At 40.2% G+C, this 72,089-nt stretch overlaps 1 protein-coding gene, 1 non-coding gene and 1 pseudogene across 2 annotated transcripts in view; all 3 read left to right on the top strand.

Annotated features, from left to right (window-relative positions):
- The first annotated feature begins 11,365 nt into the window (after positions 1–11,365).
- On the top strand, positions 11,366–11,502 carry LOC127675914 (small nucleolar RNA SNORA48). Its single transcript, XR_007975592.1, has one exon. It is a non-coding gene; the product is annotated as a small nucleolar RNA SNORA48 (small nucleolar RNA).
- An 18,009-nt stretch (positions 11,503–29,511) lies between these two features.
- On the top strand, positions 29,512–37,872 carry LOC127674516 (endoplasmic reticulum-Golgi intermediate compartment protein 2-like; annotated as a pseudogene).
- A 28,133-nt stretch (positions 37,873–66,005) lies between these two features.
- The window catches only part of Cdx4 (caudal type homeobox 4), an 8,057-nt gene continuing 1,973 nt past the window's right edge, over positions 66,006–72,089 (top strand). Inside the window, exon 1 of the mRNA XM_052170114.1 lies at positions 66,006–66,507. Within this exon, the coding sequence (XP_052026074.1) occupies positions 66,006–66,507 (502 nt within the window). The remainder of the gene's footprint in view (positions 66,508–72,089) is intronic.

Here is a 72,089-nt window from a genome sequence, read left to right on the forward strand (position 1 = left end):
GGAAATGAAGCAGGAACCTCAAAGCCAACCCTTACCAACAGACTATAAGATATGAAAGAGAATATCTCAGGAATTGAAGAAATAGATACTTGTGTCAAAGAATCTAAGCAAATCTTAACACAAAACATGCAGAAAACCTGGAACACTATGAAAAGACCAAATCTAGAACTAATAGGAATAGAGGAAGGGGAAGAAATCCAGGTCGAAGGCACCTAAAACATTATCAACAAAATCATAGAAGAAAAAAATACTTAACCTAAAGACAGAGATGCCTACCAAGGTGCAAGAGCATACAGGTTAACAAATAGAGTAAGTAGCCCAGAAAAGGAAGTGCCATGCTACACAACAAACAAAACACCAAACATGCAGAAAAGGAATATTAAAAGTTTCAAGGGAAAACGAACAAGTAACATAAAAGCAGAGCTGTTAGAATGGCACCCAACACCTCAGTGGAGACAATGAAAGCTAGAAGGGCCTAGACAGATAGATGTCTTACAGACTCTAAGAGACCACAGATGCAATATATTCCATGATAAAGTCACATTTAAACAATATCAGTCCCAAATCCAGCCCTACAGAAGTTACTAGAAGGGAAACTCTACCCTAAGGAGGTTAACTATACCCAAGAAAACATACAAAATAATCTCACAACAGCAAACCCAAAATAAGGGAAGCACACACTGATACACTCTCAAAACACATCTACCAACAACAAAAACAAAAGCAGGAATTAACAATCATTGGTCATTGATCACTGATATCTCTCAATATCAATGAACTCAATTCCCTAATAAAAAACACACAAACTAACAATCAATGCAAAAACAGGATCTATCTTTCTGCTTCATACAAGAATACGTGTCAACATCAAAGATAAACATTACCTCAGAGTAAAGAGTTAACAAAAAAAAAAAAAGGTTTTCAAAGCAAATGGACCAAAGAAACAAGAGGGTGTAGCCATTCTAATATCTAACAAAATAGATTTCAAAATTAATCAAAAGACACAGAAAAGAACACTTCATACTTACTAAAGGATAAATCCACCAAGAGAACATTTCAGTTAATATCTATTCCTCAAATGCAAGAGCATCATGTTTATAAAAAAAAATTACTAAACCTGAAATCACACATTGACCTTCACACATTGATAGTGAAGGACTTTAATATTCCCAGTCTACCAACAGACAGGTCAACTAGCCAAAAACTAGAAATACTAGAACTAGCAGACCTTATCAACCAAATGGACCCAACACACACACACACACACACATATATATATATATACATATATATATATAATATATATAATCACCCAAACACAAAAGAATATACCTTCTCTAAGCATCATAATGGAACTTTCTCCAAAATTGATTACATACTTAGTCATAAAGCAAGTCTCAGTAGATATGAGAACATTGAAATAACCCCCAGCATCCTATCAGACCACCACAGATTAAAGTTGGATTTCAACAACAGAAAGTCCATATACTCACAGAAACTGAACAACTCTCTATTCAGTGAAAACCTGGTCAGGGAAGAAATAAAGAAATTACTTTCTAGAATTCAATGAAATTGAGGGTTCAAGATACCCAAACTTATGGAACACAATGAAAGCAGTGCTAAGAGAAAAGTTCATAGCACTAAGTGCCCTCATAAAGAAATTGGAGAGATCTCACACTAGCAACTTAACAGCACACCTGAAAGCTCTAGAACAAAAAGAAGCAAACACACCTAAGAGGAGTAAATGGCAGGAAATAACCAAACTCAGGGCTGAAGTCAACCAACTAGAAACAAAGAAAACAATACACAGAATCAATGAAACAAAGAGTTGGTTCTTTGAAATATCAAGATAGGCAAACCCTTATCCAAACTAACTAAAAAACAGAGAGCGAATACCCAAATTAACAAAATCAGAAATGAAAATGGTAAAGAACAACACACGGTGTGGAAATTAAAAGAATTATTAGTTCATACTTTAAAACTCTGTAATCCATAAAATTGGAAAAAATCTAAAAGAAATGGATAATTTTTACAGTTGATATTCCTTATCAAAGTTTAATCAAGATCAGATAAACAGTTTGAATAGACCTATAACCCCCTAAGGAAATTTAGTACAGAATTGTTGGCATGTCATTGTGCACTATGTAAAGATTACCCTTGTATTCAAATGCTGATTTCTCTGTCCCCATATTAGGTTGCAATCTAGACATGGTATTGTAATGCTTATTCTAGTAGCTCCTGCCTCAATGTTATATGAACGTTTCGCCCCATTTATTCTCTGATTTGTCAATAAAACCTGATCAGCCAGTGACTGAGCAGAGGAGAAAATAGGACTGGACTTCCAATCCCAGCCAGGGGAGTGGGTGGGGGGCGGGCATTCAGCCTAGCCCTGAAGTGAGGGACCACCAGCCATTATGAGAAGACAAATGGAGTAGAGAGGGCCAGAGCAACACTAAAATGCAAGTTGCAAGTACTTCAGAAATTTTGGCTGGGAAGTAGCTAGATTAATTTAGAAGATTAGAATAGATTATTGTGTCATAAAGCTTTTTTAATAAAAATATACTCTGCCTAGATTATTTGGGAGCTAGTCCAGTTTAAGAAAAGAATATGAGTATTAATGTTCATACAATACAAAAATCTACCAAACTTTCAAAGAAAAGTCAACACCAATACTTCTCAAATAATTCCACAAAATAGAAACAGAAGCAACGTGCCAAATTCATTTTATGAGGCCACAGTCACCCTAATAGCCAAACTACATGAAGATTCAACAAAGAAAAAAATTGCAAATTAATTTTTTGTTGTTTTTTTTTTTTTCAAGACAGGGTTTCTCTGTGTAGACCTGGCTGTTCTGGAACTTACTCTGTAGACCATGCTGGCCTTGAAGTCAGAAATCTGCCCGCCTCTGCCTCCCAAGCGCTGGGATTAAAGGTGTGCGCCACCACTGCCCAGCTAGATTAATTTTTTATGGACATAGATGTAAAGATACTCAATAAAATACTTGCAAACTGAATCCAAGAACACATGAAAAAGGCCATCCACTATGATCAAATGAGCTTTATCCCAGAGATGCAGGGATGGTTCAACATATGAAAATCCATCAATGCAATTCACTATATAAATAAACTGAAAGAAAAAGAACAACAGAATCATCTCATTAGATGCTGAAAAGGCAAAAAAAAAAAAAAAAATCCAACACCTTTTCATAATAAAAGTCTTGGAGAGATCAGGGATTCAAGGCACATACCTAAATATAATAAAAGCAATATACAGCAAGCCTACAGCCAGTATCAAATTAGATGGAGAGAAATTCAAAGCAATTCCACTAAAATCAGGAACCAGACAACACTGCGTTCTCTCCATATATATTCAATATAGTACTTGAAGTTCTAGCCAGAGCAGTAAGACAACTAAAGGAGATATATAAGTGACCCTAAAAATTCTACCAGAGAACTCCTACAGGTGATAAACACCTTCATCAAAGTGGCTGGATACAAAATTAACTCAAATAAATCAATAGCCCTCCTTTATACAAATGATAAATGGGACTAAGAAAGAAAATAGGGCAACACCACCCTTCACAATAGTCACAAACAATATAAGGTATCTTGGTGTGTCTCTAACCAAACAAGTGAAAGATCTGTATGACAAGAACTTCAAGTCTCTGAAGAAGGAAATGGAAGAAGACCTCAGAAGATGAAATTATCTCCCATACTTGTGGATTGATAGGATCAACATAGTAAAAATGGCCATACTATCAAAACCAATCTATAGATTCAATGCATTCTCAATCAAAATTCCAACACAATTTTTATAGATCTTGAAAGGATAATATTCAACTTCATTTGGAAAAACAAAAATCCCAGGATAGCTAAAATAATCCTGTACAATAGAAGAACAGAGGTATCACAATTCCTGATTTCAAGTTGTAACACAGATCTATTGTAATAAAATCCACATAGTATTGGATAAAAACAGACAGGTTGGGGCTACCACCTGGGGATAAAGTATTAAAATACCTAACCCTATAGGAGTATTCTCATTCAAACTACCACACTAACTCCCAGTTCCTGGAATTTTTAATCTTATCCTTTCTGTGGATAAGACAAAAGTATGAAACCAGATGCAAAGTACACTGTCATTAAGCCATTTCCTCCATTCATTCGATTTTTATATATATTCTCTAGAGGTGAATGATATTAAAGAAAGCTTCTGATATGTTTATTATTCATCATAACTTCTGAACAGTCTTTTTTTTTTGGTTTTGTTTTTTTTGGTTTTGTTTTTTTGTTTTTTCAAGACAAGGTTTCTCTGTGTAGCCCTGGCTGTCCTGGAACTCACTCTGTAGACCAGGCTGGCCTTGAACTCAGAAATCCGCCTGCCTCTGCCTCCCAAGTGCTGGGATTAAAGGCGTGCGCCACCACGCCTGGCTTAATTAAAGCAAAAATATTTTATTAAAGTTTTTGAGACAGGTTCTCACATAATACAGGCTGGTTTCAAACTTGTTGTTTGATATTTTTACAGATAACCTTGAACTCCTGATCCTCCTGCCTCCACCTCCCAAGTAGAGAATAACAGGCAGATACTATGCGTAATTTCCAGATTTAAAAGAGAAGGAAAGGGGGGTTGGGAATATGATCTCTGAAAAGAGACCTTGAGGGTACACCATGAACAAGAGCGCTGACAGGGACCGGTTCATATAACAGCTCAATGTGTTTCAACTAACAGAGTATCTATTATTCAGGGTTTTATAAACTTTATTGTTATCTGTTATTCTGCTCACCCAGAAACATGGCTCCAAAATAGGAAAAATGAATTTGCATGGAAAAATCGTACAAAGAGAGGCCTTCCTTTTTTTGTTTTGTTCTATTTTGTTTTTTTCGAGACAGGGTTTGCTGTGTAGCCCTGGAACTCAACTCTGTAAACCAGGTTGGCCTTGAACTCAGAAATCTACCTGCCCCTGCCTCCCAAGTGCTGGGATTAAAGGCTTGCTCTACCACCTCATTAAAGGCTCAGCAAGAGGCCTTCCTTTCTGAACAGTAGGGGAGGAGAGGTGGGTGGAGGGGTGGAGAGGTGAAGGGAGGGACTGGGAAGAGGGGGGGAGGGAAAGCTGCAATCAGGATGTAAAAGTAAATTAATTAATTAATTTAAAAAATCATCCAAAGAGCTTGGAGGATGGCTCAGTGAGTTAACTGCTCGCTGCAGAAGCATGGGGATCTGATTCCAGATCTCAGCACTCACATGAAAAGTCAAGAAAAGGGACTGAAGACATGACTCAGCAGTGCTCTTCCAGAGGAGCTGGGTGCAAAACGTGGTGGTTTACCTCACGCACCCACGTGGTCGATCACCAACTGTCTGCAACTCCAGTCTCCAGTTCCAAGGACGCCGACACTCACGCGTGCAGGCAAAACACCAATGCACATAAAATGTGTTTTGTTTTGGTTTTTTTTTTAAACTAAGAATAGCAGTGCACATGTGTAATCCCAGCACTGGAGGGAAAGACAGGAAATCTCAAGATCTTACTGGCTAGTCAGTCTAGCCAATTGGTGAGCCCCAGATTCAAGGAGAGTCTCTGTTTCCTAAAATAATGTAGATAGTGATAGAATAAGGCACTTGACATCCACATCTTGATTGTGTGCATGCATTAACGCACACGCGCGTGTACACACACACACACACACACACACACACCAAGATTTTTTTAATGTATCCCTTTAATTCCAGTACTGGTAAGACCACTTCAGGCCACCAGGCGGCAGCGTTGTACAATTTGTTAGGCTGAAAACCCACAGACCACCAAGGTGTGGGTTTCTGGGACTCTGATGTGTTAGGCCTGTGTCTGCCTCTGTTCTGAACAGAGCATAGGCTCCATCTAGAAACCTTTCCTGAAGTAGCTCCCCTCTCCAAGTGGCCAGGCGGAGTTCCAGACTGGTTTTGTGTCCTGGAACTCTGATGCAACAGCCAAGTTTATTGGTACTGGGGTCACAGCAGTTGTGGCCAGATCAGGGCCTAGCATGGGAGCCATGTTTAACTGATGCTTGGACTCTGTGCCGTGCCCTGTCACTGCCAGAGTGAGCTAAGTGTTACTGTTAAACACAGCTTTTCTATAGTTAACAAAAACAAAAACCTGTTGCCTATCAGTGGTTTTTAATTAGTAAATAAGAACAGTATTTTACTGGAATTTATGGAAGTCAAACTATAAAAGCAAAGAACTAATTTTTCCCTCCAATATTGCTTTTACTACTTTTGTTTGTTATTTTGAGACAGTGTTTCACGATGTAGCCCTGGTTGTCCTCTTTGTAAACCAGACTGACCTTGAACTCACAGAGATCTGCTTGCCTCTGCATCCTGAGCGCTAGGATTGAAGGTGTGAAAACTTAAGTTTCAATATATGAAATTTTTAATTAACACTGTAAGTAAAAATGCAGGAGCATATAGATGATTGTAAGAAGTTACCTCCCAAATGACTTAAGAGACATTTGTATTAAATAATAACCAGTATATTCTTTCAAATCTTCAAGGACTAAATTGAATCTATGTTATTTAAAAAGTAGACAAAGCCACAGAAGTCACTGAAAAGCTAACTAACAACTTATATGTATTATTGAGCTTTGTCCTGTTTTACTTTTAGTATTCTGCACTCACAGGGCTATGTATGTGTACGGCCACTTGAAGCTTGACAATAGCACTGTCACTCGTGTCCAAGGAAAAGCAGAGCATGGCATACTTTAATTTTCTAAATAGGAAACTTTTCCAAATAGATATTTTGCTCATTTTTAAGTATCCATAAGCATTTGACATTTATTGATGCTATTTTGTTTTGGGGGTAGGTTTTTTTTTTTCATATTTTAATAAAATGAAGTTTCTGGGGCTGGAGAGATGGCTCGGAGGCTTAAAGCATTGACTGTTCTTCTAGAGGTTCTGAGTGCAGATCTCAAGTTTGATGTCAGAGTGATTCAAGCCTAACCTGAGCAGCTTAGTAAAATGCTATCTTAAAAAAATAAAGAGCTAAGCATGTGGCTTACTGGCAGAACACTTAATTCCCAGAATGCAAATAAATACATGTATAAGTACATACATACATATATACATACATACACACATGTGTACCATATTAACTTTAGAAAATCACAACTTGCCAGGCAGTGGTGGCACATGCATTTAATCCCAGCACTCTGGGAGGCAGAGGTAGGCGGATTTCTGAGTTCGAGGCCAGCCTGATCTACAGAGTGAGTTCTAGGACAGCCAGGGCTACAAAGAGAAACCCTGTCTCGAAAAACAAAAAGAAATGATAAAAGAAAATCACAACTCACACAGATCTAGTAATTTTAAAATGCAATACATGAATTCTAACTAGTTTCTCATGGTAACACAACATAATGGAAAAGGGTCATTTAAATCTTTAAAACTCAACAGACTGAGAAAGAAATTAGGGAAACGGGCTGGAGAGATGGCTCAGAGGTTAAGAGCACTGACTGCTCTTTCCAGAGGTTCTGAGTTCAATTCCCAGCAACCACATGGTGGCTCACAACCATCTGTAATGGAATCAGATGCCCTCTTCAGGAGTGTCTGAAGACAGCTACAGTGTACGCACATATGTATAAAATAAATAAATAAAATCTTTAAAAAAAAAAAGAAATTAGGGAAACAACACCCTTCACAATAGTCACAAACAATATAAAATATCTTGGTGTGACTCTAACTAAACATGTGAAAGATCTGTATAACAAAAACTTCAAGTCTCTGAAGAAAGAAATCGAAGAAGACCTCAAAAGATGGAAAGATCTCCCATGCTCATGGATTGGCAGGATTAATATAGTAAAAATGGCCATCTTGCCAAAAGCAATCTACAGATTCACTGCAATCCCCATCAAAATCCCAAATCAATTCTTCATAGAGTTAGAAAGATCAATTCTCAACTTCATTTGGAATGACAAAAATCCAGGATAGTGAAAACTATTCTCAACAATAAAAGAACTTCTGGGGGAATCAATATCCCTGACCTCAAGCAATACTGCAGAGCAATAGTGTTAAAAACTGCATGGTATTGGTACAATGACAGGCAGGAGGATCAATGGAATAGGATTGAAGATCCAGAAATGAACCCACACACCTATGGTCACTTGATCTTTGACAAAGGAGATGAAACCATCCAGTGGGGGAAAAAAACAGCATTTTCATCAAATGGTGCTGGTTCAACTGGAGGTCAGCATGCAGAAGAATGCAAATTGATCCATCCTTGTCTCCCTGTACAAAGCTCAAGTCCAAGTAGATCAAGGACCTCCACATAAAACCAGACACACTGAACCTTATATAGAGGAGCAAGTGGGGAAGAGCCTCGAACACATGGGCACAGGGGAAATTTTCCTGAATAGAACACTAATGGCTTATGTTCTAAGAACAAGAATTGACAAATGGGACCTCATAAAACTGCAAAGTTTCTGTAAGGCAAAGGACACTGTCAAAAGGACAAAACGCCAACCAACAGATTGGGAAAAGATCTTTACTAATCCTACATCCAACAGAGGCTAATATCTAATATATATATATAAAAAAAAAACTAAATCAAGAAGTTAGACTCCAGAGAACCAAATAACTCTATTAAAAAATGGGGTACAGAACTAAACAAAGAATTCTCAACTGAGGAATACAGAATGGCTGGGAAGCACCTAAAGAAATGTTCAGCCAGGCGGTGGTGGCACACGCCTTTAATCCCAGCACTTGGGAGGCAGAGGCAGGCAGATTTCTGAGTTCGAGGCCAGCCTGGTCTATAGAGTGAGTTCCAGGACAGCCTGGGCTACACAGAGAAACCCTGTCTTGAAAAAAAAAAAAAGAAAAAAAGAAAAGAAAAATGTGAAGGGAGAAAAATTATGTGTGTGCATATATAAAATATCAAAAACAGAAAAAATACTTAAATAAAATACAGAACTGTGGATGGCTGAACACAATGTGACACCAGAGGGTATTTATTTAAAAAAAATGCTTATTTCTAACAGAATGATGCCATATCTTAAGACAACAAGTACCCTAAAACACATATGACTTTTTGAAAAAAATCATCTATCTAAATCTAAGTAAGGTTTACTGTAACTTGTTGGTTTGCTATGCTGGTTGCAGCTGGAACACAAATGGGAAAGAGAGGCTTCACGTTGTCAGTTGTCCTAAAACTCAATAGGTGGTTTCTTGGGAATTTCCAGTTCCAGGTGTGACTCCCGCAACAAAATTCTCTGACCAGCACTGCTTCCTAAGAGTGAAAGTTTAGCTCAGGCTGCCTCTTGCTGGGATGGAGATGGCGAATCTGACCAGCACTGCTTCCTAAGAGTAGAAAAGCAAGTGATACCAGCTCCCTTAACTACATTGTTGCTAGGTGAGGACAGGAGTAGGGAAAGCTTTGGGTATGCTAACTCTTAAAAGCAGAGGTCCCACTCCCACTCCCACTCCTCTGCCCTGCCCTGAGGTGTCTCATTGTCACCTCATTATCCCTGGGCTGGGCTGTATGCTGTGCTCCCTATATAACATTGGACAGAAGGGAAATGCAGAAGGAAAGTAACTCGCTCTACTTCACTCCACCTGTTGTTTGGGGGGGTAGGGGAGGGATCTTCTCACTGTAGAAAAGCACCTAGCAACCTAATGCTATCTGGTTACTGTTGGTGTTCAGTTTCTTGTCAAAATGCACCATCTATGTAATTGCAGAACTATTTTTAAACATTTATTTATTTATTTACTTATTTATTTATTTATTATATAAGTACATTGTAGCTGTTTATTTATTTATCTATTTATTTATTATGTAAGTACACTGTAGCTGTCTTCAGATGCACCAGAATAGGGTTTCAGATCCGATTGCAGATGGTTATGAGCCACCGTGTGGTTGCTGGGATTTGAACTCAGGACCTTTGGAAGAGCAGTTAGTACTCTTAACTGCTGAGCCATCTCTCCAGCCCAGTTGCAGAGTTCTTAGTCATAGTACTGGTTACCTCTAAGAGGAAGTGTCCCTTGCGCATTTCACTGGGCCTTGCTAACACTAGAAGTTGAGAAATAGGTGTACTGGCTAGTAGCACCTTGTGACTGTCTCATGACAATAGACTTTCAGTTTCTCATTGGCACTCCCTGAAATCAGTAGAAATAGCAAAGTCCTGGGTGGCCCTGCCCCTCGCTGCCTATCTGCTTTATTGCTGCCAAGTGCAAATGGAAGTCCTGCTCCCTGCTTGGTCCCACTGTCACCACACTGGTGGGGTAATCAGACAAAGTCTGTATGTACTGCCTTAAATACACTGCTCAGTGAAATGCTGGTATTAATGATTCTGCTAGTGTGGACTCACTCGTAAGTGGGTATGCTATGGGAAGAGAATGCCATCTTCAATTACGCCTAAGCCATCATGTACATGTTGGCGTGAAAGTGATGACAGAAATGTAGGTATGAAGGGTACTCTGTGAAGGACAGAGACACTAATTCTGTTAAAATGGGCCAAAAAATGGAACAGGCCATTCAGAAGAAAACTCTACAATTCATCAATTAACATGTGAACATATATTAAGCAACTTTAAGTATGGAGAAAATCCATATCCAAACAATATGTGCATATATATAATTGTATAAAACTATGAGAATCATAAATTTTGGCATGTACATGGAACGAGGTGTGTATTGGTGACAGAAACACACATAGATTGACTTTGGACAGCAGGTTAGTTATCTAGGAAACTTCAACATAAATATCCACTAAAAAAAATTCCAGTCCTGTATAGAGTCTCAAGAGAAATGAGTATCTACCCACTAAAAACTTTACAGGAGAGGCCCTTGGTCCTGAGAAGGCTAGATGCCCCAGTGAATGCCAGGAGAGGGAAGCAGGAATGGTGGGTGGATTGGTGAGAAGGGGGAAGGGAGATGGGTTAGGAGATTTACAGGGGGCGGGGACCAGGAAAGGGGATAGATAACATTTGAAATGTAAATAAAGAATATATCTAATAAAAAATTATTTCAAAAAAAGAAAGAATTTTACATATGCTTTGTTATTAATAGCTGAAATTTGGAGAAAATTCATCAAAAACATAATTAAAACCATTTCATTGTATATATTCATACAATATAATAAAGGTCATCAATAGGAATCAGCAGGGTAGTGGTGCTTTATACCTTTAATCCCAGCACTTAGGAGGAGAGGCAGATGGATCTCTGAGTCAAGGCTAGCCTGATCTACAGAGCAAGATCCAGGATAGCCAGGGCTACACAGAGAAACCCTGTCACAAATATCCAAAACAACATGAAGGCAGGAGGAAGAAATAGAATTAAACTAAACAATTAAAATAAAATAGCAGGGTTAAGCCCTGATGCATTAACAACTACAATTAAAAATAGTTCCTGAGCCCCTGGCAATGGGCAAAGAGACACCTTCTTGATAGTGGTGTTATATCAGCCAGGGTCAGAGCAGATGGAAGTTCTTTGTCCTAGCTTGATGCCTGGCTTGGTGGCCTAAACTGTCTTATGCCTAGGAGTCATAAAAATAAAAAGAAAATCAAATCCAGGTAGTACAGCACAGGAGGAGAAATACAGAGACCTATGGACCACCATACCACCCACAGACCTGCCCTCCAATGTTTGGCACAAATGCGCCATAGACACCTGCTAGCTACCACACCACACAGCATGGAAGGATCAGGAACATGCCAGCCACGTGTCCAGCCTGCAGTGGGATCCACAAGATGCGCAAGTCTGTGGTGCTCAGATGGGAGAAGCAGAGCAGCTTGAGCATTGTGAAGAGAGATGGGACTGGAGACTCAAGGGCAGAGAGGAGCAGCCTGCTGTGAGTGGCCAGCGCTGCCAGCTGGGGCCATGGTGAAGGGCAAAGAAAGGTTGCAAGGGTGAATGAAGGGTGGATACAAGGGGACAGGGAGATGAGTAGAATTGGGTGCATGATGTTTTTGTTTCCAATTTGTGAGATCTAAATACAGACTGAAAACTACATTTTCTTAGAAAGAATGTTTCTAGCTCCTTCCCTATACTCACACCTTCACTTGGTACATACTGTATTAAATCAATATATGAAATTAAGTAAAGTTCGTGAGTCTTCATTATTTGTGTATGTACTAAGTATAACAACTATTCAGATCAAATGTAGAATTTTCTATCACCAAGAAGCTTTTATGCAATAAAACACTCAGACAAGAGAGCTGACATGGCCTTCCTCCTTTCCTCTTGATCATTTTTAAGAATGAACCTGTGAGCCAGGCGGTGGTGGCGCACGTCTGTAATCCCAGCTCTCTGGGAGGCAGAGGCAGGCGGATTTCTGAGTTCGAGGCCAGCCTGGTCTACAGAGTGAGTTCCTGGACAGCCAGGGCTACACAGAGAAACCCTGTCTCGAAAAAACCAAAAATCAAAAAAAAAAAAAAAATTAAAATATCTGAAAAAAAGGACAAGTCTGTTTAATAGCAGACATAGCAAGCAGTAATGGGAGAAAAATACTTTCCCAGTCCTTTTTAGGTCTTTCTATGGAAAACTCTACTTCAGTCTTTGCCCATGCTATTTTGATAAATCTTTACATATTTAAAGTCTGCTATTAAGTCCCACATTAATCACTTGCCAATTCTCTGATGGCAAGTAATGTTTTATTGCCCTACTTCTCAAAAAGCCATAGAGTAATAAGTAGTTAAGTCATCTTTACTTAACTAATAAAAGTAAAAAAAAAAAATCCTTTCTCTAACTGTACCCATTGGGATCCCACCTCAACCTATATTTAGAGGAATTGTTATATTTGCATTTTAAACATATTCTATTTTATTCACCCTGATTGCTCATTTTCTTCATTTAGACAACACTGAACTTAGAATCACAGATTCTCCCTTGAGAATCCAATCTTTCTTGAGACTCAACAGCCCTGTTTTATACGTAAGAAAACTGACTTCAGTTCATTGTCAGTACTTAGGCTGAACCTTTCTCAGAGGGCTAATGGGAAGCATAAAGAACTGGGCAGTGCTGCGAGTGTAGAAATACTGATAGAAGGTATTACATATAATAGTAAATAAATCTTTTTTTACGTGGCTGGTGAGATGACTCAGCAGTTAAGAGCACTGACTGCTCTTCCGAACATTCTGAGTTCAAATCCCAGCAACCACATGGTGGCTCACAACCGTCCATAAAGAGATCCGATGCCCTCTTTTGGGGTGTCTGAAGACAGCTACAGTGGACTTACATATGATAAATAAATAAATCTTTTTAAAAAATGATAGAAGGTAATAAAAAGAAAAAAAAGATGTGCTCACAAAATTTACCCAAAAAAATGAATGGAATTAGAATTTATAATATTAAGTCACACAATTTCAGAAAAAAGCCCACATATTCTCCCTCATATTCAGAATCTAGGCAATAATATATATGTAACAAATGTACATGTGTGTACAATATAACATGAAGAAAAAGTGAACAAGAAAGGCTAAATATTATGGGATGAGGAAAGACTGAATGTAGGCAATGGACACAAGCTATGAAGGGGACATAAGGCTAACTGTTTTTCTAGTTCTAATTTTGTCTTTTTTTTTTTGCTGTTTTGGTGGTGAATAGGTGCATAAAATATATTCAACAGTGAAAGTATAAAATCCCATATGAAGCTCCACGGTTTCGGTTTGAAATGGCTGCTCTAACTGTACAGATTCTCATTGAGTCATTGAGTCTGGCTAATTTCAGTGTGTGACATTTTATTTGCAATATTTATATAATAAAGTTTACACACACACACACACACACACACATACGTACTTTTTAAAAAGGTGCTCAACGTAATAGAAGAAAAGCAAATAAACCAAATTCTACATAAGACTATCACGTCCTTCTCACTCTAAGCCATTGATAGGTGAGTCTCTGATTACTAAGGAAACATTGCGAGAAATGTGCAGCATGCAGTTTTAAGTTACCTAGCTGAGTTGTCAGAGTTTTCCGGTCCTGAATATAGAAACTGTTCATTTAGCATATGATACTAGGGTTATTGTATTTCTTCTTTGGTACCCTCTCCCTAAACTTTTTGATCTAAGGGAAAAAAACCAGATTATTGTTTTTGTTTGGTTGGTTGGCTGATTGATTGGTTGGTTTTGCTTTGTTTTTTTAATTAAAAGATTCTGAACTTTTCTTTTGAACCTCTAACGTTCTTTCTCATTTGCACACGTTTTAAAGCAAGAAAGCTGTTCAGAGACGTTTAAAAAATGCACTTGGCCACAGTCATACTCCTTCAGTTTCCAGCCTCAGAATTGTGAGGACCGTGGTAAACAATAGATAGCATAGCTAATTTGTGTCCCAGCTCCCTCTCTCACTGATCTAAGACGCTTACTTCCCAGCAACCCATCCTCCCTCCTCTCAGTGTTCTTCAGATAAAAAGAAGAGAATCCAGGTTTCCTGGAAAGATTGTGAGACCTTCCTCAATTATATATCAACCGGAGGCCAGACCTAAATTGATGAGAGAAAGGAACCAGTAAGGTTTATTCCAGTGTAACCAGTGGATCATAAACACCTCCCTTCTAACAGGTTTTATCCCCTAAAAACAATAAAGACCCGGAGAGCCCTTTTATTTGCTGCGAAAATCCTCACCTTTCCTTGCAATATAACCCTGGAAGAAAGGAGGGCTGAGGAGGAAGCCTACTGGATATCAAAGCCATGTGAAATGTTAAAAGAGTCTGCTGCTCCAATATGACAGATAAGACCTCAAAACCCTAGACAAAGTAGGAAGCTCTTTTCTTAGACTTCCTAATTCCTAGGGTGGGGGGGAAGCATCAGCATTAAAAAAGGAGCTAGTCTGGAATCTCCTTAGTAAACACGGGTAAGAGTGTCACCTTCAGATTGATTAAATGAGGAAATAAGAGGGGCAGGGTAATGAAGTGACATCACAGTGGAGAATTTACCTTCTTCCCACCAGGAGGGCCACATGATGGTCAACGAAGCCTTCTTACATCGACTCCTGGAAAATGTAATGGAGAACACCATTTTACAGATAGTGCAGAAGCTGCAGAAGTCCTGAATACATGTTGTCTGTTGCTGGGCAGTAAAAATAAAAATAAAAATGAAAAAAACACGAATGCCAGATCCTCCTAAATCTAAACCAACAGACCTGAGTCCTGTCTCTGGCGAATATCTTAAAATCCCTCCACCTTGAGAGCTGAGTAGGAAAGAGCTGCCTAAGGTGATGATGGTGCTGGACCTTGGAGTTTATTACTATTATTTTGTATTTGTTTGAGAAAATGTGATTTCTGCATAGAAAAGGAATAAGCAACAGAATGAAGAGTTAATCTACAGGTACCTAGACATCTGTCTGGGAATAAAGATATTGTAGGAAGAACAGAAACAATTCAATAAGAAAAATGTGACTTGTAAGTGGTAAAAGAACTTGAATAGATGTTCATCAAAGATGACACACAAACAAATTAACACCTGTGCAAAAAGTAGACCATCTCATTTTTCATCAGGAAGCTAAAAGGGACAACCACACTGAAACATCACCTCACTTCTTAGAAAGCCTACTACCAAAAAGACAAAAGAGAACAAATAAACCAAGAATGCAGTTTGCTTTTGCTTGCTGTTCATATGAACATAAGCACAACTATTATAAAAACACTATTAAAGTTCCTTCCACAAAAAACAAAACAAAACAAAACAAAACAAAACCACCATATGATCCAGCAATCCTGCTACTGGGTATATAGTCAAAGGACACAAAATCAGTATATTAGTGAAACATTTGTCTTCCCATATATACCTAAAATTTTTACTTCTATAATTATGTAATACATGTTAAGCTCACTTATTATTAACTTTCAGTGATATTTCAACACAAAACCACAACCTGCTATGCTCAAATCTAGCCAGTCTTTGCACATCTTCTTTTTTCCATACGGTCCAACCTCTACATTTAGGTTGACATTTTTGCTTCCATATATAAGAAAAAACACTTGATACTTGTAACCTATTTCAGCTAATGGCATGCCCTTTGTCCTATACATTTTTTCTGCAAAAAATTACATTGTTATTTATGGCTGAATAATAATCTATTATATATTGATTATAGTAATATATTATTTGTTAATCTATTGATGGACACCTAAGTTGAATTAATATCTTAGCTGTTATGAAGCATTGGAATAAACTTGAATGCATCTATCATTTTGACATTTTGATCTCACTGCTTTTGCATAGATATCCAGATGATATCATAAACATTTCTGAATTTTAGAAGAATTCTGTAATAGTCTCTATAATAACTATAATTAGTATTCCTCCCAGAATGGATTCCAGGAACTGAACTCATGCAGTACACACTTGGGTTTTTCTGTTTGTTTGGTTTTATTTATTTATTTATTTATTTATTTATTTATGGATTTGGTTTTTTTGAGACAGGGTTTCTCTGTATAGCCCTGGTTGTCTTGGAACTCACTGTCTAGACCAGGCGGGCCTCGAACTCAGAAATCTGCCTGCCTCTGCCTCCCAAGTACTGAGATTAAAGGCGTGCGCCACCATTGTCCGGCCATACTTGGTTTTTTTGTTTGTTTGCTTGCTTTGCTTTTTATTTTCTATATTCTTTGTTTACATTCCAAATGATTTCCCCTTTCCCAGTTCCCCCCTCCCGATATGTCCCATAAACCTTCTTCTCTCCACCCATTCTCCAATTACCTCCCTCCCTTTTCTCTGTCCTGGTACTCCCCTACAATGCTAGATCAACCCTTTCCAAGGTCAGGACCCTCTTCTTTCTTCTTCATGGGAGTCATTTGTTATGCTAATTGTGCCTTGGGTATTCAGAGCTTCTGGGCTAATTAATATCCACTTATCAATGATTGCATTCCATGTATATTCTTTTGTGATTGGATTACCTCACTTAGGATGTTATTTTCCAGTTCCAACTATTTGCCTACAAATTTCATGAATTCATTGCCTTTAATTGCTGAGTAGTATTCCATTGTGTAAATATACCACATTTTTGTATCCATTCCTCCTTTGAGGGACATCTGGGTTCTTTCCAGCTTCTGATTATTATAAATAAGGCTGCTATGAACATAATGGAGCATGTGTCTTTATTGCATGCCAGGGAATCCTTTGGGTATATGCCCAGGAGTAGTATAGCAGGGTCCTCCGGAAGTCTCATGTCCAGTTTTTTGAGGAACCACCAGACTGATTTCCATAGTGGTTGCACCATCTTACAATCCCACCAGCAGTGGAGGAGTGTTCCTCTTTCTCCGCATCCTTGCCAATACCTGCTGTCTCCTGAGTTTTTAACCTTAGCCATTCTGGCTGGTGTGAGGTGCACACTTGGTTTTTTAAGAATTTTTTAAAAGATTTATTTATTATGAATACAGTCTTCTGCCTGCATGTATGCTTAAAGGCCAGAAGAGGGCACCAGATCTCATTATAGATGGCTCTAAGCCACCATGTGGTTTCTGGTAATTGAACTCAGGACCTCTGGAAGAGCAACTAGTGCTCTTAATCTCTGAGACATCTCTCCAAACCCCAAGAATTATTTTTTTAAGTGTGTGTGTGTGCCTATGGAGCCAGAGTTGTTGGGTCCTTGGAGCAGGAGTAATAAGAAGTCAGGAAGTCATTACTGAGCAGTATGGGTGCAAAGGACCAAACCCAAGTCCTCTCTTCTTGGAACAGAAAGTGCTCTCTAAGAGGAAAAAGAACAGAAAGTGCTCTTAACCACTGAGCCATCTGTCCAGGCCCACAAATAAATTTGTCATTAAGAACATTCACTATAAAGCTTCAGCCAGCCTTTTTTAATACTTCTAATCTTACTGCTCATGCAGTAAGATTTAACTAAAGCTGGAAGAATAATCACTAACCTAGTTTGAACCTGTCCGATACAGGTGATTTTCTTCTAGTCATTGAGAATCAGGCTTTTTCCATCAAATTAAGTCTTCAACTGAATGAATGAGTTTAGTTAGTCCTACGGAAGGAAACATTCTCAGAATAACATTCGAGCCATTTGTATGTGTGCGTGTTTTTTCCTCTGAATATAAACAAGATGCCATGGTAATAGAAATGGTAATAAAGCTATTGATATTCACTAAAAGACTCTCCCTTGGTATTACAGCTATTTACTTCCTTCCCAAGCCGCAGGTGCTCTTGGGAGATCTCGACTACACACAGGAAGTCAAGGGTCAGGATTCCACAACATAGCTTCCAAGAGCTCACTATAGTAATCTCCATAAGAAAGGCGGATAAAGTCAGAGGTTTCACCAAACTGGGTTCCAGTGAAGGAGGAATTGAACTTTGATCTGTCATTGGTGCTCTTCTGGGGTAATTAGATCACCTTAAAATACTTAATCTCAAAGTCAATAATAGGATCTTAATTTCTCCTAACACAATGCACCTTGAACACTGAAACATGCACTAATTCCTTCTCCCACAGAGGCATTAAGTCTGATATTCACACATCTCCTTTCTGCTCATAAATTAACTATTCTGAAATAATATATATTAATACACTTAAACTCAATGATATGATCAATACCTCTTATGTTTCAAGACAAGAGGATAAAAGATTAAAACATCCGGGTGGTGGTGCATGCACCAGCCTGGTCTACAGAGTGAGCTCTAGGACAGCCAGGGCTATATAGAGAAACCCTGTCTCGAAAAAACCAAATCCAAAAAACAAAAAACAAAAAAATTAAAACAAACAGGATAGATAGGTTGTAGATATACAGATACACACATATAATATACATATACGTATACATATTAGTGAGTCTAAATGAGGAGCATATTTTAATTTGACTTTAAAAGCAACCTGATATTAGATAATTATCAAGAGAAGAAATACAATGAGCCAGTAAGTATTAAAATTTTTAATGTCAAAAAAAAAAAGTTAATGTCCTTGGCCATCATGGAATTCTAATAAAAACTGACTTAAGATGCCATCACATCCCAGTCAAAATGGTTGTGATCAAGAAAACAAGTGACATGGGCTGAGGATGGGGCCTGATGGTCAAGGGCTTGCCTAGCAGGTGTGAGACCTTGGATTTAATCCTCAGTACTACAAAAAGAGACAGACAGGCAGACAGACAGACAGACAGACAGGGAGGGAAGGAAGGAAAAAGAGAAAGTCTTGCATCTTTTCCTATTTGGTCGTTGTTTTCCACTCTTAACTGTTTATTTTTTTTTTCTGGCTTTTTTTTTTTTTTTTTTTTTTTTTTTTTTTGGTTTTCTGAGACAGGGTTTCTCTGTGTAGCCCTGGCTGTCCTGGAACTCACTCTGTACAGCAGGCTGACCTTGAAATCAGAAATTCGCCTGCCTCTGCCTCCCAAGTGCTGGGATTAAAGGCATGTGCCACCACTGCCTGGCTAACTGCTTTATTCCTAAAAGCTTCCATTTTTTTAAAGCTTTATTTTTATGAGTACACTGTAGCTGTCTTCAGACACACCAGAAGAGGGCATCAGGTCTCATTACACATGGTTGTGAGCCACCATGTGGTTGCTGGGATTTGAACTCAGGACCTCTGGAAGAACAGTCAGTGCTCTTAACTGCTGAGCCATCTCTCTAGCCCCTAAGGCTTTCAAATATCATCAAGTCTCTCCCACTTAAAAACAAGGTGAAGAAGGAAAATGGAGAAGAGAAAAAAATGACAACAAATCCTGGCAAAGACACGAGGAAAGAAGAACCCTTATGCACTGTTGGTAGAAATGTAAGCAGCTACTATGAAAGACAGTGTGAAATTTCTGAAAAAAAATCAAAAGTAGAACTCCCACATGAGTAAGCTATATTACTCCTGGGTATGTACGCAAATAACTCTACAGCTTACCATAGATATTTCCACATGTATATTCACTGTGGCTCTCTTCACAATAGCTAGGAAATTGAATCAATCTAGATGGCCATCAACACATAAATGGATAAGAAAAGTGTGGTTTAAAATGGGATTCAATTCAGCATTGAAAAAAAAAACCAAAATCATGACATTTTCAGGAAAATAGAATGAACTAGAGATCATTGTGTAAGCAAAATAAGCCACATGTAGAAACACAAATATTGCAGGTTTCTCTCATGTGCAGAATACCTCTGTCTCCTCTCTGTCTCTGTCTTTGTGTCTCTGGTGTGTGTGTGTGTGTGTGTGTGTGTGTAAGCAGCCTTAAGAGAGGGAAAAAGAAGGGAAAAAAGAGGAAGTAATGGAATGTATGTGACATGAAAGCGGATGTGGAGGCTAAGAAAGAGGTTAGAGACTAAGGAGAGGCAGGAGTGTGGGAGGCAGATGGGGAGGGGACTCAATAAGAACAAAGGAGAACAGCACATGTATGACAATGCCATGATCAAATTCATTTTTAGTATGCAGGTTCACTTACAAAATGGAAAAGCAATCTACTGTGGGAGGAAGTACAACAAAAATAACCCACCTTTTCAGATGTGTCTTAAGTACCCAGCCTCAACTTTTGTTCTAATTTTAAATGCTTGAGCTGAGAAATTGAAACAAAACGATGACCTACAGTCATTATAGTTTTATTCCGTGAAAGGTAAAGATCGTCTGTTAATATGATAGTAACAGCCACTGGCAAAATGTATTGAAAATAATTCTACTACTCAGTAAGTGAGATTTTACTTTTCTTATATGTTAATAGAGGCTGTACATTTAGTTAGGAAGAGGTCATTTCTAGGCCTATCTATAAGAACCACAAAAGATGTAGTAATCTTTTGGTCTTTGAATTTCTTTGGTATTTTATTTATTTTATGTGTCTGGGTATTTTGCCTGTGTGCATGTCTTTGAAATGGGTGTGTTTCTGATGCCTGTAGAGGTCGGAAGAGGGCACCAGATCCCACTGGAAGTGGAGTTAAGGAACAGTGGTGAACTGTAATTGCTGGGAATTGAACCTGGTCCTCTGGAAGAGCAGTCATTGTTCTTAAACATTGAGCCATTCCTTGCTCTAGCCTTTCTTAAGATTCATTTTATTTACGTATGGGTATAAACCTGGCTGTGTCCGTGTACTCTAGTGTGCCTGGCTGTGCATGGACAGGGCGAGAAGACATGTTTACGAGGCTACGGTGGAGGGTGGGGGTTGTGGGGGCGGGGTTGGAGAAACGCCTTTGATCCCAGCAATCAAGAGACAGAGGCAGGAAGATTTCTATGAGTTTGAAGCTAGCCTGGTCTACAGAGTAAGTTCCAGGATAGCCAGGACTTCAAAGAGTAAACCCTGTCTTGAAAACCTAGGAAAACCAAAACAAATCAAAAACCCCAGTGTTTGCAGAATGGCAGGCTTGTTCTACAAACTCCAGTCCCTGTGATTTAACAACAAATGTTCTTAACCCCAGAACACTCTCTCCAGCTCCCTTCATGTGTTTGTTCTATACCTCATCATTGCATTTCATTATGTAAAGATTTAAATAGTATAAACTAGATAGTCAAATAAAAATCTACATATAGTTAATATCTGTCTATTTTGTGAGCTAGTTATTAAAGGAACTCTCTGACACTATTTCAAAAACTTAACTAACATGATTCTGAGAATTTTCCATTAAATTTAGATAAGTCCTTTATAATGTGTAACATACACATTATTTTCTCTCTTCTTGGGTACAGTATATAATTCTAGAGTACTTAAAAATTTAATCACATGCTGTCCCTCCAGTTATAGCTTTATCATTTTACACACACACACACACACACACAGCATATCTTCTATAGAAGAATGTCAGCTGTGATTTAAATTATTAAACTATGTAAACGGGAGGAAAGCAGAATTAATTTTTTCCAAGTATCAATGATTTACAAATATCCTTCCTCATGTAAAATCCTGCCATGAGGAAGGATTACTTTTGTTCATTCTCACAGCAATCGGTGTTTAATAAGAATGCTAAGACTGTAACCTACAGTCAGACTTTACTAAATGGTAAAAGAAAAAAAAAAGATAAGAAAAAAGCCATAGATATGTCTTCTACTTAAATTAATGTCTTTAAAGCCATGATCCAAAAATGAGGGTTATATTAATTGCTTTTCATGGACAAGTGACACTTCATCCCAAATATCTACAAAGTCTGACATTATTTCCAGAAACCCCAAACTTCGGCAAGAGTGGCAGGTATTCATGTAAGTGACCATACAGCGGTGTATGATTTTTTTTTTTTGTCTGCAACTATCACAATTAAGGATGTAGAGCAATTCGGCAAGCCAGATGAGAACCAAAGGAAACAGAGTAGAGAGAGAGAGACGGCTCAGAGGGTAAGAGTTCTTGTTGCTCTTGCAGCACACTGGGCCTTGTCTCCCAGCACCCACATGGTGGCTCCCGACTGCCTGTAACTTTAGTCCAGGCAATGCCTTCTTCTGACTCCCCCTGTCTGTAACTTTAGTCCAGGCAATGTCTTCTTCTGACTCCCCTGGGCACCAGGCACCAGGCACATATACAGCCAAAAAAGCCAACGCATAAAATAAAAGCAGATCTTTTTGTAATGCTCCTAACTGAGCTACTAGTCTGGACTTTTGAACGAGTTCAACTTTTGAGAAAACTGATACTGATGAATTACTAATTACCAACAATGGATCAGGACCTAGAAACATTTTTCCTCTTATGAAACAATTTGCTATTTTTAAACTATCTTTTAATATACTAAGAAAACTGTTTCAACTACAGATCAGTTGTTTTTAGGAAGGAGATCTGTGCAAACATCAAAAAAAAAAAAAAAGCCACACAAACTACAGTTAAAATTGTGAGCTGAGAACTCTCTTGAAAGTTCACTGGTTCTACTGCGAAATCTTGGGGAGGGGTGTTGTTTGTTTATTTTGGATTTACACAGAGATTGCTATCAAGCTTTTCCTGATCTTTAAACAATTCTGCTTAGAATTCCTGTTATCTTTCCCCACTCAGATAAGAATTGCCACACAGCTCCTTCAGTTCACACAGATTGCTTAGCGGCTCTGGCAAGTACTGAGGGAATGATACTGTCTCACAGTCTTTTCACATAGTCATGGGACTGTCCTGGTGTCTTTTAGGACCTAAAGACTACCACCCAAATGCCTATGCTTACAGACTTCATCTTGATTGCCCTTTAATCTCTCTGAGTTGTCTGCCTAACAGCAAACAAAGGCCCCGAAAATCTGCTCTGGGCCTCCTACAAAGGCAGGGTAAAGCCAGTCTGGAATACTCCAGTTCCTGTCACCTTCCAGTTCTGTTCACTGCCCAATTCAACATGCAATTTTCCCACCACAAATTGAGCCCACTCTTTGAGGAATTCTACTGATTACAACTTTTAAGTGTATGCGACAGACCTCATCTGTTTCCAGCAACAACCCAAAGCCAGTGGTTTCCACAGTCCCTCTACAGAATTTCAGTAATTTTGCAGGAGCATTTCAGCTCCTGCAACAGTCTCAAAGACAAAGGCCTCTCTCCTTCACTAATATTGCCTACAGACAGACTGTTAGAATAGCCCTAAACTCCCATTAAGAGAAAACGTATTCTGGTGGAAAGAATAGACTCTCTGGCCTGGGTAGAGACATAAAATCCCAGTAGTGCTAGGTAAATCACCCAGCCAAGGGCCATTCCTAGGAAATTGGGCTTACCTTAAGACATTTTAATTTTTCCTTTCAAGAACTAGTGTATTTCTCCTTCCCAGAATTCCCAGCTCCTTCCTCCAGAGCAACCCCCATGGGTCACCATGACATTCCACTGGGTCTGGCGACCTTCAGATGCAACCTCTGCTTTTTCTTTTTTCTGTCTCTTTGAGATGCTGGCCAGGGCCTAAGCACTCTTTTTTTCTGACATTTTGGGCCTCCTCACTCTTTCTCTGCAGCTCCCCTCCCCACCGCGGGTCTGACTAGCCTCCAAAACAACCTCAATCACGCAGCGGCTCTTCCCTTCTCCCCTGCCTTCTCTGGGCAGCTGCTGCCGTTTTCCCGCTTGCCTGACGCATTTTTTTTTTTAACTCCAGTAAAACTGTCGTTGAGCTTCCATTTGAGTCCATCTTAAATGCTTTTATTAAGGAGGCTAAGAACCCCAAGAGAGGGCCCCAGTTTCCTCTGTATCATCTCCTATATTATCTGCAAGTCTCTAAAACCAAAAATGGAGGTTTCCGAACCAAAGCACTACCTTTCTGAATAATGGAAATGAAACCAGCGGCAATCTTTCCATGAATTCATGAAGTACTGTTCCCTTGCTAGCTGTAATAACTAAGAATCCCCCCACCATCATTCACTGTCATGTTGCGAAGGTTTCGTGACAGGAGACCTTCAAGGTGCTGGCCTCTTACAGAGGATTGTGCCCTTGAAGCTTCTAGTAAGAGGAAGTGCAAGCCAGGGTATTCCACAGCTGGCACCTGTAGGCCACAGCTTGGCAGACTGATAAACAGGAAGAGAGCTTCCGAGACGGATAATAAGATTGGAGCGGAGAACCTCACCCTGACTAACGCAGACAGCCGCAAGGAAATGTCTTCGGAAAGACAGAACGCCTCATTTTCCTGACGCAAAACTAGCTTGTCGATGGTGACTAATCTGCAGGAGCATGGATCTCCCCTGTCTAACGTGGGTACTTCACGGACACCAGCACCTACTGAGAATTTTGCAAGCAGATGTGGACTTTAAATGTTTCAGCCAGATGTTTCTTGCCACATTTCAAAGTACACTGCTGTAGAAAGGGGGCAACACGCCAGCTACAATCGTACATCACTGTTACTAGATTTTCAGTGAGAAGGCGACATTGGTTGATCTGCAGGGCTGGCCCTGAGGTACTGTTTGAAGGCTGAGAGCACTGCAGTAGAGCAGACATTACAGCTTGGCTGCAGCACTCGGCCGTGCTCCGCATTGGTTGCCCTGACAACCTCACCTCGCCACCGCGGGGGGTGGGGGTGGCGCTCAGCAGCAAGACCTAAAGCACTGCCACTGCATATCACAAGGCACGGAGGCCAACACGCAAGACAGTTTGACACAATGTGGTCCTTTCAATCCGTGGATACATGTCACTTCTCTGTTTACTTATTTGTGTCATTTAGATTTATTTAAGCATTGTTTTGTACATTTCAGGGCTCTTGTGTTTCGTGTGTGTGTGTGTGTGTGTGTGTGTGTGTGTGTGTTTCTAATGAGGACTTAAAAGAAAAATTGAGATTTCCCTGAAAAGAAAGAAAATGCCCCTGTGGCATGCAGTGCCCGCTTCAAAACACTGCTACTGATTCTGGTGCGGTTTTCTGAGTTGGTTCTGTTCCCCCCCCCCCCGAATTTGCTAATCTCAGTGCTAAAAGGGCAGTAAAGATTCCATGCCTTGATGAAGCAATGAAGATATACAACATATTGTTTAGTCAAATATTAATAAAAGGCAAAATCTGGATGCATATATAATCTCTTAAAATATCTTTCCAAGAATAATGATTATAGTGAGATTAGCTTTCTACTGGCTGCATTAGGAAAAGTAAGAGAAGAAGCTAATGAGCACAGAGCTACTGGATGATCTTAAAGAAGGCAAAAAAAAAAAGGCCTCTGGATTCATTGTCCTTTCAAGAGAAAAAAAAATACAACTCAACAAATCAAGCACACAAGAAATGTAACCCAGCCGGGCGGTGATGGCACACGCCTTTAATCTTAGCACTTGGGAGGCAGAGGGAGGCGGATTTCTGAGTTTGAGGCCAGCCTGGTCTACAGAGTGAGTTCCAGGACAGCCAGGGCTATACAGAGAAACCCTGTCTCGGAAAAAAAAAAAGAAATGTAACAACACAAGACCACATAAATTAGGCCCACAGCTGTATGATAGATAACAATGAAATGCTGACCATTCTCCCTTTAGAGGAGGCCAGGCAGTGTGCAGCAGGGCTAAAGGTGCTACAAGCGGCCCATTGAAAAGGTGACATGTGGAGATGTGAAGGCAAAGCCAAAGCATCAATAGGGACCCCAGAAGGAAAGAGATGCCAGCGACATGGGCAGCTATCGAAAGGAAGCACCCGAAATTGACTAGAGAAGGGTCATGTGAACTGCACCTAGCAAGACTGTATGGAGTAGAACTGCCCAACCCTTACCTCAGCATGGGCCAGGGGTCGATATTTGAATATACTTAGGATTCAATATTTGGCCTGCCACATTTTGATTTTATTTGGTCAGATCTAGCTTCTATATTTTCCTGTTCCTCCTACTTCTTTGCTTCCTGCTTACCATAAGATGAGCATCTTTAACTAGCACATAGGTCCCATCCTGATTTTCATGCACAACCCAGGAAAATCACAACTTCAAAACTATCCTGAGACCCATAGAGAGGCCTGTATCAAAATGTTGGGGACCAGAGAGCTTGGCTCAACGCCCCCAGCTGAGCTGTTTGCACAGGTTTCTTGAGAGCAAAACATCCCCTGGCTTAGCTTGATTCCTGCCTTCCCACCCGGTGTGGTACGGACTTCCCAGGTGCCTGACCTATGACTATAATTGATTTCTCCTGTTCCTTCCCTGGCCTCTAGTATATATATTGCTGGTTTCTCAGTAAGGTGGGGGGGGGGGGGATATTCTCCTTGCAGAATGACCCATGTCTATGTTTTTTTGTTAATCCCCCAGGCCTACGCCCGATACTCGGTACGGGCGCTGTCATCAAAAGCAAGCAAGTGTACAATATTCTAATGAAGCAATATATATGAAGATAACCAGATACATTATTTTTAAAATGTCCATACTATCCAAAAAGTTTTACAGATTCAATGCAATTACCATCAAAACACTAATGATATTGTCCACAGAGCTAGAAGGATAATCTTAAAACAGAAGCAAAATGTTCCAAAATTGCGGAAGTGATCTTAAAGAAAAAAAAAGTTTGAAAATATCATGTTTTATATATTCAAAATGATGGTTACCATGTGTAAAGCATGCCATTGGTATATAAATAGATACATGGAATGGACCAATGGAATGGAATAAAGAACCTAGGAATAACTTCATTTATAACCAACTGCTCCTTAACAAAGATTTCAACATGGTATTGATTCATGTATGCTGGACTAAACCTGACCCCTTCTCTCCATACCAAAATCAACACAAGTGAATAGAATATCTTAATGTAAGATCTTAAACTACCACAGAAAAGCATAATCTCAACAGATGAGATGGAACAGCTTTCTGGATGGGACTCCAAAGCACAGAACACAAAGCAAAAAAGAAAATGTCAAATAAGATGGCAAGAGTGCCTACACAGCAAACCAAAGCATCCTTGCTGTGAAAACAAGCTGTTAAATGGAGAAAGCCTGTGCTGGCTATATGATTGACAGAATTAATTAATACAAAAAAGCATCAGAATATTGTTAACAGAATAACCAAAAAATAAATCAACCGATGAAATTTATATTGGGCAAATCATCAATAGAAGAGATACAAAAAAACCAATAAACACATGAAAATGTTTAGAGGTGAACCAATGCTATAATGAGATTCTGTCACATTATAAACTCCATCACAGTTAAAATAGCAATTACCATTTTTTAATTGATTTTGAGACAGGTTCTGGGGTAACTCTGGCTGGCCTTGAACTTGCTACATAGAGTCAAAGATAAGTTAGAGTTCCTAATCTTCCTGCCTTAATACCTCCCAAGTAATGGAACTGTAGATGTGTGTCTCTATTCTCAACTTTATGTTGTTGTTTTTTGTGCAGTTTGAGGGAGCCTGTTTATTTGCTTGTTTTCTAAGACAAGGTCTTTTTTTTTTTTTTTTTTTTTTGGTTTTTCAAGACAGGGTTTCTCTGTGTAGCCCTGGCTGTTCTGAAACTCACTCTGTACACCAGGCTGGCCTCAAACTTAAAGATCTACCTGCCTCTGCCTCCCAAGTGCTGGGATTAAAGGCGTGCGCCACCACGCCCAGCCCAAGACAAGTTCTTGATACACATAACCCAAGCTGGGCTGGAATTCACTATATTCCCCAGACTGGCTTCAAATTTGCAATCCTGCTGCCTCAGCTTCCTTCCTTACTTCTGGAAGTGTGCACTCAAAAATATTTTCATGGGGGGCTGGAGAGATGGCTCATTGGGTAAGAGCACCAACTGCTCTTCCGAAGGTCATGAGTTCAAATCTCAGCACCCATATGGTGGCTCACAACCATCCATAAAGAGATCTGATGCCCCCTTCTGGTGTCTGAAGACAGCTACAGTGGACTTACATATACTAACTAAAATCGTTTTTTTTTTTTTTAAATATTTTCATGGAAAAAAATAGGTGCTGGCAAGAAAAGTCCTAGGCATTTCTGAAAGAAATGTGACCCAGTATGCCAGTATACCTAAAAACTAAATGTAACATATGATCTAGTTATATCACTTTGAGTATTCATCCAATTTAAATATTATTGTATCTGAAATATACCTCCATTTCCATTTTGTTATAGTACTATTCACAATAAATAAAATATGAAAATAAGCCAGATGCCCATAAACAAATGAATAAAGAAAAAGAGGTACACACCTATACAATAGAATGTAATTTAATCATAAAAGAGGATATTCTATTATTTGTGGCTAACTAGATGCAACAGGAAGACTTTACATCAAGTGAAATAAATCAGAATGATACAGACTGCATGTTCTCTCATATGAATATTTTACAGTTAATAGGAATATGGATTTGTTTTATTAGAGACCAAGGAGGGGGAGGTTAGTGAGACTAATGGGAGGTTGGATAATGGATACCCAAAGGAGGGAAGATAAATTTAATATGTTCTAAGATTCCAGAACTTTACAAAAACGGCTCACAATAACATGCTAACAGTTTATGAAAAACTGGATGATAGGAGCTCACAGACTCCAAATAGAAATAATAGTGAAGACATATGCCAATTACCATGATTTTATCAGTACACGTTCTGTATATGTTTCAAATTATTATATTACCCAATCAATCTATGGAAATATAATAATAAGCATTTAAGTGCTCTTTTGTACGCTATTCTATATTACATCTACATGCAATGAATTTTACATTTATAGGTAGTATCTTAGTTTTGGTTTTATTCACTGTGAACAGACACCATGACCAAAGCAGCTCCTATAAGAACATTTAATTGGGGCTGGCTTGCAGGTTCAGGGGGTCAGTTCATTATCATCAAGGCAGGAACACGGGAGCATCAAGACATGCATGGTGCAGGAGAAACTGAGAGTTCATCTGAATGCTACTAGCAGAATACTGACTTCCTGACAACTAGGATGAGGGTCTTTTTTTTTTTTTTTTTTTTGGATTTTTGGATTTGGTTTTTTAGAGACAGGGTTTCTCTGTATAGCCCTAGCTGTCCTGGAACTCACTCTGTAGACCAGGCTGGCCTCGAACTCAGAAATCCGCCTGCCTCTGCCTACCAGAGTGCTAGGATTACAGGTGAGCGTCACCACCGTCCGGCTAGGATGGGGGTCTTAAAGCCCACAGCCACAGAGACACACCTACTCCAACAGGGACACACCCACTTCAACAAGAACACGCCTCCAAATACTGCCACTCCCTGGGCCACAGATCAATAGTTATCTAACTACCTCACAACTGCCCCAAATAATTATCTTTATAAAATAAAATAAAGTTAAAAACTGGAAAATGTTCTAGTAAACCTTTCTGTTAAAATGACACAAATCAGAGCAATGCAGGTGAGAACTCACAAACTTGTTATGTTGTTATCAAAAACATAAAAAATAAGTATTACAGAAGATTTGGAGAAAAGACAACATTTACCCAGTGTTGAGGGGAGTGTTAAGTTAAAATAGTCAGGATGCAAGAAACCCTAACTAAGCTGTGTGAGTCATTCAAACACACAGAAAAAAACATGAAAGTAGGAGGATTTGTTGGGAAGAAAGCGGGCTAAGGAAGGCCGAGAGGAGGTAAAAAGCACTAAAAGGGGGCTGGAGAGATGGCTCAGCGGTTAAGAGCACTGACTGCTCTTCCGAAGGTCCTGAGTTCAAATCCCAGCAACCATATGGTGGCTCACAACCATCTGTAATGAGATCTGATGCCCTCTTCTGGGGTGTCTGAAGACAGCTACAGTGTACTTACATATAAATGAATAAATGAATAAATCTTTAAAAAAAAAAGCACTAAAAGTCACTCAAGAGATTCTGGAGCTATTAAAGAACTATTTTTTGTTTTTTTGTTTTTGTTTGTTTGTTTGTTTTTCGAGACAGGGTTTCTCTGTGTAGCCCTGGCTGTCCTGGAACTCTGTAGACCAGGCTGACCTCGAACTCAAAAATCCACCTGCCTCTGCCTCCCAAGTGCTGGGATTACAGGCATGCGCCACCACCGCCCAGCTAGAATTATTTTTTAATAGCCATTGTGAGACAGGTGCAGTGGCACACACCTGTCAGTTTGTTCCCACCAAGATTCCAAGAGGGCTGCCACACTCACTCTGGCATTTATGTGGGTGCTAGGGAACCTAACTCCAGTCCTCAAATTTGAGACCCACTAAGTATCTCCCCAACCAATTGTTTAATTATTTATTTTTATTATACATATACATGTACATCATATACATATATATACATACATTAGCTATTTTAGTGTTTTGCTTGTGTATGTGCATTATACACATGCCAAGTGTCCACAGAATCTAGGAGTGTCTGTCAGATATCCTAAAACTGGAGTTACAGTGTTTAAGAACCAAAGTAAGAGCTGGAAACTAATTATGGTCCTTTAAAACAGCAAGTATCCTGGGAATTCTGTACTTTTTTGACTAATATCCACTTATTAGTGAGCACATATCATGCATATCCTTTTTGGCCTGAGTTACCTCACTCAGGATATTTTCTAGTTCCATCCATTTGCCTGCAAAACTCATGATGTCCTCCTTCTTAATAGCTGAGTGGGGGAGGGGGCAGAATCAGGTGTGGGAGTAGATGGAGGAGATGTACAGAGGGTCAGGAAATTGAACAGAGGTGTGCAGTAGTGATAGATGGGGAACTAGCGGTAGCAACCAGAAAGTCCCAGATGCCAGGAAAGCAAGAGCCCAGGTAGGCATGGCCCGCAGTTGAGGGATGATGGGGGTCACCCACCCATCTCCAAAAAAATTTTTTTTGGTTTTTCAAGACAGGGTTTCTCTGTATAGCCCTGGCTGTCCTGGAACTCACTCTGTAGACCAGGCTGGCCTTGAACTCAGAAATCGGCCTGCTTCTGCCTCCCAAGTGCTGGGATTAAAGGTGTGCGCTACCACTGCCTGGCCATCTTCAAAATTTTAACCCAGAATTGCTCCTATCTAAAGGAAATACAGGTACAAAGAGTGGATCAGAGACTGAAGGAAAGGCCATCCAGAGACTGCCCCACCTAGGGATCCATCCCATATACAGTGACCAAACCCAGACACTATTGCTGATTCTAAGAAGTGCTTGCTGACAGTAACCTGATATAGCTGTCTCCTGAGAGGCTCTGCCAGAGCCTGACAAATAGAGGCAGATACTTGCAGCCAACCATCAGACTGAACACAGCTACCCCAATGGAGGAGTTAGGGGAAGGACTGAAGGAGCTGAAGGGACTTCATCTGGCATCAATGAGGGGGGAGGCCCTTGGTCCTGTAAAGGCTTGATGGCCCCAGTGTAGAAGTGCTTGGGTGGTGAGGCAGCAGTGGGTGGGGGGTGGGGAAGCACCCTCATAGAAGCAGGGGGAGGGGAGGTGGGATAGGGGATTTTCAGGGGGGAAACTGGGAAAGGTGATAACATCTGAAATGTAAATAAATAAAATGTCCAATTAAAAATTAGCCGAGTTGCCGGGCATTGGTGGCACACACCTGTAATCCCAGCACTTGGGAGGCAGAGGCAGGTTGATTTCTGAGTTCGAGGCCAACCTGGTCTACAGAGTGAGTTCCAGGGTAGCCAGGGCTACAAAGAGAAACCCTGTCTTCAAAAAACCAAAAAAAAAAAAAAAAAAAAAATTAGCCGAGTAGTGTTCCATTGTATAAATGAACCACATTTTCTATATCCATTCTTCTGTTAGGTATTGGTAGGGGTTGGGTGTGCTGGAGAACAGGAGCGAAGCCCTGAGGGCCAGCAGAAAGAATCAAAACAGGCAACATGGGAGGGTAGAAAGTGGGGAACCCTCTAAAATGGACCAGAGACCTGGTAAGTGAGAGATTCTCAGAACTCTAAGGGAGGAACCGTAAATGAAATGCCCTACAGTAGGGAGACGGAACTTGTAGAATCCACCTCCAGCAGAAAGGCAGGGCATCAAGTGGAAGAATGGAGTTACCATCCCACAGTCAAAAACTCTGACCCAGAATTGTTCCTGTATGAAAGAACTGCAGGAACAAAAATGGAGACGAGACTGAAGGAAAGGAGGTCCAGTGACAGGCCCAAACTAGGATCCAGCTCAAGGGGAGGCTCCAAGGCCTGACCCTATTACTGATGCTGTGGTGTGCTTACAAACAGGAACCTAGCATGGCTGTGCTCTGAGAGGCCCAACAAGCAGCTGAAAGAGTCAGATGCAGATATTTGCACCCAACCAATGGACAGAAGCTGATGGCCCCTGTGGTTGAATTAGGGAAAAGCTGGAAGAAAGTGAGGAGGAGGGCGACCTTGTAGGAGGACCAGCAGTCTCAACTAACTGGACCCCTGAGATCTGTCAGACAGTGGACCACCAAGCAGGCAGCATACGCCAGCTGACATAAGGCCCCCACACATATACAGCAGAGGACTGCAGGGCCTGGCTCAGTGAGAGAAGACAGACCTAACTCTCAAGAGACTTAGGGCACCAAGGGAGTGGGGAGGTCCGGTGGGGTGGGGGTGGGGACATTGTCTTCGTCGGGTGGGGTGGGGGTGGGGACATTGTCTTCTAGCCAGGGTGGGGGGAGGAGGTATGAGATGTGGAACAGTCAGAGGGTGGACCAGGAAGGGGATAAAGTCTGGAGACTGTTAAAAAAAAAGATTAAAGAATACATCTTTAAAAAAAAAAAAGGAGCAGCAATGAGCTGTCTTTCCAGCTTTGAACTTTGTATTTATTTCTTTGTATTTTGAGTCAGAGTTTCTCTGTGTAACCTTCCTTGGCTGATCAGGAATTCACTTTGTAGATCGGGCTGGCCATGAACTCAGAGATCTGACAGACTTTGCTTTGCAAGTGCTAGTATTAAAGTATGCTCCACAACTTCCTAGCTTCCAGCTCTGAACTTTAATCTTAAATATGAACACCTCTCATCTACATGTCTGTTTTCTGTATATATATATATATGTATGTATTGTGTGTGTATGTATGTATGTATACGTGTGTATGTATGCATGTGTGTGCGCGTGTGTATGTATGTATGTATGTATGTGTGTGTATGTATGCATGTATGTGCGCATCTCTCCCTCTCCTTCTCCCTCTTTTTCTCCCTTTCCCTCTAAAGTGTCTCACTTTGTAGCCTAGGTATGCCTAGAACTTAAGATAGTTCTGCCTAAGCCATTCGTGTGCTGGGATTTCAGGCATACACAACCACTCCTACCCCAAGTTTATGTCTATACTGTAGCTCAACAATCCTTATCAAGTGAGGGAAAGGAAATGGTGGAATATGTATATAATTAAACCTGTTGTTATCAGGGGCTGGAGAGATGACTCAGCAGTTAAGAGCACTGACTGCTCTTCCAGAGGTCCTGAGTTCAACTCCCAGCAACCACATGGTGGCTCACAACCATCTGTAATGGGATCTGACCCCTTCTTCTGGGGTGTCTGAGGACAGCTGCAGCGTACTCACATGCATAAAAATAAATAAATAAATAAATAAATAAATAAACCATGATTTGCATCTTTTCACATGACTTATCTACCAGGGATTTCCTTTCTCAATTTCTCTGTCTGACATTTAGTATGGATGCCATACGATCGGCAAAGCATCCCCACTACTTTTCACTATTTTTCCATTCTTTCCTCTGTTTTCCTCATCACACAGTCACTTACTGTTCCTGTACTTTGTCCATAGCCAAAGCAACTACTTTGTCCCTGTTGCTTCCACAACACCATACATCTAGCTATCATAGCCATTATGACATTAATTACAAATATTTCTCTTAATTTGTAATTAACTATAGATAATTGCCTTTCACATTGTACCTGTGACTCCTTGAAAGCATGGGTTCTGTCTTCTTATCTCTCGAGTCTAATAGAGAAAATGCTAAAGAGCAGTCAATAAATATTTTGCAAATGAATGGCAAAATGAAGCTTCTAATCTGAGTCTAATTTTTGAAAAGACACTAATTACAATTGTGGGAATAGCTATAAACAGGGGCACTTTGTTAGTTTGCACGATGTAAATAGAATTTCATTACGAGGCATTTTTGCTTCATTCATTAATCAGTTAATCATCCCATACAACTTGTTTGTTTTCATTTTAAACAATAGAGGAACAGAGTTTCCAAGGAACAGAAAGGTCTATTTACTAAGGACATTAAAGTATATTCTGGCTTAAAGGGAAAGATGACTCATGAAAGAAAAAGAAAAAGAAAACAAGAACTGAAACAGAGTGAGTCACCTCTAACAGCCACCTACTGAATTGCAAGGAAGCAACTATGTTATCTTCAATAAGCAAAGGAAACCAATGTTCTTTATAATAAAATGTAAAATTCGTGAGATGCCAATCTGCAAAAACTATACTTCGTTTGGCTTGAAGTGGTTCAATCTATGCCAGTAAATATGTCTGAATGTCTCCTCACTTAACTAATACCTTATTGTAAAATACTTTCAGATCTCCTGATTATTTACCATATATAATATACATGGTTTATTATATATTTAGTGTATATATGTAATATATATAAATATATATATATATATATGGTAAATAATGAGAAGATCTGAAAGTACTCTACACATGATATATATACCATATATATGTAGCAAACATATTTGAACCCAACTCTCTCCAATCTACGGTACCTTGTACATCATATTTAATCTGTTCATCCAACCAGACCCTGTGCATTTTGTGCCAGAGTCTAGCCAGGTGTGTCTCCTGTAACCTTCCTCTCACCCACACAGCCTCCTCAAACCCCTAGGTTTAGCCAAGATCCTACATCAGTGCCCTGACCTAGTCTGGCTGCCTCTGATTGTTGTGCCCCCCCCCCACACACACACCTAAAGGTCCCTGTGTGCCACACACAGTCTGTCAAGCTAGGTCCCGCATATCTTGTACCAATGTCTGACCTGGTGAGTTCAACAAATTCTCCCCTCCACAAACTCTCCTCAACCTCCAGATCCACCCCCAAACTCCAGGCTAGGACCATAATGCACATCCTGACTTCCAACACAGCCCCCTGTGTTCATCTGCCTTCCTTCCACTTGACTTCCTTTCGCTTAAGCTATGTATATAACCTTTAGAGCCATCACGGCCCACATATTCTGTATTTTGCCCCAAACTGCTGTGTCCATTTCAAGCTTCTGTGCCCAGATCTCATCACAAAAATATAATCAATATCAAAGATCAAGGCAATATTCACACATACACACACACACACCCCAAAATTTACTAGTGCTATGTCCCATGTTCCCCTATAAGAACTACCTAGATGAACCCAAGAACACATAATTTAAAATGATAATCATAAGCTGCGTCAAAGAATTCAAAGAGTTTAAAAAGGATACAAAGAAATAGCTAAACTATTTCTAATAGACAAACTTAAAAATAATGAATGCCTGAGTGATGACCAAGAAAGCACAAACAAGCCAGGCAGTGGTGGTGCACCCCTGTAATCCCAGCACTTGGGAGGTAGAGGCAGGCAGATTTCTGAGTTCGAGGTCAGCCTGGTCTACAGAGTAAGTTCCAGGACAGCCAGGGCTACACAGAGAAACCCTGTCTCGGAAAAAAAAAAAAATCCATCCAACCAACCAACAAACAAAAAAAGACTGAATAAAATGGTAAAAGCAATGTAGAATTTGAAAACAGAATTTAATAAAGAGAGACATTGAGTAGCAGCCAAGCTGAAATGAAGAGTAGAGAACCCATTAACCCAGCTTGGGAACTCCAAAGAAAGCCTCACAAGTTGAATGAATCAAGCAGAAGATAGAGAATAGGACTTGAAGGTAAAGTTGAGACCAAATAGGCAAGGAATATGAAAAAAAGACTTTAAGATAAGGGAAAAGAATATTCTGGAAACATGGGACACAATGAAAGAACAAACTTTTAAATTATAAACATAAACGAGGAAGAAGAAACCAGGTCAATGGCACAGACCATATCATCAACATGATCATGGAAAAAAACTTCCTCCAAACTAAAGAAAGGTATATTCATGCAGATACAAGAAGTACACAGAACACCAAATAGACAAGATCAGGATAGAAATCCCACAGTATATCACAGTTAAATCACTAAGTATTTAGAAAGAATATTGAGTATTGAGAAAGAAGAACTTTCCATGACATAAAAACAGACATTAAGGGGCTGGAGAGATGGCTCAGTGGTTAAGAGCACCGACTGCTCTTCCAAAGGTCATGAGTTCAAATCCCAGCAACCACATGGTGGCTTATAACCATCCATAATGAGATCTGATGCTCTCTTCTGGTGCATCTGAAGACAGCTACAGTGTACTTACATATATTAATAAATAAATCAGAAAGAAAGAAAGAAAGAAAGAAAGAAAGAAAGAAAGAAAGAAAGAAAGAAAGAAAGAAAGAAAGAAAGAAAGAAAGAAAGAAAAATAAAACCAAACCAACTGTCTGGGGCTAATGAAGTCACAGATTTTGGCGAATCTACAGCCATCCTTAACTACTTTATATTTAACCATATATAAAACAGGTAAGTATAACTCTCACCCCTAATTAAGGAAATATCTCTTTGCAACAGGAGGCCATTACAGAAAACCACAACTAATCAAACTTCAGAGAAAAAAGTGATTGTCTAATGCCTAGCCCCAACCAATCTATCTACAACACAACTCCTGTGCCTAAGGCTTAGATATCATAGCAAACGGGGGTAAACAGAAAGGATGTAAGAATCACAGAAATAGGAAGTTTGCTGTGCTACTGTGTTTCATAGAAATGCCAAGAAGCAACACCCATGAAGCCTCATCAGCATAATTACTTAAATAAGACCTTAATAAGGATGGCAAAGGTCTATAGGCAACTAAGAAATGCTGAGAGCAAGAGACATTGTCTTCTCCAGGGAAGAGCCCCCAATTGGTAATCTAATACCAAATGGTTAGTACTGAAATGTATGTGTATGTGTATGTGTATGTGTATATGTATAACATAATATATACTAAGAAGATTGAATTTATATATTTATGTTATGTAATAAAGCACGACAATTTAAAAAAAGAAGTTATGAATTTAAGAGAGAACAAAGGGTTACATCGGAGGAAGTGGAAGGAGGAACTAGAAGAGGAAAAATGATGTCATTATATTTTAGTTTCAAAAAATAACAAAAATTAAAGGTACAATTTCATGAAGTAAAACCATGGGTATAAACAATTGTCCCCATATCAAGATGAATGACTGAAGTATGACTGTGAAGTCAACAAGGACTTTTCTAGCAAGTTGAGAAGCAGCATAGCAATAACTGTCACCAGGAAGCACCAGTCTTTTGGAGCCGATCACTGGATTTAGCAGAGGAAATGGTTGTGTCTGCAGAGGGTTGAGTTCATAGTCCAGCAATATTTGACTTTCAGCACAGTGGAGAGTGTGACAGAGGATGTGGCAGCTGACTCAGAGTACATAGCAGAAGAGCATCTTTTTCAAGAGTACTATGCACTTCCACCAAGGGAAGTTGACTCATCACTCTCTCCAGACGCATGCAGAATCCGTGGTCATCTGTATACCCATAAGGCAGCAGGGAAATCTCCCCTGACTGTGGGCAAGGCACATTGGGTGGCACTTGTCAACCATGATTCTTACAACTTTTCTCACAGAATGGGGCTATAGATAAGATCAGATGTTGCAATATTTTATTGCAGTTTTTCCAACAAAACCTACAAACATACAAGATTTAAGCAAGCATCCATCCATTCTCTCTGAGGGAAAGGGAAGAAGTATGCTGCAGGCAGCCGTTGAGTCTCTGAAATATTTATAAAATACTACTGAAGAACCAGCCTGCTTCCATTTTGGCTTAAAAGTCATCTTATAGTAAAGTCAACATCTGCTCCCGTTTATGATTAAATCTTTGTTTCTCAAGGTTTGAGCTGTGCCCACCTCTAACCAATGCTGACCTCTTGATCTCCCTCGTGTACACGGGAGAGGCAGCCCATGTACATGAATCAAAAAGTTTTAACGAATTGCTTGCTTTAATTAACTTGGTCACGATGGTTAGGGTTAGTGGTTTTCTTCTCCCACCTTTGAGATTAACACTATCTCAGTTTTCTCATAGAGACAGTCACTGAGGAGCTTTTTTGGTATTATTTGGAAGAATCTTTTCAACAATGGGCATGTTACATAAAAACTGAAAATTCTACAGTAGAAATAATTTGTCATTTCAGACTTGGATCCTACAAGCTCATCTGTTCAGTCCTCTTTGATGATAGCCACACAGACAACACACACTTATCTCTTTTAGAAAATAATACTTATTATTTTAGAAAAGAGTACTGCGGGCAAGGCACCCACAGCACTTCCTGAGTGGAGACATACAGAACAAAACATTTTTGCCTGAGACATAATACCTTCATAATAATAAAATGTTGTACAGTACATTCAAAGAAAATGTGAGAACCAAATATGCTCATTTTCAAAAGTAAAAAGAAAAAGAAACAAACAAAAGAAGTCCTATATACGTGTATTGTGTCTGTTACAAAAGTCCCAGACGAAATTATGCAGCAAACAGTGAGTCAGCACAGCACCTCTTATACTCTCATCAAAGATGGATACTATGGAAACCAGAGCCTGGGGGATAGAAGTGAAAAAATATTTAAAGAGAGGAGCACTGATGAATGCAAATTTGTACATTTTTAGTTTTTAAAAGATGATGGCAGAATAAAATGTGTAAAACATTCTAAAAAGCACAACAACGATATGGACTGTGTTCAAGAATAACTGGGCCAGACAATTTGATCCTTAGGACTTTGTGAGAACATTTTCTATTGGCTCGGTTACCAATTAATAGGCAACATTTGAACATGAGGTGTTATTAATGAATATGTGGGCTTTCAGTAAGTGAAAGGGGAAAAGACATCCCAAACAGAAAATATTAGTGTGCAAATAATAGGAATTACACAGACAATGTTTAGGAAGCTGGTTTCAGGAACTGGCAGAGATGTATATAGCAGATAAGCTTACAACTACAGCAATTTGGAAATTTCAAAATAATGTAACTTTCTGAGAAGCCAGAGATTCATAAAAGCAAAGGAAAGGTCTCATTGTCTCATTTGAAGATGTCTTATGAGTCCTCCTCAGCCTACTAAAAATTCTACATACACATCAGATTATCTGTTTTTCTGACCAACAAATGATAAAAATATAGTAACTTGACTTTATGGAAGATGTAGCTAAATACTATGACACATTTGTCCTACCTTAAAACAAATTCTCTTCATTAACTTGAATAAATCCCCAATAGGAGACCAATTATTGCTCAGAGAATTTACATGCTTCCCCTAAATATTTGGGCAATAGCCATAGTTTAGAAGTTCAGCTGCAGGTGGAGAAGCAGCTTGCTCCTTTCAAAAACATGTACAGCGGCTGGTGACATAGTTCAGGTAGTAAAGGTAACTGATGACCTGATGACCTGAGTTTGATCCTCAAAACCTATGTGGTAGGAGAGAACTGATTGATTGATTGATTGATTGAATGCAATAAAATTAAAACATGCGTACTTGCTAGTTGATATAGATTCTCTCTGGAAGAAAAGAAACAAGGTAAGCACATGATTTGATTTATCCTAGGTCTGCTATACTCAATCCACTTATTCAGAGAACACTACTCAAGAAAGCAGATTCCATGGGTGATTAGTGTGTTACAGAGACTTTCTGGCCATCAAGAGTGCTCTCAGTTCCCATAACAAGACAAGCAGGAAACTGGAAAGTCTTGAAGCAGAAGCACAAGCACTTCTGTAACTTCACATGTCAGTATTTCTATAAGAACCCTAGAAGCTGTTCATCGCGTGACTTGGAGGCTATTGTATTAGCATCAGAAACAGTATTTAACAGCACCCAGAACAACACCCGAGCCTTCAGAGTATCTGCTCTAGATGTTCTATTGTTGTGATAAACAACAAGACCAAAAGCAACAGAGAGAGGATTTGTTTTAACTTAACAGCATACAGTCCACCGTGAAAAGTCAGGGCAGGAACTCGAGACAGGAACTGAATCAGAGGCCATGAGGAGCTCTGCTCACTACTGGCTTCTTTACCATTACTTACTCAGTTTGCTTTTTGTATTACCCAGGACCACGTGCTCAGGGGTGGTATGACTCACAGTGAGCTGGATGCTCCTACATCAATCATTAAGTGAGAAAACGCCCCCAGTCAGATTTGCTCACAGGTCAATCTGAGATTCTCCCTTCCCAGAAAAACCAGATGAGCGCAGCGTCTCCCAGAGTTTGCACTATTTGCTTTGCATTCCTTCCTAAGACCCATGAGTCTCAAAATTCACAACGTATTTTACAGTTCATTCAGCTTATTTCCTGCCTCCAGATGCCCTACTGTGAAGGAAGATAGGAAGAAAAGGCAGGAAGATCTTGGAATCTAAAATGGAGATTTTTCTGTTTTATTTCTGTTACTAATTCATTTCACACCACAAGGCAAGTCATTTTCTCCTTTTCGAAGTTATTTCTTCTTTCAAGGAGGCTAGACGCTGTGAGCTTAATGAGCTCTTCTGAGCGGTGATGGTTCACGCCTTTAATCCCAGCACTTGGGAGGCAGAGGCAGCCGGATCTCCTGGATTCAAAGCCAGCCTGATCTACACAGTGTGTTCTGGGACAGTCAGTGAGACATAGTGAAACCTCGTCATGTCTGGAAAGAGGAATAAAAAAATTGCGGCTCTCACATCCACAGTTTCATAAATGCTAGTAGTGCCCTCCCCCATACACACACATAACACTGTGCATACCATGGTCTGAGGAAATAAAAACTAAAAACTAAAACTAAAACAAAAAACCAAAAAACACTGTGTGGCTTCATACATGTTACTAGTGCCCCCCAACCCATCCCTACAACACTTCTTTTTCTCTTCCAGTTGTGTGAACAACAAAAATGTAGGACATGAACTGGAACAGAAAGAGGAGTGTTGTAGGTTTTTTTTTTCTTGCTTTCTTTTTTTTCCTGAAGGCAGAGGGGAAGTTGGCTGGAAGAATTGGATTCAAATTCGATGGAATGTCAAAGAAATTGTAACTTGCAATTCCTGGAGACTAGTGAGTTTGTTGCTTTTCTCGTTGCTGTGGCAAAATGTCTGACAGAGCCAGGAAGTGGTGGCGCATGCCTTTAGTCCCAGCACTTGGGAGGCAGAAACGGGCAGATTTCTGAGTTCGAGGCCAGCCTGGTCTACAGGGTGAGTTCCAGGACAGCCAGGGCTACACAGAGAAACCCTGTCTCAAAACAACAACAACAAAAAAAAAAAAAAAAAATGTCTGACATGAACAATTTAAAGGATTTGTTTCGTCCCACAGATTAAGGAGATAGATTGAGGAAGGCATGACAGGAACAGAGTGAGGCAGCTCTTAACACTCAATCCAGTCAGAGGACAGGTGATCGTTCATGCTCAGCTATCTTTCTCCAGTTTATGAAGCCAGAAGTCTATTCCATGATGCCTCCATGGTTAGGCTGGATCTTTCCATCATCTCAGTTAACCTAATCTAGATAACCCTTTACAGACAGGCCCAGGGTGTTACCATGGTGATTTTAGATCTGGTCAAATTGACAATCAATATTAACTATCACAGCTAGTGAAATTAAACATTTTTATGTATTTATTATCCATTTCTACTTTGAGAACTATCTGCTTATTTCATTGAGTTATTGGATTTCTTGTGCTGTCATCGCTGTCCTCTTCTTTGTGTATTCCAGGGATTAAAGCTCTGTTGGAGGCACAGCTGGCAGGGGATTTCTCCCATTCTTCGGGCTGCCTTTGCACTCTATTGTTTCCTTTGTGGTACAGAGCTTTCTTAATTTCATGGATCCCATCTGTCAATTTAGTCTTATTTCCTGAGCAAGTAAAGTATTCGGGAGGAGTCCTTGTGCTTCTGTCTTGAAATGTTTTCCCTGCCCTTTCTCATGAGACTCTCAGAGTTACATTATAAACTCTGATGCACTTGGAGTTGATTTTTGTATAGGCTAAGAGCTAGGGGTCTAGCCTCATTCTTCTTTATATGGATATCCACTTCTCCCAGCATCTTTTGGTGAAGAAACTGACTTTTTCCAAATGCATTTTTTTATTATATCTTTTTAGTCAGTTGGCTGTATTTCTATGGGTTTATACCATGTTCCTCTGTTCTATTCCATTTATCTACCTGTATGGTTTTTGTACATTGGCATATATGTTCCTCTAGCTGTATAGTATAACTTGAAAACAGTTTTTGTATATAATATTGTAAGGGTCCATGATTCACTGAAGAATGATACCCCAGGACTCAAATAGTATGTAAGAAGTCTAGCTGGCTGCAGCAGTCTAGCATGCCAGGGTCTCCCATTACCAGAATAGAGAGACACCCAAGTGAGCTTGCAAGCCTGATTTTAAAGCACATTAGTGAACTCCACGGTAGGTGGCCTCTATGTTAAACAGTTGGGTCCATACCTACAGACATTCCATTACTGGGTGTGGAAGCTGGAAACTTGCAGGAGAGGTCTGGAAACTGCTGCTGACCCATTGTCATTGCCTGAGGCCAAGAGGCAGGGAAGCTTCCGAGGCCTAGACTTACCTGGAATTACCCAGTTCAGGGAAACAGAGATGTAGGCCTACTTTCCCTAACTGCTGACTGGAAGCCTGCCACGGAAGGAGCCTAGCCTTCTCAGTATCTACAGGGTTATCTGTTCCGTTTGGGATAGCTTTGACTACCTACAGTAGTTTGGCCTCTATTCACTAGCCACCCATTCCTTTGAAACAGGGTCTCAAATTGAGCCAGTCTCTAGGCTGGTGACCAGCAAGCCCCAGTGATCCTGTCTCTGCCCCTAACAACGGTGGCTTTATTTGTTTGCATGATTATTTTAAATATGGTTTCTAAGGATATAAACTTAGCTCCCTACATTTCTTCCCAGGTGCTCCCCCTACTCATTGCACCATTTCTTTAGCTCCCAAGATATTTTTAAGACAGCTGCAGATAGGGTTGTTTTCTTGCATATTTAGTGATTTTTGTGTGCTATTTTGCATCCTGCCACTTTATTGAAAGTAGTTGTCACCGGGCGGTGGTGGTGCACGCCTGTAATCCCAGCACTCTGGGAGGCAGAGGCAGAGGCAGGTGGATTTCTGAGTTCGAGGCCAGCCTGGTCTACAGAGTGAGTTCCAGGACAGCCAGGGCTACACAGAGAAACCCTGTCTCGAAAAACCAAACCACCCCCCACCCCCAAAAAAGAAAGAAAGTAGTTGTCAGATCTGTTGTCTGGTATGATCGATCTATTTGTATAGAATTATATCATTGCAAATAAGGATACTTTGACTTCTTCCTTTTCTATCTTCATCTCTTTTATTTTCTTCTCTCATATAGACTTCAGGCACTATATTGAAGAAGATATTCAAGCTACATATTGGGAAAAAGTGGACATGCTCATCTTATTCCTGATTTTAATGAAAATGCTTTCAGTTTTCAGTTTTAATGAAAATGTTTTCAATTTTCCCTACTTAGTATAGATTTGCTTTTATTATACTGAAATATGTTCCTTCCATTACTAATTTACACTGATATTTTCTCATGAAAGGATATTGGATTTTGTCAAAAAAGACTTTCTGCATCTATTGAGATAATCATGTGATTTCTGTCCTTGATTAAAAAATAGGGAATGAGGATATAGTTCAGTAGTAGACTATATACCTACTATGTGTATATGTTCCTGGATGTAGTCTCTAGTACCTTAAGACTAACAAATATAAATCAAGAGCTGTGGCTATAGCTCAGTTGGTAGTATGCTTACTTAACATGCGTGAACCCTGTGGTTCAATACCTAGTACCACATAAAATCAGGCATACTAACCCATAACTGTGATACCAGGAGTTCAGAGGTAGAGACAACAGGATCAAAAGTTCAAGGTCATATTCAACTACAAAATGAATTCAAGGTCAGATCTGAGTATGCAAGATCCTATGATACTTTGAAATATCTCCTATAGTCCAGAGCATTTGAGTACTCTTTTTATGAAGCCTGGATTACCTTGACACTAAAACCAGATAATGACATCATCTCCTAGCCAGAAAAAGAGAAAATTATTGATTGCTGACCTGTTTCCCTGATAAACATTAATGCAAAATGTAATTTGACATCACACAAAAAAGATCATCTAAGACAACCAAGTTGGCTTCATAACAGAAATGTAAAAATAGCTCAAAAGATTTTAGTAAAATTAATAAATGTTATTCAGCACATAGGCTAAAAGGCAAATCACATGATCATCTAAGTAAATGCAGAAAAGGCATTTGACAAAATTCAGCAACTCTTTATGTTAAAAAAAATTGATTCTACAAAAAACACTGAACAAAAAGTCAGAGATATGAGAGATAGAGGGAAGAGTTCATCAATATAATAAAGGCTGTATGCAACGAGTGCCAACATGCTTAATAGCAGAAACAACCTCCCATTAAGATCAAGAACAAGACAACAGTGCCCACTCTCCCAACTCCTATTCAATATAGTGCTTAAAGTCAGATAGAGCAATAATACCAGAGGAGGAATAAAAGGGATATGAAAAGAAAAAGAGGACATTCCTATATGGTTTTTACATAAGAGACCTGAAAGACTCCACCCAAAACATCTCTTAGAGCTGTTTTCATTAAAGTGGTAGGATACCAAAGTAATACACCTAAGTCAATAGCCTTTCTAAATGCCAATGGCAAATGAACTGAAAAAGAAATCAGGGAAACAATTTCAATCCAAAAGTAAAATACTAATACTAAACCTAATCAAGGGAAAGAAAGACATCAACAGTGGAAACATTAAGACACAGAAAAAAAAGAACTTTAAGAAGACACCACAAGGTGAAAAGACCTTCTATGCTCATGTATTAGAACAATTAGCTGGGCAGTAGTGGTGCATGCCTTTAATCCCAGCATGTGGGAGGCAGAGGCAGGCGGATTTCTGAGTTCAAGGCCAGCCTGGTCTACAGAGTGAGTTCCAGGACAGCCAGGGTTATACAGGGAAACCCTGTCTTGAAAAAAAAATCCTGTGAAAATGGCCATCCTACCAAAAGCAACCTATAGATTCACTACAATCTCAATCAAAATTTCAGGGACAGTCTTCTCAGACATAGAAAAACTAATCTGGACTTTTATGATGGCAAAACAAAACAAAACAACATAACCAAAGGAACCTTTTAAAAGAATACCATACATGGCTGGAGAGATAGCTCAGTGGTTAAGAGCACTGACTGCTGCTCTTCCAGAGGTCCTGAGTTCAATTCCCAGCAACCACACGGTGACTCACAACCATCTGTAATGGGATCCAATGCCCTCTTTTGTTATGTCTGAAGGCAACAACAATGTACTCACATACATACAATAAATATTTAAGAAAAAAATATGATAGTTTGTTTCCTTTTTTAGTTTCTTTTTTAGTTTCTCTTAACTCTTGAAATTTTTATACATATATCCAACATAATACGATCATATCTACCTCTACTTTCCCTTCCAATTTTACCAATATCTTCTTCAACATGTCTTTTCTTTTTATAACACACTAAGTGCAGTTGTGGCTGACCATAAGCGCATGGAGATGGGGCTATCCATAGGAATCCTATAATTGCCAAATCCAAAATAAAAGTGATTCGCCCTCCATCAGTGATTATCAACTGCCAATAGCTTCTCAATAAAGGGTGGAACCTAGAGATCATCCACCCCAGAATTTTGAGTGGCTTGATCTTGCGTAAGTCTTATTGGAGTTCATGAGTGCAATATATCATGTCTGAAAGATGGCATTCACAACACTCATCCCCATTCTCTGTCTATTGCATTCTTTCTGCTTCCTCTTCCAGGATGTTTCCTGGACCTGGAGCATGCGAGGGATAGATATCCTCTTTATGGCTGAGCACACAGTCTTTTATTCGCAGTACTTTGGCAGATTATGCCTCGTGCAATTGGCTGCAGTCTACAGAAAAAAAAAAAAAAGCTTCTCATACCAACCTTAAAATCAGCCCAGGTCTATGGGTATAAACAGAAATACTTATAATGCATTTTTGTAGCATGATAATTGAGCAAAAAGGACAATAAAAGATTATGTTCTAGGGCCTATGACCTCCTCAGGCATAGGATTTCGACCAGAATTAGAGTACCAGGCATGAAATTCCCTTCTGTGAAACAGGATATTTGCTTACAATATCTTTTTCCATTCTTTGAAGTTACAGTGGTGTCAACAGTGGGTGCTGAGATGAGTTTCTTAGAGGTATCGAAAAGATAGAATCTGTTTTTTTTTTCTTTGTTTGCTTGGTTGTTTGTTGGGTTGGTTTTCTTCAAGAAAGGGTTTCTCTATGTAGCCCTTCAAATTGTTCTGTAGACTTGGTTGGCCTTGAACTCAGAGATCCATGTGTCTCTTCCTCCCGATTAAAGACATGCACCATGTCCACCCAGCATGGTGGGCCCTGGTTTTTTTTTTTTTTTCTTTTTTTAAGGTTTATTTATTTATGTATTTATTTATTTTATTTTCTAAATTCGAGCCCTGTTTTTTAATTCAATCTTCTTGTCCATATCTTTTTATTTGGAGAAATGAGGCCATTAATATTAAGAGTTACTATTGCCAGTTTTGTCTTGGTTCCTGCCATTCTGTTGGTTTTGTGGGGTTTTCTTAAACCTCTTTCGATTGTCCTGGTTTTGTTTACTTCTTCCTGTGGCTTCTTCTTGTGGTTTTCCTTCCCTATAGATTGACATATTCTGTCCAGTGTCCTCTGCACAGCTGGCTTAGTAAGCATAAATTACTTTAGTCTATTTTTATCACGGACAGTTTTTATTTATGCTTCAATTTCAACACACAGTTTTCCTAAGTATAATAGTCTGTTTTGGCAGTTGTGGGCTTTCAGATCTTTGTATACATCTTTCCAGGTCCTTCTGGCTTTCAATGTTTCTGCTGACTAATCTTGTGTCATTCTGATTGATGGACTACCTTTATCAGTTATTTGACCCTTCCCTCTTACAATTTTCAATATATTTTTCTGTCTATGTTTTTACTATAACATGTCATGGGAAGTTTCTTTTCAGGTCCTATCTACTCCTCGGTGGGCTTCTTTTTTAACCTGTCTGAACATCTGTTTCTCTAGGATTGGAAAATTTTCTTCTATGATTTTATTGAAAAATTCCTCATTGATTTTGTTTATGTTTGGTTTGGTTTTGGTTTTGTTTTGTTTTTGTTTTTTTGTTTTTTTTTGTTTTTTTGTTTTTTTTTTTGTTTGTTTGTTTGGTTTGGTTTGGTTTAGTTTTTTGAGACAAGATTTCTCTTGTATAACCCTGGCTGTCCTGGAATTTACTCTGTAGACCAGGCTGGTCTTGAACTCAGAAATCCGCCTGCCTCTGCCTCCCAAGTGCTGGATTAAAGGCATGCACAACCACTGCCAGGCTGAGTTTTTATTTCTAGCCATTATTTGAGTTTGTTTTCCCTTCAACAATTCTTTTAATTGAAATCAAGTTTTCTATCTTGGATTTACTTCTTTATTTCATTCATCTCTTGTCTGTTCTCTTTATGTATTCTTTAAATTTTTCAGACTACTTCAATTATTCTTTTAAATGTTTTTTTTCTGATTTTTTTCCCAAGTTGTGACTATTAGGAACCATTGCTATAGGACTAGTCATTTTTTTTTAAAAACATGCTATATTATTTTTTATGTTTTTTCCTTCCTTTGTAAATTCTGTATTAGTTCTTTTAAATTCCAGCTCTCTCTCTTTTTTTTTTCTATTAGTGATTGTTTCCACAATGTTTGGGGAAGACTAAATTATAGTAGGGTTGGGGTATTGCCCCTCTTTGGGATTGGAATTTAGGGCTAGAGACTGTCTTTTACCTTTCTCTGTGTAGGGGTGAGCCTGCGGCTTGCACTGTGAGTTGTGGAATGCTCCATTCATCTGTGGGCTTTACTCAGAGTCAGACGCAGTCCCTATCATGTGTCTGCAGTTTCTGTGAAGCAAGAGATGTGCAACTTCACAGTTGCTTGTGAAACTAATCTAGAGTTCAATACTGTCTCTCCTCTGGGTCTACAGCATCTGCTAAAACAGCTGTGAGATGTTCAAAGCAATCTTCAATAAAAACAGTACTTCAAGAGATACCACTTTGTCTGATTTCTAATTATATGTCAGAGCCATGATAAAAATAAAAAAATAATAACAACAACAACAACAACAACATGGTGCAGACACAAACAGGAATTCATAGATCAATGGAATAGAACACCCAAATACAAAGTCTGTCCAATTATAGCAGCATGATCTTTGACAAAGATACAAAAGCTACATATTATAGAAGCCATCTCTTTAACAAATAGTGTTAGTTCTGGTCCTCAACATGCAGGAAAAAAAAGAAATTGGAGGCTTGTCACTCATAGTAAACAAAACTGGACTCCAAGTCGATCAAGGACCTCAATATTATCTGATACTATGAAACTGCTAGGACAAAAATTAGGTAACATGTTTCAACTTAGAGGTGTAATTAAGGACTTCCTGAATGGGAAGTCTAACATTTAGACTCATTATTAACAAAGTCTAACAATTCACAAAGAGTAACTCATGAAATTTAAAGGCTTCTATACAGCAAAGGAAATTGTAAATCAAATGAAGAAACAACCCACAGAAAGGGAGAAACTCTGCCACCCTTCCACCCTGCCATCCGTTAGGAGGGAATCTAAAAAATATAAAACATTAATTCTTTTGTTTTATATTGTTTAACTTGGAATGCATGCAGAAGTCAGGTAGTTAGAAATGGGATACTGGGGTTGAAGAGATGGCTCAGCAGTTAAGATCACTGACTGCTCTTCTGAAGGTCCTGAGTTCAAATCCTAGCAACCACATGGTGGCTCACAACCATCTGTAATGAGATCTGACTCCCTCTTCTGGTGTGTCTGAAGACAGCTACAGTGTACTTACATATAATAAATAAATAAATCTTTAAAAAAAATAATTGGGATACTGAAGTTGGGTGCATTTAGGGAAGGAAGATGATAAAATAAGTCAAAATAAAAATAGAGAGGGTAAGCCGGGCCGTGGTGGTGCACGCCTGTAATCCCAGCACTCTGGGAGGCAGAGGCAGGAGGATTTCTGAGTTTGAGGCCAGCCTGGTCTACAGAGTGAGTTCCAGGACAGCCAGGGCTCCACAGAGAAACCCTGTCTTGAAAAAAAACCAAATCCAAAAAAAAAAAAACCCAAAAATTAAAAAGGGTGAATACTGGATGCAGAAAGATTCAAACATGAAAGGAGTAGCGGTGAGCAAACAAGGGATGGGGAAAAAAATAATCATGAAAGGATGAAAAAGCTATATGGAAACCTATCATTCTTGTGACCCAAGTGTGTGTGTGTGTAAATCAAAAGTGATATAGTACACAAGTGACAGGAAAGCATAGGGAGGAAAACTCTGGGTTAAAAGTATCAATAAGGGCCAGGTGGTGGTGGAGGAAATGACTCATGCCTTTAATCCCAGCATTCATGGGGTGAAGGAGCAGAAATAGGCAGATCTCTGTGAGATCAAGGCCAGACTTGTCTAGAGAGAGCATTCCAGGAGAGCAAGGGCTACACAGAGAAACTCTGTCTCAAAACAAAATTTAAAAAGTGGGTAGGGAAATAGGGGAGAGTATGGGGAAGGAGGTGATGTATGAAGAAATCCATTATTTTGTAGGTGTCTTGGCTATGCTTCTACTGCTGTAATAAAACATCTTAACTAAAAGCAGTTTGGGGAGGGAGGAGTTTAATTGACATCCAACCAAATCCCAATCACAGTTCATCACTGAGGGAAGGTCAGGGTAGGAAGTCAAGGCAGGAGGAACTGAAGCAAAGCCATGTTTACTGGCTTACCCCTACTGGCTTGTTCAGTTCACTTTCTTATGCACCCTAGAACCTAAGACTGTCCAGGAATGATACCACCCACAGTGGCCTGTTGATTCCATATCAATTCTCTGTTATGAAATGTCACATAGACTTATCTACATGCCAATCTTTTTATATTTTTTTCTTGTTTTTTTTTTTTCAAGACACTGCTTCTCTGTGTAGCTCTGGCTGTGATAGAGCTTACTCTATAGACCAGGCTAGCTTCAAACTCAGACGTGGTTTGAATGTGTTTAGTTCAGGGAGTGGCACTATTAGGAGCTGTGACCTTGTTGGAGTAGGTGTGTCACTCCAAAGTGTGGAGTGGACTTTGAGACTCCACCTAGCTGCCTAAAGACAGCCTTCTCCTGAGTGCCTACAGATGAAGATATAGAACTCCCAGCTCCTCCTTCACCATACCTGCCTGGATGCTGCCGTGTTCACACCTTGATGATAAAAGACAGAACCTCTGAACGTGTAAGCCAGCTCCAATTAAATGTTGTTCTTGTAAGACTTGCCTTGGTCATGGTGTCTCTTCATAGCAGTAAACCCTAAGACTGGCTCTTAGAGACCCATTTGCTTATCTGAGGTTCCCTCTTCATAACTAAACCTAGCTTGTGTCAAGTTTACACAGACACACACACACACACACACACATACACACACACACAGGGGGGGGGGGGAGAGGGAGAGAAGGAGAGGGAGGGGAAGAGGGAGAGGAAGTGAGAGGGGGTGGGGGAGAGGGAGGGGGAAAGAGAAAAGGAGAGGGAGAGGGAGAGGGAGGGAGGGAGAGAGATTGAGAGAGAGAGAAAGAGAGAGGACAGTATACTGATTTAAAATACAATATACTATTAAAACACATTTTTAGCAGAAATACCCTTTGTGGGTAGACAGTACTGCTCCCAAATGATATGAACCATTAAATGAAATTCCACTGCCAAGAAGAGAATATCTCTCTATTAATTATTGGTCAGGGAGGGCTCTAGAGGGACCAAAAAAAAAACCCCACAGGATATTGCTATTACTTTTGATTTGATTGCTGTTGTAGGTAGGTTTCTGTTGTTATGGCAAAACACTATGACCAGAAGCAACTTGGGGAGGAAAATGGTTTATTGCATCTTACATGAAAGCCAAGGCAAGAACTCAAGGCAGAAGCTGAAGCAGAGGCCATGGAGGGATGCCACCTATTGGCTTGCAAGTCATGCTTTGCTCAGCTTGGTTTATTATGCAACCCAGGACTCTCTGACCAGGGGTGACAAGGCTAGGCCATCCTATGTCAATCATTAACCAAGAAAATATACAAAAGGCATGCCTGCTGGCCAATATGGTGAAGGTAATTCTTTAATTAAAGTTCCCTTTTCTCAGACAACTAAAGTATATGTCAATGTTCTAAAAACAAGCAAAATTGATCCTTTATCAATTTGGCATACGGATATATGCCGATTAAACCATGAACTTCCCTTTCTTTCTTAACTTTCTGTTTTCTTCCCCCCAAATCTCATGTTAATATCACAATATAAAATATAGTGTGTGGTGGTTTGAATAAAAAATGTCCCCCCCCATGGTCTTGTACACTTGAAACTTGGTCCTCAGTTGATGGCTCTGTTTGGGAAGTTTGAGAGGTATGATCTTGCTGGATGAAGTATGTCAATAGATACAGCCCTTGAAAGTTTAAAGATTCATGCTAAGCTGGGCAGTGGTGGCACACACCTGTAATCCCAGCACTCTGGGAGGCAGAGGCAGGTGGATTTCTGAGATCGAGGCCAAAGTGATCTACAGAGTGAGTTCCAGGACAGCCAGGGCTCCACAGAGAAACCCTGTCTCAAAAAAACCAAATCCAACGCCCCCAAAAAGATTCATGCCATTCTTGTTTCCTATCTCTGCTTCATGCTTGTAGTTGAAAACATGAGCTCTCAGCTTCCTACTTCAGCCTCCAGACTCCCTACCATGATGGACTCTCATTCTCTGGAACTGTAAGCTCAAATTAACTCTTTCTTTTATTTGATTTTTATTTTATTTATGTATGTATGTATGTATGTATGTATGTATGTATGTATGTATGTATTTATTTATTTATTTATTTATTTATTTATTTATTTATTTGGTTTTTCGAGACAGGGTTTCTCTGTGGAGCCCTGGCTGTCCTCGAACTCAGAAATCCGCCTGCCTCTGTCTCCCAAGTGCTGGGATTAGGCCCATGCCTGGCCCGAACTCTTTCTGTTATAAATTGTCTTAGTCATGATGTTTTAACAAAGCAGCAGCAGCAGCAGCAACAACAACAACAACAGAGTAATTTTAAAATGACAACAGACTTTAAATTTTCAACTTTGTAAATGTCTCAGTTTTAAATATCTAAAGTCTCCTAACTGTGGTTTCCTGAAAAATAAAAAAGGAATTAGATACTTTCTTAATCTGAAAGGGGAAAACCAGAGCATAAAAACAACTAAACTGATGTGATTTTTCAACTAGACCATAGTACCAATGATACTTGAAATTTTTAGTTTTAATCTTTTCAATAAATTGCATATAACTCTAATATGTAGGATTTGTATTAAGTCATTTTGTCTGACTATAAGCTACTGTAAGTATTCTTGGTATGTATAAGATGGGCTAGGGTAACCTATCATTTTCAAAGGTTAGTTGTTTCAAATATACTGTCAGTGTATAATACTTTCAACTAATGAAAAGTTTTTCAGGGTGTAGCCCTATAGCCCAAAATATCTGCAGTGTAAGAGAAAAAGAAACTTGGAATATTGGCACCAGATGGTATCATGAATTCACAGAAATCTACAGTAAACAAGGCAGAACTGGATTATAAAAGAATAACTTAGACTATATACCTGAGTGTAAAACTATAAAACATCTAAAGACAACAAGGAAAAAACTTAAATGAACTTGGATAAGGTGGCGATATTTGCAGCACAATATCAGGGACATGATAGACATAAGGAATGTTTGATAAGCTGAACTTCATTAAAACTTACATAGTATAGAAACCAATGTCAAAAGAATATGAAGACAATACACAAACTAAGATTAAAAGTAGAGAATGCATATAGAGTAAAAGCTATTATTAAAAACACCCAACAGTCATCTCTTAACCTCCACAATAAGGGCCAACGAAATGGCTCAGCGGTCAGCGGTTACACATATTTACCAGCAAGCCTAAAGCCCTGAGTTGGAAGGAGACAACTAATTCCTCCAAGTTGTTATCTGGCTTTCAGACACATGCTGCAGCATACTCTCTCCACAACACACAAATCAATAACTAAATGTATTTTTTTATCCCAACAATAAGAAAACAATCTAGTTTTAATATGAGCAAGACTCTTGAACAACACACTGAAAAAAGTAGATAAATGGCAAAAAAATAAAATAAAATAAAATAAAAAGTTCAACATCCCAGCACTCTGGGAGGCAGAGGCAGGTGGATTTCTGAGTTTGAGGCCAGTCTGGTCTACAGAGTGAGTTCCAGGACAGCCAGAGCTATACAGAGAAACCCTGTCTCGAAAAAACCAAATCCAAAAAAAAAAAGTTCAATATCATATATTGTTGTGGAATTACAATGACCAAAATTTAGAGCATTGGTAACACCACACCAAATAATGGCAAGGACGTGCAACATCTGTAACCCCCATATGTTGCTAGAAGAAAGAAAAGCAGTAGAGACACTTTTGAAGATACTCCGGCAAAGCCACCAGTTGTGCTTCCTGATATTTCCTCAAATGCACTGAAAACTATGTCTATACAAAAAGTTGCTTATGGATACAGCTGTAATTGTCAAAATGTCCTTCAGTGGGCAGATGCATAAATATACTACAGCATGTTCAAATAATGGAATTTTGTTCAATGCTAAAAAGGAATGAGGTATATAGCCTTGAGAAATGTGGTGAAATTTTAAGCATGTATTATCACTCAATGAAAGAGGATCTGAAAATGCTATGTACTATGTAATTCTTACTATAAAATCTTGGTAAACCCAAGCAGAATTCATATAAAAGATAAGAAGTTGCTAAGGAATAGAGATAGATAAGAATGAATAGACAAAAGTGAAACCATTAGAGCAGTGAAAGTATTCTATACAATCCTACATCAGTTGATATGTGTTTTAAAAATACCCACTCAATATAGGTATCAAAAGCAAACTCTAAAACTATACTTTCAGTTATGTACCACTACAGTGTGAAATGTTGATGGCTGAAGTTGTGAGCGGAGTTCTAGATTACTTTAATCAATTTGTTCCCATATCAGTGTACTTCTCAACCTTGCAGCAGGCATGTTCTTCTTCAGAACTTGTCTTTCCTGTTACAGTCTTACAACTTTTCCTTCTCATGCTGTCTTCAAAAAATATGGTCATAGTATCTAACCTCTATTTCCCACGTCCCAATCCCCAGGCCAGGCATGAATACTGTCATAAGACTAAAGGATGAGCCGGGCGGTGGTGCACGCCTGTAATCCCAGCACTTGGGAGGCAGAGGCAGGCGGATTTCTGAGTTCGAGGCCAGCCTGGACTACAGAGTGAGTTCCAGGACAGCCAGGGCTTATACAGAGAAACCATGTCTTGAAAAAACCAAGTCAAAAAAACCAAAAGGATGACTAAAGGATGATTGAACAGCAGCTTTTGTGCTGGATTTCTTTCTTTCTTTCTTTCTTTCTTTCTTTCTTTCTTTCTTTCTTTCTTTCTTTCTTTCTTTCTTTCTTTCTTTCTTTCTTTCAACCTCGGGCCAGTTACCAGATCTCACTGAGTTTGCAGTCCTACCCCTTTCCCTCTACTAGCCTGTAAAATAGGACTGAGAACCATTCAATGCCTTTGATTTTTGATGCACCTGATAGAAATTTGCAGTAACAAATGCCTAAGTTCTGACTGGGAATGCATAGATGCTCTGTGAACTCAGCTTCTGATTCTGTTCCTCCAGCAACCAGCCAGGACGTGCATTTTTCATTTTCTTTTAGAGTCAACCATTTCCGACACCTCAGGCTATCATGTAAGATCCCTCTGCTGCAGTCTTGCAGTATCTCCCTAGTAGGGATAGATCCCTGCTTACCTCACCCTCTCTCTTCTGCAAAACCCTTCCCTTATACACAGGAGACCTTGACTTTAGGCAGCGGCTCCTACTGGCCTCCTCATAACTTCTCCCCGCTCCCAGAGTAAAATTGTGGTTGAATGTCTAGCACACCTATTTCTTCACTGTGTTAGCATTTGTCTTTCACCTAGCCTTGAACCTCCCTATTTTCTTTTATTCTCATTATCCAAAACTGGGAATTTGGCCCTTCAGTTACTATAGAACTCTATTCCTCAACCATTCCAATGGGTATTTGTCCTAATTCCCTACATTCCCACAAGATACTCCAATCTTTCTATAAAACATACCTTAGTCAGGCTGGTCTTCAATAACAACAGAAAGAACACAAAGCCAACATATACATTGGAACTGAACAACTCTCTACTCAATGGTAACTTGATCAGGGAAGAAATAAAGAAATTAAAGACTTTCTAGAATTTAAAGAAAATGAATATACAACATACCCAAACTTAGAAGAGAAAGCAGTGTTAAGAGGAAAACCCATAGTTCTGAGTGCCTCCATAAAGAAATTAGAGATCATGCACTAGCAGCTAAATAGCACATCTGAAAACTAAGAACAGAAAGAAGCAAATATACCCAAGAAGAGTAGACAGTAAGAAATAATCAAATTCAGGGCTGAAATAAAGAAAACTTATACAAAAAAAAAAAATCAACAAAACTAGGAACCGGTTCTTCGGGGGGGGGGGGGGGGAAATCAACAAGATAGATAAACCCTTAGCAAAACCAACTGACCTCAAGCTGTACTACAGAGGAATAGTGATAAAACTGTATGGTATTGGTACAGTGATAGGCAAGTAGATCAATGGAATAGAATTGAAGACCCAGAAATGAACCCACACACCTATGGTCACTTGGTTTCTTTCTTTGACAAAGAAGCCAAAACTATCCAGTGGAAAAAAGTCAGCATTTTCAACCAACAGTGCTGGTTCAACTGGCAGTCAGAATATAAAAGACTACAAATGCATTCTTATTTCATTATACAAAGCTCAACTCCAAGTGGTTCAAGTACCTCCACATAAAACCAGACACACTGAAACTAATAGAAAAAAGTGAGAAAAAGCCTCAAACACATGGGCACAGGGGAAATTTTTCTGAACAAAACACCAGTGGCTCATGCTCTAAGATCAACAATCAACAAATGGGACCTCATAAAATTGCAAAGCTTCTGTTAAGCCAAGGACACTGTCAATGGGACAAAATGGCAACCCACAGATTGGGAAAAGATCTTTATCAATCTTATATCTGATAGAAGGCTAATATCCAACATATATAAAGAACTCAAGAAGTTAACCTCCAGAGAACCAAATAACTCTATTAAAAATGTGGTATAGCTGGGTGGTGGTAGGGCATGCCTGTAATCCCAGCACTCTGGGAGGCAGAGGCAGGTAGATTTCTGAGTTTGAGGCCAGCCTGGTCTACAAAGTGAGTTCCAGGACAGCCAGGGCTAAACAGAGAAACCCTGTCTCAAAAAAACAAAAAACAAAAAACAAAAAACAAAAACAAAAACAAAACAAAATAAAAAACAAAAAAACCCCAAAATCCAAAAAACCAAATAAAGGGGGGGGGGGGAGGTATAGAGCTAAACAGAGATTTCACAACAGAGGAATTTTGAATGGCTGAGAAGCTCTTAAAGAAATGTTCAACATCCTTAGTCGTCCAGGGAAATGCAAATCTAAATGACCCTGAGATTCTACCTCACACCAGTCAGAATGGCTAAGATCAAAAACTCAGGTGACATCAGATGCTAGCAAGGATGTGGAGAAAGAGGAACACTCCTCCACTGCTGGTGGGATTGCAAGCTGGTACAACCACTCTCGAAATCAGTCTGGTGCTTCCTCAGAAAATTGGACATAGCATTACCTGAGGAACCAGCTATACCACTCCTGTGCATATACCCAAAAGATGCTCCAACATATAACAAGAACACATGCTCCACTATGTTCATAGCAGCCTTATTTATAATAGCCAGAAGCTGAAAAGAACCTAGATGTCCTTCAACAGAGGAATGGATGCAAAAAATGTGGTACATTTACACAATGGAGTACTATTCAGCTATTAAAAACAATGACTTCATGAAATTCTCAGGCAAATAAATGGAACAGGAAAATAAATATCCTGAGTGAGGTAACCCATCCACAAAAGAACATTCATGGTATGTACTCACTGATAACTGGATATTAGGAAAAATGTTCGGAATACCCACAATTCAACTTACAGACAACATGAAGCTCAAGAAGAAGGAAGACCAAAGTGTGGATACTTCAGTCCTACTTAGAAGGGGAAACAAAATAATCACGGGAGGTATTGGGAGGGATGGACCTGGGAGGGAAATAGGAGCAGGGGAAGAGAGGAGGGCATGATCAGGTATTGGAAGGGACAGGAGAGAAGTACAGAGGGTCAGGAAATCAAATAGAAATATGTACAGTGGGGGATGGGGAACTGAGGGTAGTCACTAGAAAGACCCAGATGCCAGGGAAGGAGAGGCTCCCAGGATCCAATGGGTATGCCTTTAGCCAAAATATGCAACAAAGAGGAAATAGAACCTATAGAGACCACCTCCAGTAGATAGGCATGTTTCTCATTCGAGAGATGGGGCCACCCATCCACCTCAAAAAATTTAACCCAGAAATGTTCCTGCCCAAGGGAAAGACAGGGACAAAAAAAAATGGAACAGAGACTGAAGGAAAGACCATCCAGAGACTGCCCCACCTAGGAATCCATCCCATCTGCAGACACCAACCACCCTTCCACCCCCCACACATACACTATTGCTGATGCCAAGAAGTGCTTGCCTGAGAGATTCTCTGAGAGGTTCTACTAGCAGCTGACTAAGACTGATACAGATACTCATAGCCAACCATTGGACTGAGTCTGGGGACTCCAATGGAAGAGCTAGGGGAAGGACTGAAGGGGATTGCAACCCCATAAAAAGAACAATATTACCTAACCGGACCACTGAGAGCTCCCAGAGACTAAACCACCAACCAAAGAGTACACATGGAGAGGCCCATGGCTCCAGATACATATGTAGCAGAGGATGGCCTTATCTGACATCAGTGGGAAGGCAGACCCTTTGTCCTGTGGAGGTTTGATGTCCCACATAGGGGGGATGCTAGAGCTGTGAGGCAGGAGTGGGTGAGTGGGTGGAGGAGCACCCACATAGAGGCAAAGGGGAAGGGGAAAGGGAGGATGGGATGGGGAGGTTGTGGAGGGGTAACCGGGAAGGGGATATCATTTGAAATCTAAACAAATAAAATGATTAATAAAAAAATTAAAAATTAAAAAACCAACATACCTTAGTCTTGCTTCAATCAACACTTAATAGTTCTAATTCCCTCAAGGATTCTTCCCAGGAAGTACAAATGTTCTTCAGAACAGTTAAGATTGTTAGAAGATGGAAGTTTAGTAGAGCACTACCAAGGCACCAAGAAGCTCAAGGAGAAAAATGGAGATGGTAGGTAGATTGCAGTACAAAAGCTTGAACAGAGAGAGGCAACAGGCAGAGTCCAAACTGTTCACAACCTTCACATCAATTAGCAGGCTTTCTGTGAAGAGGAAATGCTTAGTAGGCTCAGCTACTCTGAATGGCAGCCATTGGCGGCCATAATAGCTATTTAAATGTTGAGCACACTGTAGATGCACAGAATCTGCCCAACCTTGGAATCTGCTTAACATCACTATAGAGAGCTTTTTTTTTTTCTATTCTTCTCTCATACACTACACCCAAAGGCCATTTCCCCTCCTTCCCTCCCTTCCTCCCTCCCCATCTCCCCACAACCACTCCTCCTCCTCCTCCTCCTCCTCCTCCTCCTCCTCCTCCTCCTCCTCCTCTGTGTCCCTTCAGAAAAAAACAGCTCTCCCCTAGGGCTATCACCTGAATACAGGATAACAAGTTAAAATAAGACAAGACACAAACACTCCTATTGGGGCTAAGAGAGGCAATCCAGCAGGAGGGAAAGGGTCCCACCCAGACCCCTGGAGGTGCCCTGGTTGTTGGTTCAGTCTCAGTGAGCCCCTATGAGTTTGCAAAGTTGATTCTGTGGGCTGTGTTCTCCCAGTGTCCTTGACCACCCCTCTGGTTCCTACAATTCTTCCTCCCCCTTTTCTTCAGGGTTCCCAGAGTGACCCCATGGAGATCTCCAATTTAGGCTCTCTTTCTGACTAATATTTGGCTGTGGGTCTCAGCATCTGCTCCCATCACATGAAGCCTCCCATTTATAACATTGAAAACTGAAGCTGATTGTCTCTTTCTGCTGCCTGTAGATCAAGATGTAGAACTCTCAGTTCCTTCTCCCCCGTGTCTGCCCACATGCTGCCATACCCTTCCCCTTGTGATGACAACGGACTAAACCTCTAAAACATTTTTCTCGGCAGAGGAAGAAAGATAACTTTCATTTTCATAAGGCTCCCTAATAAGTCAGAATTGAAACATAAAGACAAATGCGAAGAGAGAGCTGTACCCAAGAAACGCAAAGAAACAAAAAGGCCAAGAGTGGGGAAGGAGGCACAGCATGGAGAAAGGAGACGAGGCAAGGCCTCACTAACTCATCTATTCCAAGAACCAGCCTGGCAAATTGACTAACTCAAGGACTTGTTCCCAGGATATAATACTAAATAGAAACACTTAGGGGTTTTATGCTCAATAAGAACGATCATCCCTTCCTGGGGATACTCAGGCACAAAGGTGCAAGTCAAGCAGGTGAATGAAGGTGAAGCTCCAATCTGCACCCAATAAACAGAGCAACCTTCCTGTGCCTCTTGCAGGCACGGCCCTTACTTATTTCAGCGTTTTGAGTTGCAGCATGTTCTGCCCAACAAATGCCTAAATAAAAACAACTTTTCAAATTTGCAAAGTAAAAAGGAAAGAAAAGAAAGAAGAAAACTGAGTCTAAAAGAAGCAGAGTGCCTCGTGGAGATAGATCCACAGTGAATTATGCTTGGCTTTCCAAGTAACGTGGGTTGCCTGCTAGTGTGTGCTTGGTGTTAGTCCCTGCCCCATTCTCGGCCTCAGTTAGCACTCCACCAAAGAGACATGGACCTAAGCTCTAAACTCTGTGTTCTTCTCAGGTCTAGGAGGACCCTATGATTGACAACGTAGCCCTAGAAAATGAAAGGGCTGTTTTGCTCTTCAAATCCCTTGGCAAAGGCTCAAACCTTGCCTCAGCCTAAGCTAGTGAGGTGGAGAAGGTAGCCACAGAACAATATGATAGGATAGAGAGATGCTCTGAACCGTTCTAGCAACCAATCTAGGTTTAGAAAATGTTTTCCAGGTGATGAGATTCTCCCAAGCATTAAAAGAGTTAACTATGCTCCATCATGATCCCCATGGTCCATCAATAATTTCGCACTTAATATATTCTTCTGGCCTTAAAATTAACCTCAACAGTGAGAGTCACAGCGTTTGAGCCTCCATTCTACTCATGTATCTGTAAACTTCACTCCCTGCAGTAAAGCTGCCTCTCCGGTTAGTATTCACGGTAAGAAAGAAATCAAAAGTTGCTCTTAAATAAACTAGATTCCTTGTTTGTCCCTTTTCCAAAACGCGCGCCCGTGTGTGTGCACACACGGGGGGGGGGGCGGGGGGTGAGGAGAAAGAGGGGGAGAAGGGGAGGGGGAGGGAGAGAAGAGGGAGGAGGAAGAGGGAGGGGGAATGGAAGAGGAAGAGGGAGGGGGAGAGGGAGGAGCCTGGAGAGTCCTGAAGTGGAGTACTGGCAAACACTGGTCAGTGGACCTACCACCCTTGCTCCTAGTCCCTGTAGCTAGGTCACTGGGTCACTGTGGTTTCCAATCCACAATCCAAAGGTCCTTTCACCATCCAAAGGTTCTTTACTGATTCAGTACATAAATATTTTCCAAAACTGCTGAGTAGACTTTGTTCCATTCTACTGAATTCACACACTTCAGCCCATGTTCTCTCAAAGTGCTCGAATCCCAAAAAGAGTCAGATAAAAGTTCAAATAACTCTGAAGCAGGCCAAACACAGCCATTTAGGAGCAGGAGTATCTAATGGGCCTCAAACAAAAGGAGGAGAACTTTCTGAGAGAAGGATTACTCCTTGAGGCTTTAGGGAGGCAGTCAGTATTGTAGCTGAGTCTTGTGAAATATAGAGAAGTAGATTTTTTTTTTCATTTCCACAACTTGCTGATTGTGGAGATGGCTTAGACACAGGAGAGTACATATGTAAAAATAATACCTTTTTAGTGAAAAGAATTCTGATATAACAGTCAACAGACCTGTTTTTCAGTCATAGTTCTGTCCTTTGGTCCCTTAAAATCTTGCCTTCTCAAGCCCTCTGCCCCCTCATGTGTAACGCTGAGTTTGTTGGTCTCTGTTATTTTCTCTTCAGCATTTCCCTCTCTTCTTTCCCCTTTCAACCATAACCCCTTCTCCATCTTTTGACAGGGCCTTACTCTGTAGCCCATGCTGACCTGAACTCATTATGCAGTTCAGACAGGCCTTAAACTTACAGCAATCTTCCACCTCGGCCTTTCTAGTGCTGGGCTGTTGGGCATGAGCCACAATGCATATGGAGGACTTGCTAAGGTCCTCCATATTCATCCATCGGGACACATTACCTCAACTATCACATAGACTAGTAAGCCTTAGGATACAATAAATAAAGGAATGATTCACAGCCTCAGTCTTTTCATCCTTAAAATAGGAATAATAAATCATTTGTGGAGCTATTGCCAAGATTTAGTGAGATCAATGTGCAAAGTACCTAAAGATACATTACCTAGAGGTAATGAATGACCTTAGTCCTGCTCCCTAGCATAAAACTTTCCATTAGCTTTTTGCTAATCAATTACTTCTTTATTTCTTCTCAGAAACAACTTTAAAATATAGAGAGAATCTATCTCTACTGCCACTCACAAAATTCAAATTAAATTTGATTGATCTTCTTAATCCTACTTTGCCTGCTTACACTCTTAGGTCATTTGTTTATTTGTTTGTTAGTTTTGGGGGCAGGTTCTCAGGTAGTGCAGACTAATCTTGAACTTGCAATGTCACTAAAGATGGCTCTAAAAACTGATCCTCCTTTCTCTACCAGCCAAATGCTGGGGTTGCTTGTAGATATGTTCTTCCATGCCAAATTTAAAGTCTATTTTAAATTCAATGTCCAAAGCAATTCACCATAACATTCATCTACTCAGAAGTTCTACAATGTCTCCATCTCACTTAGAGAAAAAAAACCTAATCTTTACAAAGTCTTACTCCCCCCTCAACATTTGGACCTCATCTGCTCTCTATCCACAAAGCCTTTCTCCAATAGAAAACAAGCATTATCTTTTCACTTATTCTCTTAGTATAGAGTCTTCCTCGTGACATAGTCCATCAACTCTTTTAATTTTACACATGTTACTTCTAAGAGAAGTTCTTGGTGATCACTACATTTAAAATTGCAGTATCTCTCTCCGGCAGTCCATATCATCTATCATTTTCTTCTTCTTCATAAAAGTTATTGATGTTTGACATACCACAAAATGTAATTATCTAATAGCATCCCATGAGAATACAAGTTTAAGGACAAGTGATATGGCTCAGGGAGTAAAGCTATTTGCTGACAAACCTGCCAATATAAGTTCAATCCTCAAGATCTACATGATAGAAGAAGCTAACTTCTACAAACTGTCCTCTGAGCTCACATTCCAATACATACGTAGATACATACACACACACACACACACACACACTAAATAAATAATAAGTAAATGTAATATTGTTAAATATAAAATCCAATTTTAATAAGTTCAGATGCTTTGTTCATTGATGATGTGTCCATACAGTTCAGTACCTAGTACTTAAGTATTTGTTCTTTTCCTCTGTCCACTAGAGTGAGTGGAAATGTTCATTGCTTGGGAGGCAGAGGCAGGCGGGATTTCTGAGCTCACTGGATTACAGAGTGAGTTCTAGGACAGCCAGGACTACACAGAGAAATCCTGTCTCGAAAAACAAAACAAAAAACAAACAAAAAAAATCCCCATTTAACAAGATAGTGTGAATATATTCAAACCAACCTGCATAAAACCAATAGGCAGCTTTGTATTGTCTAAATTAGCAACTCATAGACTAGTGCTGAATCCTGATATTGGCAAAACTGTGGCTGGACTTCCCACAGTTAAGGTGGTGGAACCCACTAATCTAGCCAGATGTCTTTGGACATTTGTATTGAGGAGACCACCCATGTGCCTCAATCAATGTCTGGCATTGTTGGCATGATAAAGTGAACAGAGCCCAAAACCTGTATGCCAAGTGTTGTGCCCTGGCTATCTCTGCCTTAGCACCATGTTCATGTCTAAAAGTTATCATATTAAAGAAGTTCTTAATCATTCTTTGTCGGTTGAAGATTGAAGGTTACAACCAACGAAAGAGTACACGAGGAGGGACCCATGGCTCCAGCTGCATATGTAGCAGAGGACGGCCTTGTCAGACATCAATGGGAGGAGAGGCCCTTGGTCCTGTGAAGGCTCAATGCCCCAGTGTAGGAAAATTCGAGGACAGGAAAGGGGGGGGTAAGGGGGGGATGGGATAGGGGGTTTTCAGAGGGGTAATGAGGAAAGGAGATACCATTTGAAATGTAAATAAAGCAAATATCTAATAAAATTTTAAAAAAAAGATTGAAGGTTACAAGAAGACCACAAAAGCTGTTTAACTTAAGAAACTTAAAACATGGAACAACAGCAAGATGGACCCACGCACCCAAGAGTAATTGGCCAACATAAACTAGACTCTTTTATTGTTGTTTTTGTTGTTGTTGTTGTTGTTTTGGGTTTTTTGTTTGTTTTGTTTTCAAAGGAGGAGGGCTGGAGAGAGTCCAAAGTTAAGAGCATATTACTGCTCTTCCAGAAGATCAGAATTGGATTTCTAGAACTCATATCCAGTGGCTTAGGTACATCAGTACCTGTGACTCCAGCTTCAGAAGCTGCACTCAACACACACACATACACACACACACATTTAAAAGTAATAAAAGTAAATTTTAAAAGAGAACGAAAACAAAGTTGGGTGGGTAAGGAGGAGGTGGAGACGATCTGGAAGGAGAGGAAGTGATGAGTATGAAATTCTCAAAGAATTAATGAAATGCTTGAAAAGCTCTATGCTTCTTCATAAATGAAAGCTGACAAGAGTTAAATGAGCAAGTGTCATTGTGGTGGACCTGCAGGGGACCCTGCATCACCTATAATAAAGACAATGGTGTCATCACAAGCTTCATTAAAAAAAAATCCTTGGAATTGGGCTGCTTAATGTAAGCAAACTGCTCCTGGTGAACCTAGGAGAGCTGCATTTGTACTGGCAGTGCTTTCTGGACGTTAGATGAATCATTTGCCACTTGGTTTAAACCCGTTTTCCTCAAGAATAATGATAGACTTCCTATGTACAAGAAGATCAATATAGACCTCAGCAGGATCTTGAAAAGTCCAGAGAGCCGAAGAGCCCTGCAAACAACCCACACGATGATTCATCAAACTCCTGAACAAGAATCTACTAAGAACCTGAGAATCATATTGAACTAAGCCCACACACAAGGACCCTGCAATAAAACACAGTCCTCACTGAGCCCGAGGGGACAAGGCCTGAGTGAAGGAAGCAGGGGCAGCAAGAAAAGCAAATCAGATGGGAAGGGGGCTGAGAAGAAGGGCCTGAGAAGAAGGGGATGCAAAAGGGAGCAAAGAATGGGTACAATGGAAGGCGGTACAGAGAGGGGTGCAAAGGAGGGATACAGAAATGGTGCTACAGAGATGAGCAAGAGAAGGGGTGTAAGGAAGGGTCTGTGGAGAAAGAGGAAAGACAGTGCATCTCAGAGCACGGACCACAGACCAAGAAAGGTAGAAAGGAAAGAAGACTGCTGGTGTTAAGAAGTCTTTGCAGGAAAAGTTGCAGCAAAAAACTGTATTCAATGAGTGAGTGAATGAGTACAGGAGTCAGGCTGGTTACACGCCTCATCTTAGTGAATCCTGCTTTGTCATGCAGACACAGTTGGGGTTTCTATTTTCAAATGGGTGAACCGATCTGGGATATAGGTGCTTGAGTGCTTACCACTTTTGGAAGGAAATTGCAAGCCTGCTGGATTTCAAACTACAAGAGTTCCTGTCCTTTAGGGCACTGACTTTGAAGCAGACAAAGATAAACTAATACATTAATATGGAGTTCAGAGAATGCACTATCCACTTGCTCTCTCTCCCCCTTTCATGGCCTATTCTTCTTCTTATTCTTTAAAGTGTGCATATTTGTTAAGCATCTACTTAACTCAGCCTTCCATTCAACTGGAATGTAACTTTAGGACGCTAGAAACGTATGTCAGTGCTGTTTCCCCAGTGCCTACAACAATTCCTGACACACTGTGGATACAGAATATACAATTGTGGAACAAATATCTACTTGTCCATAGAAACAAAGCCCTCTCCTTGTGTGTGGGAGAAGGGAAAATCCTTTGCAGTGGCATGATGGGCCAGTACCAGCTGGAAAATCTATACCAGGAGAGTATGGGCAGAGGGGGAAACCTGGAAGATTAGTGAAAGGCAGGCCTCAGTGAAAAGAAGCAAGACTTTGCACGTCTCGGTCTCATTTTGAAGAAGCCGAGGAGACATTTCTTTAGAAACAACAGCCTACAAAAGCGCACAAGTGGTGCTAAGAAAGCAGAAGACTCCCCGAAGCCGCACGCACGGAAGGGCTGGCAGCCAGAGGAGAAGGCGCTTAGAGTGAACAAGATCCTGTAGATGTTAAATGGCCCTTCATTTGAATGCAAATGCTATGTAAAAGCTTGAAGCCCCTTGACGTCAGCCCAGCCTTTGGTAACCCTCCTACAGCCCACTACCAGTCACCTGGAAATTTAGAGCAGGAAAGGAAGGATGGAGTAGTCGGAGCCGCGCATAGGAGCTAGCAGCGCGGCTCGTGTTGACCCACTGATAGTCTCTTGCCTCTCAAACTGGGGTTGGCGCTAAGTTTACAGGGACCTCAGGATGGCTTAGGGGGCAACTTCTATCCAAGTCACCATGTATGGAAGCTGCCTTTTAGAAAAAGAAGCGGGCATGTACCCAGGCACTCTCAGGAGCCCGGGAGGAAGCAGCACAGCCGGAGTGGGCACCTCTGGGGGCAGTGGTAGTCCTCTGCCTGCCTCCAACTTTACTGCAGCCCCAGTTTACCCACACTACATGGGGTATCCTCATATGTCCAACATGGATCCTCACGGGCCTTCGCTGGGAGCCTGGAGCTCACCCTACAGTCCGCCCCGAGAAGACTGGGGTACATACCCTGGGCCGTCCAGTACAATGGGCACAGTGCCCATGAACGACATGACCTCGAGCTCCCCAGCTTTCGGCTCCCCAAACTACAGTACTCTGGGCCCCACCAGCGGTGCAAGCAACGGCGGTAACTTGCCAGACGCGGCCAGCGAGTCACTGGTTTCCATTGAGTCGGGCACCTCCGGTGCCACTTCTCCCAGCAGGAGCCGCCACAGCCCCTACGCGTGGATGCGCAAAACCGTGCAGGTGACTGGTGAGTAATCCATCGTCCCGCTGTTTCTTCTCTTCTCTACCCTTGGTCCGCTACCCTCTTACTCTTCATCCCGCGTTCCGCAGAACAGTTCAACTAAGCAACCCACAACGTAGCTGGCTGGCGGGATAAGTAATTCCCTCCTTTGCGCCTAGGTTCAAAGCCGGTTAAAAGTAGCGCTTGGAACTAAACCTCTCCTGGGCGTTGTTGAGGTGGGCTTTTTTGGTTTGTTTGTTTGTTTGGTTGGTTGGTTGGTTGGTTGGTTGGTTGGTTGGTTGATTTTTGGTTTGGTTTGGTTTGGTTTTACCCTTCCCAGATAAGTCAAGGGAGTAAGGGTATGGACAGTGTTCCTGTCGAACCACAAGGATCTGGATCCAATCCTGTCGTCCCGAGAGAAAAACAGAAGCACAAGTGATGACCGGGGTGAGAGGACAGCTAAGGCTGTCTAGGTGCTTGCCGGTCTTATCTCCAAACCCCTACAGTATGCAGCCTCGCTGAAAACTGGTGATTGCTCAACTTAGTAGGTGCTTAGCTGGCAACTGACAGCCCAGCCTAGGAAGGCTTCCACAGCAAACCGGCCTCATTACAAGATGCCCAAGGAAGCTACAACTTCCATCGCCCAAATTAGAAATGTCTTGAAGCCTATTGCCTTTTTCCAATGTCCCTACCCACCGAAGGAGCGTTGAAATGAACAAGGTTACAGCAATGAGCTGTCATTTCATAGGACACAATCCCTACACCCGTCAGGCACACAACCGTTCCGAGTATTATTATCCCCCCCCCACACACACACACACTAAGTGCCTAAAGCTCTTATTGCTATTTCAGCAGGGGGTCACAAATGCAGAAGTAGAATGCAAGTTTGCGACAGGGTTAAAACGCGAAGAGGTGTAAGGGTCCCAGTTTAAGGTCTAATGTCGCTGACCAGTAAGCCCTGCTGGGAAACCACTGGGAACAGCTAGCTGGTGGGGAGGGAGGCGCGAGCCTAGAGGAAAGGAGGACTCCGCTTTAATCTTGGGCTGGGAGACAGTGTTTGTTTTCAGCTGTGGTTATTCTCTTAACATTTTCTTATTATTCCAATACTTGTTCCCTGTCATTAGAGAAAATTAGTGACATTTGACTATCACAATTCATTCCTCTGGGGAGGCAATGCTATTTCAATATTATTTGTCCATGATGTCCATGATCTCTATAACCCTGTGTTTTTCCTTCTCGCTCCTCCAAATAGCAAAGGTGAAAGGATAGGGAGGAACCATTTTTTACCTTTAGGAAACTTTTCAGCCAGAAGGAGGAAGCTCCAGTTTTACAACTAGGGTAGAGATTCCAAGTTAAAAGTAACACTTATATTAAGTGTTACTTATAACTTTATATTAACCTCTTTCTAAGAAGAAAATATGGGTGAGTTATGGAACTTTAAAAAAAAATGAGGCTAGGGTAGGCCATTCATCCCCAGAGCTGTTGTGACATCTCATCTTCTGGGTAAAATTAACATCCACTCACCAAAACCTAAGAATAAGCAAAATACATATTTTTAAAAGGACATAAAAATAGCTACTCTCTAGGATTGTCCTTTGAAATACTGTAGGGGAAAATGTCATTAGCTTGGTTTTTAGAATGGAAAACAGTGTGGGGGGGAAAGGACACAATAGGAAAATGCAGTTGTGACAAATTGTCTTTGTGTTGCCGAGGGGAAACATGACCGTTTTGTCTGTTTTGCTTTAAGCCTTCTATATATACCTCAGCCTTCTTTGGGTAATTCTGATGCCCAAAAAAGTTGAGAAGGACCCCCCTTAGTCCGTGTGCCTTCATCTCTTCAGTGTTTAGGAGAATGACAGTTGCAGCTCCTTGGACTCTTGGTAACTTGCTCTATAGACAAAGTTTTGTTAGCATCAACATTTGTTTCATTTGAATTCCTTGTAGATTAATACCACCCTTTTGCATGTTCTTGTAGTTCAGGTTGTTATTTGTCGATGATTTAAGAAGATGATAGATATGCATGAGAGCACCCCACGCCACACACATAAGTGTTGCTTTGTATAAGTTCTGGAGATTCTAGACTCACTGGGTATCCTTCATGATACTGGGCCATAAACTCCACAAAAATCAATATCATCATCCTCCTGGGCACTCAGAACCAAAGCATACTCCCTTATATGCTTAGCAAGGGGGCGATGTCAGATGTCTGTTAAGTGAATGGACAAGTCAGATCTTCCTAAGCTTTCTGCTCACCTTACACCATTGCACAGGAACATTATAGTTTAGGGCTGAGAGAGAAAAAAAATTCTGTGACTAACAGACTGGAAGGAGCCCTTCCCTGAATTAAGGCAATCCCATGAAAGCTTTTTTTTTCTTCATTAATGAAGATAATTGAAACAAACTTAAGTTAAAGTGTGTGTGTGTGTGTGTGTGTGTGTGTGAGAGAGAGAGAGAGAGAGAGAGAGAGAGAGTGTGTGTGTGTGAGAGAGAGTATGTGTGTGAGTGTGTGTGTGTGTGTGTGTGTGTGTAGCACTCATTCCAGCTGTGATTTCTAAAGCAAGGAGATTGACATGTAGAATAAATCATTGCTTTCCAAATAATCTAATTTAAAAGGCATTTATTTTTATTTGTACACAGTTTTCTTTCTTTCTTTGCTTTTTTTTTGTGGTTTTTTGAGACAGGATTTCTTTGTGCAGCTATGTCTGTCCTGGAACTAGCTCTGTTGACCAGGTTGGCCTAGAACTCACAGAGATCCACCTATCTCTGCCTCTCCAGTGCTGTGTAGCTTTCTTAGTACTCTATTCCAAACACATGTCATTATATGCAATCTATCTTATGCAAACATTTCTATCAAGGTTAATATTTTCAAGCAGTGTCACATTTTAAACAACGCCAGTGTATGAGAACAAGTCATTCTCCACTGTTTTCTTTAGTACAGAACTGTGGCCCTCTATGAGTTTTGGCCAGGCTGCACACTCAGCAGAGTTGGAAAGAGGCTTCCCTGTTTACAAAAGGAAAGGAAGTCATTTGGGTGAGTCTAATTAAGCCACTCACCACTAAGGAAATACTTTAAAAGCTGTATTCAGTTAGGACACTTCATAAACTGAATTGCTTAACAATCCTTGAGGCTTTTGTCATTGTCTTCCTTAGTTTTTCATATTTTGTTGGACAGTTTTCAAAATGACTTTGGATGTGAATTTTAGTTAAAAAGCAGTAAAGGATTGCCATTAGGTGAAAAGTTTTTCTCCATTGTCATCACCATTGTGATCCTGAGGCTTCATATGGGCTTTTCTGCTTAATATCACTTTGACTCCTAGGCTCTTCATGGGATACCATTTCAACCACACTTATGGTGACAGTGTCATCCTATATAGTGACATCTCCTTGTGAACTGTGAGGGTACTGCCTCCTGGGTGGTGGGAAGGACCATTGTGAACTATGGAGGTGATCAAGTCTTTGTGGAAGAAGTAACAAAATTCTCATTTCAGAGGAGTGGAAGTAGCTCTTTAATAAATCTTAGACTTTTTTCCTTTCCTAAATGAACTCACAATATCGACTGAGAGGGAAGTCCCCTGGTCTCAAAATGTCATTGTCTCTTGGACAATAGAGGAACTTAATAAAAAACAAGTCCTCCTCATGCTTTGTTAGTCTTAGGCTTTACTGTGGGAATCTGGACATTATGTTCTACCAGAAAGTGGCCAAATCCCTTCACTCATCCCAGGGGAAGAGGCTATAGGGGAAAGAGCCGTGATTCTGAGAAGGCAGCACGAGACCGGTGCCAGGAAATTTCCATTCCTTTCTCTTTGTAAACTGTGCAGGTAGTATACTCCCTTGTCTTTGGGGTTTTGGGGCTTATCATCAGATTGGGCCTACAGACCCTTTTTAACACTTGTTCAGCTTTGATATGCATCTCAGTTCTTGTCATTGCCCCTTTCTTCGAAGGTTATATTGCCGGAAAGGGTGAGCATTTTCATGGCAAATAAAGAGGCCTGGTCTTGACTTTATTGTCCTCAGAAGAAACTGCAAGAGGGGAATTTATGGCCAATGGGGGTGGGGAAGGACTACAATCTTTCCAGAGTTCTTGAAGTCTGGTTATATTTACTGATTAATTGACTGAACTGAAGACACAGACACACACAAGTTGAATTTTAACCTCCCTGTTTCAAGTTAAAATTTAAACTCAGTCCCTGTTTTGACCAGGAAGGGTTTTTAGGAACTATCTCCTCAAAGATAAAGTTTGATTCTACAACTGAGGTCCTAAAAACAAATTAAACCTCAGATTTTCGTTTTCATCCTTCAGTATACATTCTGTCTTTGGGAAACGCCAAAAGCCAGATTCCTCCTTTCCTGTGTTTCTGCATGGATCCAGAAATCTGGCTCAAAGTTTGGGCCTTTGAGGAAAGTTAATTGGCTGGGACCTGGGGCTTATCATTTCAAGGGAGGGAAGTTTCCTTGCACTGAGTAGCCCATTAGTTCTCCAGCCATTTAGTTGAATCCTAAGGTAGATCTGTTTCTACATCCATGCCTCCTCCTCTTCCTGGAGATGAAAGGGTGTCTGACATTTGTTTAGGGCTTGTAAATTCCAAGCCAATTGGTTGAGGTTCCTGGATGTAAAGAGGGTTGAGGATGGGATCCATGCCATGCAGCTCCTTTGTTAGGCCTGTGCTGCATCTTAACACCTCAATGGAGTTTAGGGACACACTTTAAAGAGGTCTTTGTCCTACAAGTGGGGGGGGGGGGCCCAAACCTCACATCAAAAACAACCAGAGAAGATCAGAAGAACTCTCTAAAAGCCACAGAGGAAAAAAAGCAAGATCCTAGAGGGGGTTAGAGAAACGGAAAAGAAAGGGGAGACTTCCTAATCACCTTTGGAAAATTTGAAAGGAAGAATAAAACTCTATTTGAAAGCAAGCACAAGAAATTAGCTAGATGTTGTAACACAAATCAAATGTTTGGATATCTTTTCAAAGCACGTGGAGTCCTCACTTCAGTCTGTCTAAGTCAACACACCCTCCTTCCCCCGTTCAGTACTCACTTGGAAATAAAAGAGCCTTAAGACCCCCACAGGAAAAATATCAACGTTTTCTAATAAACATTAGGTGCCATTTTTGAAACATAATTTGCTAAGTAGCAATAAAAATTTTTCTTTTCAAACTATACAAATTCCTCCTACTAATACACATAACTACAATGTCAGGATTCCAGAATAGTTTACTTCATGTGGGATTATACTTCCCAACAGCATACTGACCCTAGAGTCAAAGGTGGAAGCTTGGGTTTACCCTCCTAGGCTCCCAGCACAAATTCACTTACCTATACTAAACCTCAGGTTCTTTGTCTAGTCAATAACATTCTCCTTGTAATTTAACAGAGTAGATAAGATCATGGGAAGCAGTCACGAAAGCATTGCATAAAATGTAATTCATGAGGGTCTGGTATGGTAGTGCACACCTTTAGTCCCAGCACTTAGGAGATAGAGACAGGTAGATCTCTATGAGTTTGATGCCAGCCTGGTCTACAGAGCAAACTCCAGGACAGCCAGAACTACACAGAGAAACCTTGTCTCAAAACAACAACAATAAAAAAGCACAGTGTAATTCATGGTGGCT

The sequence above is a fragment of the Apodemus sylvaticus genome, chromosome X (genome assembly GCF_947179515.1).
Source record: "Apodemus sylvaticus chromosome X, mApoSyl1.1, whole genome shotgun sequence".
Lineage (NCBI taxonomy): Eukaryota > Metazoa > Chordata > Mammalia > Rodentia > Muridae > Apodemus > Apodemus sylvaticus.